Source organism: Rhipicephalus microplus, chromosome 5 (genome assembly GCF_043290135.1).
Source record: "Rhipicephalus microplus isolate Deutch F79 chromosome 5, USDA_Rmic, whole genome shotgun sequence".
NCBI lineage: Eukaryota > Metazoa > Arthropoda > Arachnida > Ixodida > Ixodidae > Rhipicephalus > Rhipicephalus microplus.
Window position 1 is genome coordinate 67,795,303 of NC_134704.1, and position 72,089 is coordinate 67,867,391.

Genomic DNA, 72,089 nt, shown 5'->3' on the forward strand with positions numbered 1-72,089 from the left:
TCGTCTTCTTCAGTTTCGGTTTGGCGTCCCTCGGCGCTTTTAAGTCCTTTTAGCCACAAATCGTACCTAAACACAGCACTTTTGTGTCCTTTCCTTACAAATCTCCCCCTGCTCAAGAAAGTTGTTTAGGGGGAAAACAACTTTTCACAAGCGCTCGAGGTGGAGTACCCAAAAGCGAAAACATAGCCAAAAAAAAACATTATTTACAGAAGTTCATTCCGTTAGAGAAAAGGTGAATTGACATGAAAAGAAATTGTGCCACCACTAAACACTAACCAGCGGAGAAGTCAAATGCGGCTGAGGTAGTCGGCACCTACGTAGTCGGAGCAGAGAATGTACTCAACCACAAAGTCACACTAAGTAAGCAATAGGCTCCCTTTCGTGGTATTTCTTGAGAAGGTTAATGTGAAAAAGACTTCTCCGTGTTCCGAGATCTATCTCGTAGTCATAGTCACTGCGTGTTTCAAGCACTGTGAAGGGTCCCTTCCATGTCAAGATCAATTTATTCTTATCTGATGGTAGCAACAGCAATACTTTGTCTCCGGGTGATAGTTGTCGAACTCTTGCTTTCCTATCGTAATATTTCTTCTGTGTCATTTTCGCCTTCAGGAGTTTTTCGTGTGCTACCTTGCAGGTGTCTTGCAGTCGCTCCTGGAGATCTATAACATACTCGTATGTTGTTTTCGTTTCAGGATCGATGTTGGCCCCTGTCCACAGTTCCTTAAGGATCAACATTGGCCCGCGTACAAATCTGCCGTAGAGGAGATCGAACGGCGCGAATCCAAGGCTCGTTTGGGGAACTTCACGGTATGCAAAGAGCAGGGGAGCCAAGTATCTGTCCCAATGTCGCGGCCGTTCTTGACACATGCGGCGAACCATTTGTTTGAGAGTTCCATTAAATCTCTCCACAAGTCCGTTGGCCATGGGGTGATAAGGCGTTGTGGGTAGCTGAAGAAATGAAAGTAGCCGACCGAGTTCCTGCATGAGACTCGAAGTGAACGACTTTCCACGGTCGCTCACTATCTCACGGGGCACTCCAACGCGGGAGAACATCTCTACTAGTGCTTCCGCTAGGCGCTCTGTCTCGATGCTCGGAAGTGCCACCGCATCCGGGTAACGCGTAGCGAAGTCTACCATCGTTAAGACATACTTGTTGCCCTTGGATGACGTTGGTGACAAAGGGCCAATAATATCGATGGCGACCCGCTGAAAAGGTGTGTCTATGATAGGCATATTTCCCAATGGAACTCGTCCAACGAGGTGTTTCGGCACGGTCCTCTGACATACGTCGCACGACTTCACGAACCGTATCACATCAGCCCGTACACCCGGCCAATAAAACTCTGTAAGGACACGGTCTGTTGTCCTTCTTTGCCCTTGGTGACCAGACAGAAGGCCTTCATGAGCCATCTTCAATACGGTGTTCCGAAGATCCTTGGGTACTACAAGTTGCTCCAAGTCTCGCTTTTCTGCCGTGCGGTGGCGCCGGAAAAGAATGTCGCGTACCAGCACAAACTCAGTGACTGCTGGCTTCTTAGATATGATCTTTCCCAATGCGGCGAAGCAGGTTTCCAGCGTGGGATCTGCGTGCTGTAAATTCTTTAGCGCTTCCCGGCTGATATCTAGGGGTTGGATCCGAGGAACAATCAGTTCACTGGACTTTTTCCTTTCTTTTCCTGCAGCCACCGACATGTCATCTTGTCGTCTTCTATCTGATGAGGTTGCATCTTCAGGTTCTTCTTCAGTGCATACTGGATCATGGTGAATCTGTGCTAGTTTTGGACGTCCTGCTGGCTGCTTCGGGGCTGGTTGGGCAGCTGTCAGTACACCCGCAATGTTGCCAAGCACGACTTCATACAATGGATTCTCCATACAAACAGCAAGCACCTGACCTCTGAAAAACGGAGAATCTATGTACACCTCTGCTTCTGGTAAGACTTTTGCAGATTGGTCCAATAAGCGAATGGTACGGGTGTTGCCAGTCAAGTTGCAGTCAGGAACTAGTGATCGTTTCACTACTACTGTATTGCAACCGGTATCCCGCAATACGGTAACCAGCTTCCCTTCGAGATAGCCCTTTACAGTTGGCATCTGTTTTGACCCGTTGTCGCAAGTTGCGTTGCTTTGGGTCCCATCACACATGTCATGACAATGTTTCTCATCCTGATTGTCAGGCGCATCTTCCATTGATTTCTCATGCTGCGCTTTCTGGTATCCCAAGACGGAACATGATGCCTCTCTACGTTTTCCCGAGTTTGAGGGACAACTATCGGATCTGTGCCCTGACTTCTTACAGATCCAGCACGACGTCGACTTGGGCGCTCGAGACTTTGTCCAGCAATCGGAAGCTCGATGACCCGTCTTGTTGCACAGAAAACAAAGCGGTTTTCCTTTGCTTTCGCTGACAGTGTCAACTTTAGCTGTAGCCATCGGTTCCCCTTTTTCGTCTTTTCCTCTAGCGAGATTCACAATTCCCTGAGCTTCCAAATATTGATCAGCCGTCGTTGCCAACGTGTCCAGGTTATGACATCCTCGCTCCTTCAGGAAAACAGCCAACTTCTCGTCGCACCGCCTAAGGAATTCCTCGGACACCATCTTGTCTCGCAGTGCATCATATGTTTTGGGAGTCTTCGCCAGCTCCTGCCAATGGTCGAAGTATCCACAGAGACGTCCCGCGAACTGTCGACCTGTCTCAGTATTCTCGGGCCGGGCATCCCTAAACTTCGTGCGGTATCCCTCCTCTGTATAACGGAACCGCTGGAGGAGCGTCTGCTTGAGCTTTGCGTAGTCCGTAGAGTCTTCTGCAGACATCCGTCCTACCACGGTCAAGGCTTCTCCCGTTAGACAGAAGCTCAGTGACAGGGCCCACTTGTCGGTTGGCCAGCCTTGGCTCATGGCAACCCTCTCAAATCTCTGGATGTACGCATTCAGTTCGTTCCTACTCTCATTGTAGGGCGGAATCATTTTTTGTGGGCTGCGAAAACTCTGACCACCAGCCATACTATCGTCCGCAGAACTTGTGCTCGGCCGCTGCGCTTCTGCGACACGACGTCGCTCCTCGAGCAGGAGCCTTTCAGCCTCCATGCGAGCTATTTCACGCTCATGTTCCACCTGTGCTGCTAGTCGTGCCTCCTCTCGATCTTTCGCTCTCTGGTCCCTCATTTCTTTTTCCTCCGTGCTCACCCATGCCAGCAAAGCCTCACCACTCAGTTCCATCTCCTTCCCTAGCTCAACTAGCTTTCTCTTGTCGTCCATCCTCGTCCGCCACACACAAACAACGTGAGGCTCTCAGATGTGAGGCGAGAGCTTAGTCCTGTCGCGGACGCCAGAAATTGTGATGGTTAAGGACGTTCGTCACTGTGTTTGTTGATAGCGGACGAAAAAGGATTAACATCAACAATGGATGCGAACAAAAGAAGCGTTATATTGTACACTAGAGAACGAAGTGGCAGGTGAAAATAAAACTATATGTCCAACCCTACACGCCAAGCGTCACGCAACATGTACGAGAGTCAGACCTCTAGCATGCGGAGAGCTCGCGGCTACGTTTACTCCGAGTCCAGCACGTAGAGTTCTCAGTTCGCAAGAGGAAAACGCTGCCTCACAGTTTGGGTCCCCGTCGTCCCGACATGATGCGATTGTCGACGTGCGCGAGGGCAAAGGTGGCACGGCTGGAGTGGCTGGAACGGCTGACGGCACACGGACGCGCTACCGTGTGCAGCGCCGTTTAGTCAGACGTCGCGGCCAGCCCAGCAGTCAGAGTCGCAACTCCTGAGGCCCAGGGTCAGGCCACGGCTCACGAGGACCACACCCGGTAGGCCTCGCCCACGAACCTGCTCCCGGCCACTGCACCCAGGCAGGAGCCGTTCAGCAGGCCCCGTCCTTGCACCTTGTACCGGCCGGCGGACTCGACCCCGAGCGAACACGCCGAAGCTCGACCTGGCCGACACGTACGGGTCCCACGTCCGGCCCAGGAACGCTCCCAGGAACTCGTCCTCTCGAGCGGCGCACTGCTTCCTCTGCCTTCGTGGCCTCCACGCTCGAGCTCCTTTTCGCACGTTCCTTCTTCTCCTCTTCTTTTTCCTTTCTTGTCATCGCCTTCGTGCCACCTGCCCTCCGCTCGTCTTCTTCAGTTTCGGTTTGGCGTCCCTCGGCGCTTTTAAGTCCTTTTAGCCACAAATCGTACCTAAACACAGCACTTTTGTGTCCTTTCCTTACACCAGGTCTTGAGGGCGACTTTAACATCGAGGAGATCAGAAGAGCCTTGCATGATCTCAACGGCAGGTCGGCCCCTGCCCCGGACGGTATATCAAACAAGGCCCTGCGTAACCTTTTTTTTTTTTTTTATTCACATACCCTAAAGGCCCTTGCCGGGCATTACATAGGGGGGGGGGTTACAGTAAACGGGATGAGGGTTAGGTTACATTTGAACAAATAAACAGTTGGTAACACCACTAAAGCACAGCAAATAACAATGAAACACTATCGTACAAAAAAATAATTCACTTTTTTTTTTTTTTTTTTTTTTTCATACAATATTAGGTGAGCTTTTTAACATTTCTACAAAGGCGTCGAAGTTTCTTACAGACACAACATCATGTGGTAAGTCATTCCAAAGACGGAGTGCGCACAACAGAGGCGAGTTATAGAAGATGTTTGTACGCGCATATGGAACTAAAACTTTGAAGGGGTGATCTAGGCGCGGAAAATAGTGATGGGCAGGCAATATGTAAGTGGTAGCAAATGACGAATGATTATGATAAAGTTTGTGAAAATGGGATAGCAGGGCCAGCACTCTTCTTTTCTCTAGTAATGGGAGGCTCAGTGATGCTTTGATATTAGTGATGCTCGAATGACGCAAGTAGTTTCTGGTTATGAATCGGGCAGCTTTATTTTGCATGGATTCAAGTTTGTTAATTAAGTAAATTTGATGTGGGTTCCAAATGAATGAAGCATATTCTATTTTAGACCGAACAAGTGAGGTGTATGCTGTAAGTTTTGTCTTCCAGTTAGCTTGATGTAAGTGGCGTCTAATGAATCCAAGTGTTTTAGATGCTTTAGATGTTATTGCGTCAATGTGGGCATTCCATGACAGGTCGGCGGAAAGATGGACGCCTAAGTACTTTATTGATGAAACGTGTTCTATTGGCATTGCATTAATGAGATAGGAATTGATCGGGGGCTGGGTAGTATTCGTAAAAGTTATTACTTTTGTTTTGGAAGCGTTAATTTTCATTTGCCATTGATCGCACCAAGTAGCGATGCTATCAAGGTCTTTTTGTAAAGCAGTGTGGTCGTTTGGGTTAGTAATCTTTCTATAAATCACACAGTCGTCGGCAAATAAGCGAGTAGTAGATGCCAGATTTTTAGAAATGTCGTTAATGTAGATGAGAAACAGTATCGGTCCAAGTACAGAGCCTTGGGGTACCCCGGATTTAACTTGAATCAATGTAGATGAACAATCATTTACAGTCACGAATTGATAACGATTACACAAAAAGTTATTTATCCAAGTGGTAACGTTTCGGTTTATCTTAAGGCAGTCTAGCTTCATTAATAGACGACTGTGGGGAACTTTGTCAAATGCTTTGGCAAGGTCGATAAATACGGCATCAATTATTGTAGACGCATGAACGGCATAATGGAGGTCAGTAACTAATTCGAATAATTGTGTTTCGCATGAACGCCCGCGCTGGAAACCATGTTGGTTAGGAATAAAGTAATTTTGCTCGGTTAAGTACGTCATTACTGCAGATGATATGATGTGTTCTAATAATTTGCAGGGTATGCTGGTGAGTGAAATGGGCCTGTAATTAGATGGCATCGATGAATCACCGGATTTAAATATCGGCGTCACGCGAGCGATTTTCCATGTGTCAGGCACACATCCAGTGTCAATTGACTGCTGAAATAAAGCTACAAAAATACGGGATATGACTGGCTTAGTAATTTTAAGTAACTTCGGGCATATACCATCTGGTCCAGGGGATGAATTGTTTGCAAGACGTTCAATAGCCGATTCGATACCTTCCGGAGTGATCACGATGTCATTCATTGTGGCGTTAATGGAGTCAAATTTTAAATCGGCCGAAATGGGCTCCTCTTCAGTGTAAACAGATCCAAAGAATAAGTTCAGTTCTTCTGCAGCCTCTGACGGTGACAACAGTTTATCGTCTTTAGTTAGATGAATTGGCTGTCCCGAACATTTCCTAGGATTTACCACTTTCCAAAATTTTTTAGTATTGTTTGTTAGCAGCGCAGGTAGATCCTCATTAAAAAATTTGTCTTTAGCTGTTTTTATTTCTCTGTCGCATATCTTTGCATAGTTTCTGTACTCTTCCCATGCAGCATCGGTGCCCGAGAATCTTGCCTTAGAATACAAGCGCTTTTTTTTGTTGATGCACCGCTTGACATGCGAGGTGAACCATGAGTTGTGAGTCGAAGATGTGATTGTAATTGTAGGAATGTATTGGTTTTTTAGTTGCATGAGTTTCTCGTGAACGATTCGCCAGTTTTCATTCGTGTCACGAGAATGGAGGCTGGTGAGAAAGTGATCAGAGAAAGACGACAGGTCGGACAGAATGTTCAGTACGTCAGCTCGTTTGTAGTCGTACAATACTTTCATCTGTTTTTCTGGTTTTACCACTTTTATCATGGCCTCGCAGTGTAGAACATTGTGGTCACTAATACAATCTAGTACGTGGACGCGCATATTCTCAGGTTCAGTAGTGAGCACTAAATCAAGAACAGAACTTCCGCGTGTAGGGACAGAGACCATTTGAGTCATGTTAAATAATGAAAGTGTATCAAGGAAATCAATACATTCATTTCTTCTTGTACCACCCGTAGGTGTGCATGTCCGCCAGTCTATTCCCGGATAATTAAAATCACCGGCTAATATTATTGGTGATGTTGGATGTTTGCATTGAACAAAACTAAGTGAGTCATTCAAATTATCGACAAACTCGATAGAAGCGTCTGGCGGACGATAGCATACCCCGACAATACAAGTTTCACCTGCTGACAGTTGCAGTACAATCCACAAAATTTCTAAGTGTGCGTCTGTGTCTAATAGTTGCGCCTTAAAATGACTTTTTACGGCAATCATTACGCCGCCACCCCGCTGGTATGACCTGTCCTTTCTGAAAATATTGAAATCAGCAGACAGAGCGAGTTCGCCGTTCGATACATCAGCATTTAACCACGTCTCCGTACCGAGAACTAGATCCGCAGTGCAGCATTCAACGATTGTGGCAAGTTGATCTTGTTTGTTCAAGATGCTGCGAAAATTACATACAACGAGAGATAAGGTATGCGCACAACGATTCCTGCGTCAAGCCGTGTTTACACGTGGTTCGTGCCTTGGTATTTGAACAATTGTGCTGTCATTAGTATTCCCTAATCCGTACAATCTATTTCCCAGGAGAACCTTATCAAAGAGCAGCTTATACTTTTCGCCAGGCTTTCGTTCTACCTTTACGAAATCGCGAAGTTTCTTTCTTATCATCTGTATCCTTGGCGAGAAATCCTCCTCTACCCAGACTCGAGGGGAAGATTTCTGTAGCTTGTAGGCGTTTCTTAGAATGCTACTCTTATCTTTGAAGTTCAAAAATTTCACTACAATCGGCCGAACTCGATCATCTGTGACTCGCCCTACTCTGTGGGCACGTTCTATTTCACCCGATTGAATTCCAAGATGCTGTGTGACAAATTCAGATACTATTTTTTCTGTGTCCTTCCATTTTTCTGCTGTCTGCTCCGGAATACCTTTGAAGACTAGGTTATTCCTTCGCATTCTGTTATTCAGATCGTCGACCAGTAAATCTGCTTGCTCTGTCTGTTTCGTTTCAAGGCTTTTCAGCTGGGCGTGTGATTCTTGTAGGACCTCGTTCACGCTTGTAACGTCTTTACGTAAGACGTCTATAACGTCAAGTCGCTCTTCTATTTTCGAAAGTCGCCGTTTTGTATCTGTAATAGTCGTTTGAAGGTCCTTCAACTTGCTTGAAGTTTCTTTCTGGAATTTGTCAATTGTCTGTCCTATATCTTTCACCAAAACTAATAGCTGCTCTACTTTGTCAGGCCCTGGATTTGTTTCGATGTCACCAGCGCAAAGCAGTATGTGTGCAACACTGAACAAAACTACAAGTAGACGGCATCCTGGTCTCCAGTAACCAAAAAACGCCGTTGAACGGAGCCAGACAGCGAATTGCTGTTTGAGTTGTATGTGGCGCGCAAGGAAGCGTCCTATGCGCGCGCGATACGTACACACATCAACACCCATAGCAAACAAGCAATAATAGAAAGTTGGGATTTGCAGCCAGTGACAATGGTAATAATCGAGGTGAAAAAAGGTGCTACACACTTACCTACACAAGGTAAACAGCCACCGTTAACATCGAGTACACGGCCGCAAATCCCGCAAGTCCGTCGTCGCCGCAGCTACTTGTAGGTAACCATGGACCACGGGGTGCCGCACTTGTCGATGCCGTTGACAGCGCAGTGCGAAGGGGAGAACGCACGCGCGATATTTTCAGATGACAGGCCCAGATCCAAGGCCTCTAGATTGGTGATCCGCTATTTGCTCGCAATCAGAAGAACTGGTGCAGCATGCGCAGATCAAGCGTCTTTCAACGATAGCTGGGCTCGGCGTTGTACAGCAGTTGCGTGGTCCACCTACACAAGGTAAACAGCCACCGTTAACATCGAGTACACGGCCGCAAATCCCGCAAGTCCGTCGTCGCCGCAGCTACTTGTAGGTAACCATGGACCACGGGGTGCCGCACTTGTCGATGCCGTTGACAGCGCAGTGCGAAGGGGAGAACGCACGCGCGATATTTTCAGATGACAGGCCCAGATCCAAGGCCTCTAGATTGGTGATCCGCTATTTGCTCGCAATCAGAAGAACTGGTGCAGCATGCGCAGATCAAGCGTCTTTCAACGATAGCTGGGCTCGGCGTTGTACAGCAGTTGCGTGGTCCACCTACACAAGGTAAACAGCCACCGTTAACATCGAGTACACGGCCGCAAATCCCCTTGATGACGATTCAATTGAAACCCTGAGGGATATGATCAATTCAGCATGGAAAGAAGGCAGGGTGCCAGAGCAGTGGAAGCTGGCCAGCACGATCCTTATTCCTAAGCCAGGAAAGCCCCCTAACTTGGACAACATGAGGCCAATATCCTTGACATCATGTATCGGCAAGGTCGCAGAACATGCCATACTGCACAGGATAAACAAGTACTTGGAAGGTAACAACATATATACACACAATATGGTTGGATTCAGGGCAGGGCTATCCACACAAGATGCATTGAAGCTTATCAAACACCAGGTCATTGACAATGAAACCAGAGACGTGAGAGCCATTCTGTGCCTAGATCTAGAAAAAGCGTTTGACAACATCCACCACTCATTCATACTCGAAGCAATTTCCAAGCTTGGTCTAGGGAAAGCTTTCTATGACTACGTATGGTCCTTTCTTACAGATCGGAAAGCCGTGATGAAGATTGCAGATATCGAGACCGCAGCAATCGAACTAGAAGCAAGGGGCACGCCACAAGGGGCAGTGATTTCACAAATGCTGTTCAACATTGCCATGATTGGACTGTCAAAGAAATTATCGAGCATTGAAGGATTGAAGCACAGCATCTACGCAGATGACATTACCATCTGGTGCACAGGTGGAAGCGAGGGGCAGATTGAGAGCGCTCTGCAAGAGGCGATTGACACCGTTGAAGACTAACTTCGCCCTTCCGGGCTCAAGTGCTCCTCGAGTAAGTCAGAACTTTTGCTTTATCGGACTGCACGCCGGGGACCGAAGCCCAGGGGATAGAAGCCGTTAAACCAGATAGACATCCATCTCCGTACAAATCAAGGGGATGCCATCCAGAGGGTATACTCCATCAAAGTCCTGGGAATGCTGATAGAGTCTACCGGCGCCAACAGCAAATCTATAGCCAAGTTAACTCGGAAAACAGACAGTGCAGTGCACCTTATACGCAGAGTGGCCAACAAAAGAAATGGGATCAAGGAAGACAACCTCATCAGGTTGATGCATGCGTTTGTTCTAAGTCACTTCACATACGAGGCAGCAATGCACAACTGGTCAAGAGCAGAGTCCGAGACACTGAATGTGCTCCTCAGGAAAGTTATCAAGAAGGTCCTGGGCCTACCCATACATACCAGCACCGAGCGTCTTCTTGAGCTTGGCATACACAACACGCTCGAAGAAATAGCAGAAGCCCAAGAGAGAGCACAGTTTGCAAGGTTATCTACTACAAGGTCGGGGAGAATGATCCTGCAGGAGCTAGGCCAACACCCAATAGCAATCAGACGCAGTAACAATGATATCCCTGACAACATCAGGGAGACTATCACGGTATCTCCTATACCGAGAAACATGCATCCAGAACACAACGTCGGAAGAAGAGTAGCGAGGGCCAGGACTATACTTCGTCGAGTCTCAAACGAGGAACGAGGGGTCGTATTTGTTGACGCGGCTTCGTACGCCAATGGGAAAGCGTTTGTGGCAGTGGTAGTCGATGGGGCTGGCCATGTCGTCAACTCAGCGACGGTCAGGACGAAAGACCCAATCATTGCGGAACAAGTGGCCATCGCCTTAGCACTCAAGATGGATAACATTGAAGTCGTCTACAGTGATTCCATGGCAGCACTACGGGCGTTCGCCAAGGGGACGGTCTGTGAACAAACGCTGAAAATACTGCAAGGCAAGAACATAACACATCATCTTCTGAGTTGGTTCCCAGCTCACCTTGGACAAATCAACGATTCCCCTCCCAATCTCAACGAAGCAGCACACGAGGCGGCGCGAGAACTCTCCAACCGCGCCTGCCCGGGGATGCGTTCTACCGGTGAAGGGGATAACCGGGAAATTCTTACAACATATAACGAGCTCACTAAACATTTCTACCTGTCTAGAAGTTGGTGGTAAAACTTTATTAGACCAAGGGATTTGGGCACTTACGTCCCAGGGTCCCCGCACGACCCCACTGCGCTATGCGTTCATGAGTTCATGCAGTTCCATGACGTGGGCGGCCCGGTCAGTGGCGATTTTCTGCTTGGCCGGGTCCGTCGAGCGCAGCAAGGTCTCCCATTCTTCCCATGTGGTCAGTGGCTCCGGGCCCCGCGGGGGAGGGTCCACCGGGCATTCCATGAGAATGTGGGTAAGGGTAGCGTGGGGGTGAGTGCATTGAGCACAGGACGGGGCGTACGCTCCCGGGTAAATGCGGGGAAGAAAATAGGGGGAGGGAAGGGTGCGGGCCTGAAGGCGACGCCATAATATTTGGTGAAAATTTTTGAGGGATCGGTGGGGTGGTGGGTATAGCTGGCGTTCGGCGCGATATGACTGGGTGATCTCGTTGAACGAATGCATGCGCTCCCTGGAAGAGCCCGACTCCGATTCCGCCGCCGCCCGGTTGATGAGACCTCGGGCGTGGTCATTGGCGGCTTCGTTGCCGGGATTTCCAGAGTGCGCAGGCACCCAGATCAGCTCCACATGGCGGGCCGGGTTTTTGGTGGGCGAGCTGAGAATTCTGAAAGCGCTCTCGTGGACTCGTCCTCGCGCGAAATTTAGGATCGCGGTTTTCGAGTAGGAAAGGACGTACCGGGCATCAGTGTGTGCGAGGGCAAGCGCGATCGCCGCTTCTTCCGAGGATACCGGGGTGGATGCAGGAGGAAGGTGGAGAGTTGCAATGGGTTGGAGTGTGCGATCAACGACTGCAAATGCCGCGTCGTCGCCCGTGCAAGCTGCATCCACCCATACGGCGTCCTCTTCAGAACCGTAGTATTTGTGGAGAGCCTTTGCACGGGCCTTGCGGCGGGTCGAATGGTATGTAACGTGGGTGTTTCTTGGGAGAGGTTTAACTATTATCTGTGTGTGTATGGGTCGGGGGATTGGTAGAAGTGTGGGGTCCGCTGCTGGTATGTGAATATTGAGGGTGTTAAGTATGTAGCGTCCGGTGAAAGTCTGAGCTAAACGAGTGTATTGCGCTCGTCTGTGGGCCTCAATGAGTTCGTGTGTGGTGTTATGGAGCCCAAGCTGAAGAAGTTTAGTGGTCTGTGTGTTAGGGGGGAGGTGTAAGGCCACCTTGTAGGCTTTACGAAGCATGGCATTCAGGGTGGCTATTTCTTCTTGTCGAAGTCGGAGATACGGGATTGTATAAAGGAAACGGCTCAGTATGAAGGCATGAATGAGACGGCACAAATCGTGTTCCTTCATGCCATAGTGTTTTCCAGAAACTCTGCGGACGAGGTGCGAGAGCGCATCCGTCACCTGCTTGAGTTTCCGGATAGTGAAAGTGTTACGGCCGTTATTTTGGATGTGAACACGCATCCTTCTCATCTGGAGTCAGACGTGGTATCGTTGCGCAACCGAGCCCGATATTTTGGATGTGAAGGCCCAAGATTCGGATTGTGTCGACCTCTGGGATAGGGTGCCCGTCCAGAGTAACGGTGATGGGGGCAGTGGGAAGAGTACGTGGTGAAGGGCGTATGAGAAGCAGCTCAGATTTTTCCGGGGAACAGGGGAGACCAATGCTTTGTGCGTGTTGTTGTGTAATGTTTGCGGCGGTTTGTAAGGTTTCCTCTATGTCGCCATCAATACCGTGGGTGGTCCACAGTGTGATGTCGTCTGCATAGAGGGTGTGCTGAAGGTGAGGGATATTGTGAAGAGCGCGGGCTAAGGGAATGAGTGTGGCATTGAAGAGAAAAGGGGAAAGGACCGAACCTTGCGGAGTGCCTACACCACTAAGGGTATATGGAGGGGACGCATGGGGGCCCATATGAACCTCGGCCGTGCGTCCTGATAGGAAGGCTTATATGTAGGCGTACATACGAACGCCCACATTGAGGGGGGAGAGAGCCGCCATGATCGCTCAGTGTTCTACTCGATCAAAGGCCTTGGTTAAGTCCAGGGCTGTCTAGAAGGATTTTCCCTCCACCTCACAAAAATCTAACCCGGCCCCAAGCACTTACATTAAGGCTTTTGCAAACGCGGATGTACCCTACTTTGAAAATGTTACACATCATGTACCCTGACCTATGCCCAAGTAGTCTTTGTCCACATTGTGGGGAAATAGCTTCATTAGAACGCATGCTCTGGCAGTGCACCAAATTCGCTCATTTATCGCACATCTCCTCTGCCAGATGGGAGGCGGCAATCCGCAGCTCGTCCTTGGCAGATCAGCGCTGGGCTGTCCACCAAGCCCGCGAGGCGGCTGAGGAGCTTGGCATCTCAGTCCCCACGTGGGAGCTGCCCGCAACACAGTGATCTGTGTTTTGGAGGACCAAATAAAAGTTTATCCAATCCAATCCAATACATCCTCAAACTGCGGTCTCGCAAATACGAACACAAAGGAACAGGGCGACAAAAAGTACATTTGGGTTCTGGTCTCCAGCCCTCGTGTTTAATGTGCCCGCCCACTTCCCAACTAATCGGCTGTTGTTCGGCGACTGCTTTTGCCGCTAGATATTTTGTTTCGTCGCGCTTCATAGGGTGAAAAGTTGATCTCCTACAGAGTGTCCAGTGAACTTGCCATTGCTTCTCAGCATAAAGCCCAGCCAATTCACTTGATTAGGTAGAACCGCCCCGCCGCGGTGGCTAAGGTACTCGGCTGCTGACCCACCGGTCACGGGTTCGAATTCCGGCTGCGGCGGCTGCATTTCCGATGGAGGCGGAAATGTATGCCCCTGTGCTCAGATTTGGGCGCACGTTAAAGAACCCCAGGTGGTCGAAATTTCTGGAGCCCTCCACAACGGCGTCTTTCATAATCATGTGGTGGTTTTGGGACGTTAAACCACACATATCAATCAATCAATTAGGTAGAACCATTGTCCCTTTTGTCATTGCAGTTCCGCAAGTGCCAGGGGCAACCGGTGCTACTAACCGCGGACGAGGAGCACACGCTCAACGAGTTTCATCGCCGGCAATTCGTCGGGGACCACCGCGAGCGCCGTAGTTTACTGCGAGCTTTAACAACGGCATCGAATTCGGTGAGTCCGCTAACCAGGCTGGCGAGGCTCTTCGGGGTCTTCTCCCACGGCGGAAGCGCGCGTGTACAGGTCGAGCGAACACTAGGCAGGTAAATCGGGTAGCTTCTTCCGTCGTGGCTGTAAGACCCATTTTTTTTCTCGTCAGCCTGTCACATATCAGAGCACGGGCGTCTTGTTCATATTTCACCTATTGCCCGTCACGCATGCCCACTGCGTGGTTTTCGCCGAATACCGGCGTCTCCTTCCATTGGCCCAGCATCGTCGTCGACCGAGGTTAGTTTTTTTTTCGCTCTCTTCTCGACTTTAAACTTGTCCTCGTCTGTTTTTTAATGAGTTCATTTGTATTTGTAAAATGAATCACTACATCGTAAAATATACTTATCTAAATAAATCAATCAATGTCGAACTGCCAGGCGTTGGGAGACCTCTACTGATATCGTCATTTCGGGGCGTTAAACCAAAGTAATCTAATCAATGATCAAGTGATCTATCCCCTTTCTTTTTCCCACTATCTTACTACTAGCTGTTTATTTCAACTTTAAAAGCGTTCCTCTTTGTCTCGCGACTTCCGTCTACCCTTCCTTTGATGGCAAATACATTTTATTAGTAGTATAGTACTACTACTACAATAACTAGTGCCTATCGATTGTCAGTTGCGCAAGTCCCTGACCTTCCAGCTTTTGCGTCACTGCGATGTTAACATTTGCCATCATTTCTTTTCTCACCTAGGCACGCATAGCCAGTCTTTGACGTGATCCAACATCTCTGGAGCAGTGTTTAGGGTGAGCGCCTACCATTCTTAAGTAAGACATTTTTGGGGGCTACTTAGATCTATGCTACGAATGACCCTATATAGTGTTTGAAAGATGGGACGTGAGAGGCGGTCGGACATGCGTATGTGCTGTGGTCTTTCGTGTTCTGTCCTTTTAACACATTGACGTCACTTTTATAGTGACTTCTGTGTGCGGTTCGATCTTCTCACGAGTCGCCCATTTTTCTTTTCAGGTCGCAAGATTCGGTGTTTTTCATCTCATCCGCTCAGGCGAATGGAGAGAGTGAAGAACTCCGCGTCTTGCGCAACATCCACGCCTCCAGGCTTCCTAAACCAGCTCGCGTAAGTCTCGCAGAAATTCTGCCTTGCTGTCGAGAGTAACGAGTGATTCCCGTGTCTTTTCAGCTCGTCAACTTCCGCTGCCCGCGAAAGTGGATTCGGCGTCCGGTCCCCGCCTGGAGCGTGCTGCCTGCCGTACCGTGCCTTTCGAAAGTGTGAGTCCTACATTTAGAATACTGCATGCACGTTATGTACCTCTATAATATGTCACCATAGAGGCTTCGCAGCTAACGCATCGTGCTTCCGAACTTGAGGACACGAGCTTGATTCCCAGCTGCGAATGCTGCACTTTGATGCATACATGCCGTCGCAGTGTACAGTCGTGGGCTGAAGCGCTGTATTTGTTAGTATGACGGATGCTATGAGCGTTTGCTTCCTCAGTCCGCATCACGTCGCAGCAAATGTGGCTGCTTGGGATGAGGCTGGCAGGAAAGTGTTCCTTAATATTATCGTATGTGACATGTTGATGCTGGTAACAAAATGATGTTTGCTATTATAGCGCTGAAAATTCTCGTTTCAGTCCGTGAGTACTCTGCCTAAATATCAGTGCACGTTCACGCTTGTTTCAGTGGTTGAAGGGAAATAGTCCTCCACCACAGGCGGTCTGCCTTGTAATCGTATCGCGGCACGTAAAATTATACAATTCTGAAATAAAAGTAATCAAAGGTTCGCGTGTCGTTGCAGCGCTACAAACTCGGTGTCGCCTGGGCCACAAGCTGCTAACAAGAGGTGACGGACAAGGGTCTGGCCGCCTTTCTGGAAACGAGCAGCGAACTGAAAACGTCTCATTGGTACGAGCTTCAATAATCGGTCACATAAAAGGAGTGAAGTGTGGCGAGATAAGTGTTGAAGACGGTGGCATGTTTCGAAGATTACACCCTCGCCATTTTTCTCGCACCATTGTGCTGGGCACCATTATGTAACAGAACATAGGCACGGGTGTTGCAACGGTGGTGCTCCGCGACGAAACCGAATAGGGACTGACTGGGGAGGACGCAGCGAAAGGGACAAACACAACATACAAACGTGATAAATTTACCGCACACAGGACTTCTTCGAGAGACTAGCGCTGCACCGTAAAAGCCAGCGTTCGGTTGGTTTTGCCTTCCGGGTGCTTTTCATATAGTGGGTATTGCTCAGTTGGCACTAGTCTTAAACGCCCATTATACTTAGTTCTGCAGCGGCCGCTGGTACCACATGAGTCCTGTGGTGAGGGGGCAATTAAGTGGACACCAGGCAGGTATACCCTAACACTAGGTAGTCTGCCAATGTTCCCTTTCGAATTCGACAGTGGGAGAGCCCATCCCGAATCTCCTTGCCCTACCTGCCACAAGTTTTCTGCCACCTATCTTCTGGTGCGAAACGTGGCTTTCGGAAAGCAAAGCAGCATTCGGAGTTTTCTCATTTACATGCTCAATAGTGTCGCGTTAACATACACTTCTTGTATTAGCAGCCCCAGTGTCCATGGTCCATGTCGGGGTGGAAGCACTAAGTAGTTTTGCATTTATTTGTTCTCGGGTCTACTCTTCTAAAAGACGGTAACTGTGTTGCAGTCCACGTCCTTCCGCGGCTTGTGTGCCATTCTCGTGGTCATGCTTGCCCACTCTGGTTTCGGTCTTCAAGCCTGATCTTCAGTGATCCTCACCTCTGAGAAGATCCTGCCCGGATCACCCGTGGGTCTCTCGGTTGGGACTGGAGACGTGGTAAGCATCGACCATGTTTTCCCACTTCCCCTTTTAACGAGCTTTGCCTCCTACCTCACGTTTCAGTTCCCGGGGGCAAGGCGGCTGCCATGTTCCTGCGCGGGTTCGTGCACGTCCCGCACCCGGAGTTCGATCGCTGTCGAGGAAGTTTCAGTGCTGTCAGTTCAACTTTTCAAGCGAAATCAGCGGCCTTCAATAGCAGCTTCACATCTCGTCAGTGTGCGCGCCAACTCGTTGAACTGGAAGTCGAGTTGTCAACAAGCATTAACTCGAATGTTCCGCGGCGTGCTCTGAAACAGTTCGATTGACGCCCGTGACACGCAGCCTTGGGTTTTGTACTTCAGATGTTTAACCATGCATACCGACATAGAATTCAAGCATAGAGATATCATCTCGGCAACAACGCCCTCCACGTCGCGGCTGGCGCCAGCTGAGGCTGTCCAGGTCATGCAGCGGAGCGTTCGTGTTGAGCTTCCTTAGTGTACAATATGAATCTTCAGGACTAAGCTTTTGAGACACAGCGTCCTAATTTCGAGACATAACTAACTTTTGCAATTTCTGTGCACTAATAAATAGAGAGGAAAAGATCGGAAATATTGAGCTAATATTAAATTGAAATTCTTGCTTCCCTGAAAGAACGACAAAGGGAAACAATTACTTAATCCAGATTGTTAAGCTGCATTGTTAAGCTTTATCCCATGAGCTTCACTCTAATAAGTTTATAAACTTCACACTGAAATCTCGGTGCGTGCCGTAACCATCAAAATGTATTTTTCGTATATTCGTGACATTGGCTCGATTAAACTTTACCAAACTTCGTATTCTAGGTCTATGGCACCCACTGATGAAAATGTACTCCATTATCTAGCAGAAGTGAGTTAAAACCCCGTAGAATCCTACATAATTTACTACGTCATGGTGTTTAGAGCGGTTATCTCCTGGTGGCGTCTCCATTTGGGTGCATTTCTGGACTCCTCCACTGTGACGTCTCTCATAATCATGTGATGGTTTTGGGACCTTAAACTTCCCATATCGATAAACATCAGGTGGTGTCTTCGCCCGCACTTTATTTACATTAATTTTCTCGCTTATCAAGCGTCATGTCGCGGTGGGAGTTGTGTTTTCGTGACTGAAAATGTACTTCACTATTACGCGAAAATTTGATTTGCTCTTTGTGTCCCTTAAAAGGGGAACTCTGCTACATTTTCAATCATATTCATATAATACAATTTTTGAATGACATAAACAGTCCTGCATAACAGCTAGGCTGGTTCATCCTAATTTTAAAATTTAAAAACAAGTAAACCGAAACTTTCCATTTGCTGCAGGAAAAGAACAAGAACCAATTCTCCAGGTTTTTCACGTGCATCACGTTTTGGCCTTGCTTATTGGTAGACGTCCACGGGTAATTAAGGTTGGACCTTGCTGACTGCATCCTCCTGGTGGACCTCCGTTCGGCGGCCAGCGGTGACCATGGAAGTACGTAAATTCTTCATTTTAAATACATCTCGTCTAGGTAGATCCCACTGGTGTGGCTGGTGACGTGATTACGCGACATGGACTCCTCAGTAGAACAGAGTTTCTAAGAAATTCTGTGTAGGTCACAAAAGCTACCAAAGAATGAAACGTCACTGTTCTTACAAATCAAGCAGATTTGTGGCTTTGTCATTCAGTCTTCTCCTAAAACTTGACTCAATTTGCACTTTACCGAATGAAACTTACAACAGTGGGACAAAGACGAATGTAGCGGACCTTGATTCTTTTTTTTAAACTGTACTGTGAGAAGGATAGACGAAAAACACCTTAAATTAGCATGGTCGAAACTCACGAGCTTCTATCTATGCGTCTTGTGCTCTGCCAATCGATATACAACCATAGGCGCATTCCCATCCACTTCTTTTCATCTCCGTGGATTTCATTCCCGGGTGTAATGAAAAATAATCTTTATCAATGCCAAGGTTCGTCAACGCTTGTTTTGCGTGTCGTGCGAGGAGAAATGGACTTTGAGACGACGCGGTAACAACACACATGACCTTTATGACAGAACACTGAAACTAAACATAGAAAACACTCAGGCAGAAAAAATACCTACAATGGGACAGAGAAAACTAAGCTTGATTAACAAATGACCAATTAGAGTTCAAGTAAAAGCGTTCTAAATCCTGAGGGCCAGATTGGCGGTACGATCGACGCCAACGAGGTGCAGGGCAGGAGGCGGTAAAAAGACGCTATGGAATGCGCTCACTTGCCGATGTGCGCCGCCCTGGTGACGCCGGCGCTTGATGGCATGGGTGCGACTACGGAGCAGACAACCCGCATTGGAGACGCGATGCTCAATGCGGGGAATGGCCAGCCCGTCCAGCGAAGATCGTGGGCCGAGACGCGATGCTCGGTGCAACCGGGACCATTAGCCAGGCCACGTTCATAGCTGTGCCGAACGGCTGACCGTGGAGATGCCTCGCCGAGATCCGCGATGCCCTCGGCAAGGAAAAGAACAGCAGGCCAGGCCGCGCCCCGAGATGCAGTACTCGTGCCGGAAACGCCATCCCAGCTGGTAGTTGGACCGCAGTAGCGTGGACAGCCGCGTTCCCCGGCCAGAACCTGGATCGCCTGCGTCCGACGCTTCGGCCCGCTGTTTTCCGTCTGCCGCTGCTTCGGCTCGTCCCCAGCCACAAAGCTTACCGCCACGTAATGGTCACACGTGGCCCAATCGTGGTACGCCACCTCCATGAGCCACCACAGGTGATCAGCTGATTGGCTGACCTCACGCGCACAGTTAGCTCGAAATCACACGCGCTTTGCCCCGCACTTCCGTCGTTGTCGTTTTCTTCACTCATCCTACCGGGGGTCTTAGTCCAGGTGTGTGTGTGTGTGTGTGTGTGTGTGTGTGTGTGTGTGTGTGTGTGTGTGTGTGTGTGTGTGGTCCGCAGTCTTCTCTCTATCTTTAAAAGAAAGAGGACTTGGCGGGCCGCAGCGCGATGCTCTACCGAATAAGCCACGGACGTGACGCTGATATCGGTGTCAGTAACGCGCCTTATACCCCTCCCTTCGCTCGCTCCTCCGCTCTCCTCGCTCGCTGCAGCTGCGCGTGCACCCCTCTCTCTCGCGCACCTGCCTTCTCTCTGTCTCCCGTCGAGAGCGGGCCGTGCGATGGATGTGCCGGAGACAACGCTACCATCTGGATATAAGGCGCGTTACTGACACCGATATATATATATATATATATATATATATATATATATATGTATATATATATATATATATATATATATATATATATAAAAGGGAAAGAAGTGTATACCTAAGGGCTCGTTTTTCCGTGTTTTAACACAGTATTAATGAGATATAACAGACAGTAATGCCAAGGAATGTACAGGGAAAGTTATTAAAACCAATAGAATGTAAATAAGAAGAAAGAAAAGTGGATGAAAAAATTATATATATATATATGTATATATATATATATATATATATATATATATATATATATATATATATATATATATATACTGTTCTTTTGCTAGACTAATCCTTGCACGAGACGGTTTTCGACCAACAATAGATGCATGCATACTCATCTAAGGCATTGTCTGTCGGTACGAGACCCTCGTAATCGTAATGAAGGAATTTTTCTGATGTTCGCATTTTCTTACAGCACCAAAGCCAACTTAGAGTGCATAAAGGACATTGTTGTCGAAGTGCAGTGTAGCAGTTGTAACATAAATTGTAGTCGGAACATCACTCCTTCCGTCGGTGTTATCTGCCCACAATCTTTGAATTTCATTTCCGGTATTTTATTACTTAAGGAAAATATTCCCCTTTTATCAATAATTTCTAGCTTAAGCAGAAATTTGGCTTTCTCACAAATATAGCGTCCCTCGTAAACTTGCGTTGCTGCCTGTACACCTTGTACATCTACACGTCATCTAAATATGTTGTTGTTACAGCCTTCCAACCTTTCATCCTATCTGGACCATGAGAAACCCGAACCCACATCGCCTTCCACATCCAGCCTGCGCCTCTGGTTGGGACATGACCCTGTCCTGCAGCCACAACCTCCCTTGGTTCCCACATATCCGGACTCCCGTCCCATTGCTTGCCTTCGGGGAAATGTGTCGTGCAAGGAAGATCGTCTCTCCAGCCTGCCCTTTTCGGTCTTTACTATGTGTAGAACTCTGGTCCTCGTTGCTGCTCGTCGTTGCTCCACTGTGCCCGCTATGAACAGTGAGCGACTGGGTGCTGCTTGATTTGACCCCGCGTAACACGCCAGTCGTCCCTGCATCCTCCCTAGGCTATGAGCTGTCCGTGAAACACTGTGTAACACGTTTGTATCGGTGTTCTATAGCCTCGTGATTCCCTGTGCTTGTGCACTGAAATGGGACAATTTAGAGAGAGCTCCCATTATTTTGCCTCGTTTGACTAATATCAACGTAATTTTGAGTCTAACGTGTACATCTGAGCAAACATTCTTTACAGGCAAGTTTGTTGCATTACGTGCTCGTTTAGAGTGACTGTGATAACCAGTCCTTATAGTAAAAAAATTGATGCGTTTGAATCCATGAGTATATACTATACAGAGATGTTTTAGGAATAATGCAATGGTTTGCAGAATCTGCCAGTTTTTATTGTAATGGTACGCTGCTCAGCCGCTGAGTGCATCTAGTGTTTCTAGACCACTGGATCTATACCATCGAATTAATTACGTAGGCGTAACGTTTAAAGCAGCATTACGCCACAGTATACTCTTTCCACCTGTTTTTAACAGTGGCATTGCTCGACCCATCTGTATTTTTTCATCTTCATTTTTCTTTCTATGATGAAGGCATCCATTCACATCGTGCAATGCAGCGACATATATTGATGCTCTTTAGCATGGAAAGCTGCGGAACTCGCTACATGTTCTATCAGTCTGGTCGGTCGGCAGACTGATATCAATTATCTGGTAGTGTTCTTTCAGAAAAAAATGTGCACTGTTACGAACATTATTCAAGTCATGCTGCAAAAAAAAGTGTGGCGGTGGAGCAGTGCACTCTACTTTTCAGTTAAGACGGTTTGCTTTCCTGTGATGACCGAGAACTTCTACAGTGTTCCTAATGATAATAGTGTCATGATTTGTGTGTGCTGTTCAGCGTGCCTGATTTAACAAGTACACTCGCTCATTCATCGTATGTTCTTGAAAATGTTTTGTTGAAAGATTGGTTTTATGTACGTTTCGAAGGTGCAGCACGCGTTTTATTACTGGAAATAAATGCTGAGGGTACATTGTAGATTCATGAAGTATGTGTTAATCACTACAGTTTGTTTCGTAATGTCAACGTTTTATTTTAAATGTTACTGATTTCATCGAACGAAAATAAAAACATGCTTAGAAATATTGTTGTATGTGTTACAATTTTACTTGGTACTCGGCATACTTCAAAGTATTATTATGCACTTGCCAAAGGCTGGTAGGCCTGTCATTATTTTACTTTTACTTTTGACTAAGGCATATTGTAACTGGATGTTTTACCAATTCAGAGTATCAATACACCGTATTGTTCATTCTAGTTCGGCTTGGCCGAAACAGTGTTGTCTTCCTTTGCACTTTTGCCTGACACTATTCTGTGACGAAGAAATTTCGCTGTTTGCTTTTTGTTTTCCTTCCAATGATAAATTATCGGCCTTCTGCAATTCATTTGGACAAATAAATTGGCATCTGCGTCTTGTGGGATGCTTCTTAATCATAGCTAACTAACGTTCTGCTAGTCCAGTGCTTTTTCACGGCACAACAGGGCCAATTAACGAAAATAGTCATCATCCTTACCGCTATTCATAGCGGTAAGGATGATGGCTTGTTAGGTTATTAGATATGGAACTTGAGCTTTGCTGAAATAAATACTAGTTTACAAGGAGACACGCAATTTAAGAGTTATCCTAAGCTTGCCATATCCATCATCCTTTGTGGATGTGCAATTGTTTTGTGCTACTTATAGTTCAGACTTCAAATTGTGGTAGTCGTTAAAGGGAACCTGAAGGGGCCAGTGAAGTATGGTCTGTTTCAAAGAAGTGCGCCAATAAATTGCGAAACCACTTTTATTAGGACTCTTTTCTAGTTAAGGAGCGTTCTGGTTTTATAGATTTCAGTTTCGCGGGACTACCGTAAACACATCGGATACCAAAGTTCACAAGGTAAGTCTTATCGAAGTTGAGACGGGTGCAGCCTATAACAGTTTGAAATGGCACAAGTCGCTGCGTCGCAATGCGCATGCAGATGTGCAGCGTCGAATGACGACTCTTGCTGTACCACATTTATCGCCTGTAAAGCAGTGAAAACATCACCTGGTTTCTGCGACTCTCCAATGTCGACGGCATTGTGTGATGTCCTGCAGGTTTATCACATTGGTGGACATGGTTTTACCAGAACGTGTAGTGTACAATCATTGGACCCGAAGGAAGGAAGGAAGCAATAGAAAGGGAGACGGCAGGGAGGTTAACCAGAAAGACATCTGGTTGGCTACTTTGAGAAAAGATTTCAAGCTACACGTGCTTGTTTTTAAGCAGAAGAGTCAATCTGCCGGGATTTATTGTCCTTCCAGTAGATGAACCACATCGCTGTTGGGTCACACTAGTGGTCATTTTTGTATACTTTGAACATAAAGTTAAAATTATAGTTCTGTTTTTCTGGGACAAAAGCACGCTCGTTGCCGTCGATATGATGAACGATCTTCTCGTTTGCGCCACAATTGAAGAGAGAGAGAAATAAACGTTCATTTAGAAAACAGTGTTCCGAGCGACGCCCGGGGTCACCCTAAGGTGGGAAGGTTCCTAGTCCAGGAACCCTCTGGCTTCGACTGCCCTCTTGGCCCTGGCGACGAGTTGTCGCTAAGTCCTCCAGGTCCTCGAGGACGAGCTGGGCCTCCCACGTTTCAATTAGGTGGTCGTCGCTTGTTCTTGGAGTTTGGTCCCGCTCCAGTTGCACATCGTGGTTTGCATGGCACTGGCATTCCAGGAGCAAGTGTGTCAGTGGGTGTCTGGTACGCTGCAGAGCGTACCAGACACCCACTGGTACGCTCTGTCGTTGGGTAGAGCATATGTTGTTGGGTAGAGGTGGTGCATTAATATGCCATGTAAGCAAGTATTGCTTTGTAGGCGTCTGAAAATCAAGCTCTCTTCTTTGGTTAGTCTTGGATGGGGTGGAGGGTACATCCATCGTAAGAAAAAAAATTGTTAGGTTAGAGTGAGTCCCTTTAAGGTAACAGGCGCAGTAACGTGTGTGCCCGGGCGACCGGCTTTAAATCATGACGTCTTAACGATAATCACATGTTTTGTCACGCAATGGCAGTGTGCGCTTGTACCACGCAATATTACTGCGACATTACATGTTGTATAATGAAGCCTGCATGCCGGACGCGTGTGTTTGTAAAGCGTGCTAGGTTTTTCCACTGCATTTTCAAACAGAGGGAGTTGTTTTCGTTCTATTTCGAAACGCACGTGAGGCTGTGTGGTATAGAGAACCTGTTTGCCACGCAAATGACCTAGGTTCCATCCTCATTCGGACTCTGAATTTTTTATTATTTTATTTGATTATTTCTGAATTCTTAAATCATGGACAACCTCATGATTTTTTTCTCGCATCCAACGACGCAGACACATACGCCTGAATTTCTGCTACACGAGCTCTTTAACGCTGTCGCGTTAAACTCTTACCAACGTATTGCGGCGGTGTCATCCAACACATCCACATTGAATGGGAACTAGGTAGTGTCCCCATCATACGACGAAGCATTTAATTCGACGCAGAGGAAAAAGAGCAAGGAGCGATGGTGGTAGTGGTATCTTTGTTCTCGCTGACGAATCATGCATACGCATGTATAACTCGTAGCTATGTTTGTCAGGAACAAGAGATCTTTTGACCACTTGCTCAGCAACCATTTTTCTTTATTGGCAGTTTTATCTCTAAACAAATTTTTCAGATTGGCTTTAATTTCATTTTAGTTTCATTTAAGTATCCTGCCACCTGGTTCTTGGCCCATCCTCATCTGGGGGTGAGCGCCATCCATCTGAGGTCATCAGTCTCAGCATGCAGGACGTTTGTGAAAAGTTACAGAGCATAGTAATTTCAAAGTTTATAACAGGGATTCATTAGGATTATCAATCTTCCATCTAACTCATGCCACATAGTTATACTGGAGCTCTACATCAGAACACTGGAGCCACCCAGAACAATGGCACAGGGTACTGCATAAACGAGACTCGGAAATGAGCTCCCGCATATTTTACGAGCTAAAGTGAAACATCACGTGTATGGTTGACCGGATTCATCTTGGTGTGACCTTTGATTGATTATTGACATGTGGGGTTTAACGTCCCAAAACCACCATATGATTATGAGAGACGCCATAGTGGAGGGCTCCGCAAATTTCAACCACCTGGGGTTCTTTAACGTGCACCCAAACCTGAGCACACGGTCCTACAACTTGTCCACCTCCATCGGAAATGCAGCCGCCGCAGCTGGGATTCAATCCCGCGACCTGCGGGTCCGTAGCCGAGTACCTTAGCCACTAGACCACCGCGGCGGGTTTTGGTGTGACCTTTGCAAGATGTTATGCACGCTTCATCGGCCAGTCAAAACGATGGCGATCATGGTGACTAACAATTACAAGAAACACTTGAACGCATATATCATGCGTGTCCAGAGTCGATTGAACGGTTTTCTAGTAGACCATTAACCGATGATGGTGTTTTAGGTACTTACTTGTCTCTGACGTAAACAACGCAAATGTGTTTATATTAATGGTAATGTTCTTCTTAGAAGCCACTAGACTAAATGCGCGTGTGTAGATTTGCTCCACTATGACGTCGGGATCCAGAAACGTCCACAGCGTGATATCATCGGCATAGATGGCATGGCGCAAATCCTCAACTTGCTCAAGTTGTTTAGAGAGACCTGACATAGCGATATTAAAGAATGCTGGTGAAATCACAGCTCCTTGAGGTGTGCCTCTGCCTGGTCCACCCGTACCCCGTACCCCGGAGCAGTGGAAAGCACCCTTCGCGACGCGCTCTCCCTCCGAGGTCTGCCGGGCCCTCATTCTCAGAGCCTGGGCTGTTGCAGATGTTACCATAAGTGCATAGGTGTTCTGTAATAGGTACCCTACCAGTTTTCTTTGAATTCGCATTATAAAATTATTTCGTCGTCCAGCATGACGGGACTATAGTATCACTTCCCTAACTTACCGATGTCATTCATCGCTGTTTTATTCCGTTTCCACCCTTTCCCACTGTAGAGAAGCAAGCAATACACTAACTGTAGCTCAAGCAGACCTCTTGGCCTTTCTATAAACAAATTTGTTCTCTATCTCTCTCTAAAGAATTAAGATCATATGATGAGACCTACACATTGGCCCCTGAATGGGGCAAGTGATCCGCCAGAGTGAGGGTATGTGCCAATCATACCAGAACGGTCATCATCATCATCATCATCATCATAAGTACTAAGGGGCAAGCACTCGAGCAAGCAAGCGAGGATGGCTTCGTGGACAGTCTCTCTCGAGAACGACTCACGGAGCCCGCAGTAGCACGCAGGAGAACCATCTTGATTTAAATTTGAGTGTGTGACGTTGTCGGCATGCAGGTGCCCGAAATTCCCGGCGTGGTAGACGCATTGGACGTCGTCGCTGACGCTGACCTGAGCGACGACGACGACTGGAGTGACGAAGAGGACGAGGAGGAGGAAGAAGACGAAGTGCTTCGTGACAACTTTAAGCCGCTCCACTACCAGGTAAGCCTCATCATCGGCACCTTAGCCATCGGAGTCTCATGCGTCGTCTTGATATGCGCAGTGGTGAGTGTTGAACGCGTATTCGGGGCTACTCCATTGCAGTTTTGCCTGGCGCTCCGGTACATGCTTCTTCGCGTTCCCCGGCATTGGGGTTAGGTTGACGGTGCGCAAATGAATGTTTCTCCGTTGTTCGAACGTTTCCTTTTCCATCGACCCCAACGCAACACTCACGATCCGTGAGTGTTGAAATTTAACGTGGAACGAAGGGGAGCTAAACAAGCGGAGCACGAACAAAACATACTGGAGCGGAGTTACAAAGATTTGTCTCTTGCTGTTACTGCAATCTCTTTTCTGTCGTCCCGACAAAAGCGCTGGAAGCTAAGCTGGGAGGGATAGAACGGGCAAAGAATATGTGTCACACACGCCTCGTTGCCGTGAGCACTTTTTTTCTCTCCCCCACCCCCTCAAATGTGTGACTTTTCCGCTTTTCGAGCTTTTTAGTGCAATCGCAAGCGCACGCGTGTACAAGTCGCGGCCTCCCGCGGCGATCCCTGTAACAACAGAGCACGCCATGCTCGAATGAGCCAATGACTGATACAAAGGCTGTGACGAGTGATTTTCGAGCCTCTTCGGTCATTTGTCGAGAGCAGAGAAAACAATATTTGGCTGACTTTTAGACTATATGTTGGGCATGCTGCGCCATAATATTCGGCTCGCGTGTCCTCCGGAGCCTCAACTGCTGATCGGCAGCGTTTTCTGACCGTGGTCAAAACGTGTTGCAGGGCCCCTTTGCCCTGCAAACGATAATGACGCGCAGTAGTGATCAGACCACGATCTAAACGTCACATCTTGTGCCATGCTGATTGCCGAGTGTGTATAATGTTCAGTTGATAACCAAAAGGTTGGAGGCTCGCAAAACTTGGCTGGGATTGCTGGAAGATCAGGAAGTCTTCCAGACATCTTACTGCGAAAACTCAGACGTACGTGCTATCACATAATTTGTCAAACTGGACAGAAGTAATGCACAGAACAACATTGCGGGTGGTCCTTATAGACCTTAAGATTGTGGTGTGCCTTTTATTTCCATAAACAAAGTTTTTTATAGGGGGCACACACTAGAATCATATGGGACGGTGAGACCCGGGGGTCCCATGCCACCAAGTTCCATACCGCTATGTAGAGTGCCCCACCCCCTCCATCCCCCGCCCCATGAGCGATTTCAGCATCGTACTGCCGTTGCACCAGTATGAAACCCACTCGTACCTACTTTAAACTGGTGTGCAGGGTGAGTTCAGTACCACACAAAAAACCGAGCCAAGCCCGGGCACTCGATCACTCTACCTTTAGAATACAGTGGCCTCCAGCCTGCACTGAGAATCGAATCCTGCACCTCCCATATTTGAAGCAGACGCTCAGCCAGGAGATTCCACGTTCGAATTCCGGCAGGCTCACTTCCTTTTTTTACTCAGTGATGTAATAATACACAGTACTAGGCTGGGGTGTCAGCCATCTTCTTTATTTCTAACCTCTTCTTCCTCCTTGTCTCCCTCCAACCCTGCCTCACGTCCACGTACACTCCCCCTCTTTGAAGACTCATCCCTCCTGTGGTGATACTTGAAAACGTTTCCAATGGTCGCAAACTCCAGCACACCATCATCTTTGGTGTAACCGACCCTTTTGAGAACGCCATGTTGCACTGAGATCTGTACCACGCGATAAGGTCCCATGTACACCTGCTTTGTGCCGGGAAGGCCTTTTCTGACAAGCACCAGATCGTTCAGTTGTATCTGAGGTATCCGCGTGTTGTGGCGACGGTCAAAGTTATTCTTCATACTTTCCCGGTATCGCTGGTAGGCTTCCGAAGGTTTTCGTTTTTCGCACAATTGCAGGCGGTCTGCAATGCAAAGTTCTTGATCAGCAGGAAGCACTGGTACCTTTCCGAAAGCTGCAAAATATGGACTACAGCCGATGCTCGCAGTGTGCGACCGATTGTGATGAGCGACAGCTGCCTCCAAGCAGCACTTCCATCCACCCTGAAAACCTGGATACATTGAAACGAACTGCTTCAAATCCCGAATGATTCTTTCAGCCATGCCATTTCCTGCAGGATGGTACGGAGCGCAGCGTCGCAATACAACTCCTCATTCCTTCGCCCAATCTTGCAAACGCTGACTGAGAAACGCTGGCCCATTGTCTGATATTACTATTTTCGTATTCTTGAACATCTCCCGACTCAAAAGAGCGATCACATTCCTTGCGTCTTCCCTTCCCGGCCGTGCAGCCACTATTCTTGTGCACTGGTCTATTGCCACTAGGAAAGACTGCGTTCTTCTTACTCCTGCAGCTTTCTTCTTGAGCTCTGCGAAATCCAGATGAATGACTTCAAATGGTACGTCGGAATGTTGAGGCGAAACCATCTCGTCTGTTCTCTGAAGGTACTTGGCTTTTTGAACTTGACATTGATGACAAGACTGAGCATACCTTTGAACGTCCTCTTTCATGTGTTTCCACTGGAAACGCTGACGAATCTTGTGATATGTCCTCCAAAAGCCATCATGTCCACCTGAGTGCGGGGAGTCGTGATAGAGCTCCAAAATTCGAGGCACCATTGTTTCTGGGACTGTGAACTTTCCGTTATGGAACTTAAGTTCTTCAGTTCCCTCCCACAAAAATGTTGCGTTGACATTTTTATGATCCGGAACTACCGCAAGTCTTGAAAGCGCATCTGCGTCCTTGAGGTGTTCTCCAGGCCTGTGGTGGACCATGAAAGTAAACTGCTGGAGTTCACTCACCCACCTAGCAATTTTTCCTCGAGGCTCGGCGAGGTTAAGTATATACGTTAAGGCTTGGTGATCCGTAAAGAGCTTGAAGCTCCTGCCATCCAGGTAAGGTCTAAAATAGCGTACGGCCATTAGGACTGCCAAGGCTTCCTTCTCTGTAGTCGTGTAGTTCAGTTGAGTTTTCGAAAATGTGTACGAATAGTACCCGACGACCCTCTGTTGACGGCTCCGTGGAGAGTTGGTATCTCTCTGGTAAAGCAATGCGCCTGTGCCATAATAAGAAGCATCGGTGTTCAGTTCAAAGGGCAACTTAAAGTCTGGAAGAGTCAGGACCGGATCCGATGAAATAATAGTCACAAGGCTGTGATAAACAGATTCACACTCTGCTGTCCACTGAAATGGCACATTCTTCTTAGTCATTTCTGTAAGGCATTTGGTTTCGGTCGCATAATCTCTAATGAATGGCCGGAAATGCCCTGCAAGACCCAGAAATACCCGCAAAGAGTGCGAGTCATATGGCTTCTGCATTTTTGCGATTCGTTCAACTGATTCCTGTTTTGTTGCCTTGGTTTGGCCGTCAAATACTCTTCCAAGAAACACCACTTTACTTTGAAAAAACTCACTCTTCTTGTCATTAACTTTGAGCTCGGCGTCACAAAGTGCTTGAAGTACACTAGCCAGATGGTTTGAGTGCTCTTCCTCGTTGCGGGAATATACTAATATATCGTCTATGTAGACGTTACAAAACTTCCCGATAAACGGTCGCAAGACGTCGTTCATTATTTTCTGGAACCAAGCGGGTGAGTTCTTTCATCCAAATGGAAGTTGGTTATACTCATATATGTCAAAGGGCGTGATGAAGGCAGAATATTTCTTGCACTTTTCAGAAATCGGAACTTGCCAAAATCCTTTACATAGGCCAATGCGCGAGAAAACTCTGCAGCCACCCGTGTCATCTATGATAGAGTCTATACGTGGCATCGGAAACGGAAAAAAGCTCAGCTTGCTTATTAATTTGTCTGTAGTCCGTGCAGAGTCGAAGACTTCCATCTTCCTTCAGTGCAATGGTGATGGGTGAAGCGAACGTAGACGTGGATGGACGCATAATCTGCGCATCCAACATTTTTTGAATCTCGTTCTGAAGCCACACTGTCTTCTCTCGTGACATATTATAGGGCTTTTTTCTCACCACCGTCGTATCACTGAGCTGGAATGGAACCTCAAACTTCGTAGTTGCTGTAGGATATCCTTTCAGGCACAGCAATTACGGGTAAAGCGTCCTAACATCTTCACCTGACGATGGTTTCCGCGGAGTCCTTGAAGGCGAAACTGCAGCGTTGACAGCGCGGCGCTTTTCTTCTGTGGTAATTTCACCTGTCCAGTAGATATTAAGGCGAAGTGCACTGATGACTGGACGTGAAAGCAGTAGTTCATACGGAACTCCGTCGAGTACCAGTGCTTGCGCAGTGACAGTGTTGCCGAGACACGATATGGTTATACAAGTCCATTTACCGTGGACATCTCGTCTTCCATCGTATCCGTGTACTTCTACTGGTCTTCCCTCTTTTACTTTCGCCCTCTCAACAATATTTGCGTTAATAACCATGACGCTTGCTCCGCTGTCAACTAACGCATTCCGTTCCTTTCCATCCACAAAAACAGATATGTACAATAGACTTGTATCAGACAAATAAACAGCTTCTCTTGATGTCGTCAGGTGGAAGCCGAGACCCTCTATATTTAGTTTTTTGTTACGTCATCTAACTCTTCGCCATGGTCTGAGCCTCCCGGGGCGGTCAAAAAGGATACGGGTGTTGCAGTAGGTCTCCAGCTTGCAAGCGGGCGTCGTTCCTCAGCTCGTGTGGCCCCGGTATTTCTTGCAGCAGGTGTCATGGGTTGACGCTGCGTTCCTAGGTCCTGGAGGTAGAGGTTTCGCATTCCCTGCAGAAGTTCTTCGACCGTCTTGGGTTCTCGCATTTGTATTTGCTTCTGGAGATCCGGACTTAAACCATGAATGATAAGCGGAACCACAGACGTCTCAGGCAAAGATGAGTCCGCCAGCACTAGCAAGCGCCTTTTCTCATAAAAATACCTGAGTGCAGATCCAGACCTGTAGTTGAACGTGATTGCTTTGTCCCATAGCAATACCTTGTTCTCGATGAAGGAGCTCAGAAAGCTTGCTTTCCACTCTATCCATGGTTTGTTGCTGTGAGCGTTGAGACGCCATTCGTACCAACTCTTTGCTATGCCCGATAGGAATAGTCGCATGTTTTTCACTTTATCTTCGTCGCTGTGCCAGTAGTTCTCATTGCATGCATACTCGTAAAACGTGAGCCAGGACTCGGGACTACTAGACTCTCCGTCAAAAATGTCTGGCTTCACTTGTTCGCGACTCGGTCTGCTTAATTTTTCCGTCGCGTTTACAAGCAAGCGCATTAAATCATTTTGCTGCCTATTCTGTTCTTGGTGCAGTTCAAGAAACTTGTTGATCAGCTCGACGGAACTGTCTGGTGAAGCAGCGGTAGCAGGCTTCGCGTCGTTTCTTACTGGAGTCAGCACGAAATTCTCACAATCCTGAAGTTTCATGTTGATCCTCACCGTTCTTTCAGCAAGTAAATCGTCTGGAGTGAGCTTCATTTTAGTGCTTAGATAGGAAACAAATGCGTCAGTTCTCACTGCTTTCGGAAGAGCTAGTTCCTCTTCATCTTGAGGCGTTGCGGTCAAGATCCGGATGCCACCGCGTTGATTTGCTCCAATGCTGAAGTCCACCCACATCTTGAATGTCCGCACAGAAAGTATAAGCGGCTGCGTCAATTTGTAATAATACACAGTACTAGGCTGGGGTGTCAGCCATCTTCTTTATTTCTAACCTCTTCTTCCTCGTCGTCTCCCTCCAACCCTGCCTCACGTCCACGTACAAGTGATAAATTATTGTTTGGTCCCTGGGAGTCAATCTTGCAAGTCCAGTTATGTGGTGCAATTGATGGTGCGCTTGGTGGCGGGTAGGAGGTGTGTGTCGTGTGTGTTACTCGGGTGGATGCGTGAGTGTTTGCTTGTGTGTGAGAGTCAAGGTTGCGCTAAATATATTACAATATGTTCAATAACCATCTACTCAACAAGTTTTATTGAGGAGGTTCCTCGTTCAAATCCCCAACACAATCATTTCCTTTTTCTTCTTCTTTTTTTTATTTACTCAGCGAGAAAGTAAGCATTGTTTGCTCCCTCGGAATCAGGATCGCAAGTTTGGTCTTGTGGCGCATTGTATAGTGCAGTTGGCTACAGATCAGAAGGTTCCACGTTCGAATCCCACCAAGCTCATTCCTATTTTTTTACTCAGCTATAAAGTAAGCATTATTGGTTCTGGGAGTCAACCTAAACGTGTCCAGTATTGTGGCGCAATGGGTATCGTGGAGGGCTATGGATGAGGAGGTTCCACGTTCGAATCCCTGCTGGTTCGTTGACCTTTTCTTTTTCTTTTTTACCCGGCGAGGAAGTAAGCATTGTTCATCTCTGGGATTTGAGCTTGCAAGTCCGGTAATGAGGCGGAATGACTAGTGCGGTTAGCTTCGGATCAGAAAGTTCCATGTTCGAATTCTCGGAAACTCATTGTTTCCGAGAATTCGGAAACAATGAGTCTTTTTTGTTTTTACTCGGTGAGAAAGTAAGCATTATTTGGTACCGGGGACTCAACCCTGGAAGCACAGTCCTGTGGCACAATGAATAGTGCTGTTGGCTCTGGGTCAGGAGGATCCGTGTTCGAATCCCAGCAAGCTTCGTGCCTTTTCTGTAATTTTTTACTCACCTTGGAGGTCAGCGTTGAGGCATTTATCACCTCTGAAAAGGTCCGACTGCTGCCTGACGTCAAAGCTCACCACCACAAGACATCAAGTCAAAAGGTCCTTATGAGTTACAAAAACTTCCCCTGACTAGCTTGCGCCGACGCGATACAAGTCGACAAGCACTAAAAAAAGTTGAGCCCTTATCGCCCCTGATAGGGCTCAACTTTTGTTTGACGTCACAGGTTGCAACGAATGAGCGATCATATGCAAAGGTTGCCCTCCCAGCTGCTATACTTTACCTGATGGGCTTGCTTCGCCACAATACATGTTCAAGACGAGCCGAATAAGTTGAGGCCTCTATCACCGCTGATAAGGCCCAGCTTTTGTCTGACGCCACAGGTTGCAACGATAGAGCGATCATATGAAAAAATTGCCCTCCCAGCTGCTATACTTCACCTGATGGGTTTGCTTCGCCGCAATACATGTTCAAAACCAGCCGAATAAGTGGAGGTCTCTATCACCGCTGATAAGGCCCAAATTTAGTCCGACGTAGCAGGTTGCAACGATAGAGCGATCATATAAAAAATTGCCCCCCCCCCCAGCTGCTATAATTAACCTGATGGGCTTGTTTCGCCGCAACGCATGTTCAAAACCAACCGAAAAAGTTGAGACCTCTATCACCACTGATAAGGCCCAACATTTGTGTGACGTCACAGGATGCAACGATACAACAATCTTATTAAAAAGTTGCCCTCCCAGCTGCTATACTTCACCTGATGGGCTAGCTTTGCTGCAATACATGTTAAAACCAGCCGAAAAAGTTGAGGCCTCTATCACCGCTGATAAGGCCCAACTCTTGTCTGATGTTACAGGCTGGGACGATAGAAAGATCATATGAAAAAATGGCCCTCCCAACTGCTATGCTTCACCTGATGTGCTTGCTTTGCCACAATGCATGTCCAAAAGCACTCGCAAAAGTTGAGCCCTTATCGTCCCTGATAAAGCGAAACTTTTTCCTGACGTCACCGCCTGCACCCATCATGTGAAAAAATCGCCCACCAAGCTACTATGGATCTCCTAATATGCTTGCTTCACCGCAATACATGCCGCAAACTAGCCAAAAAACGTTGGGGCTTATCAGAGGTGATAAAGGCCTCAACTTTTTCGGCTGGTTTCCAACATGTGTTGCAGCGAAGCAAGCACATCAGGTGAGGCATAGTAGCTGGCAGTGCTTTTTTTTTCATATGATAGCTCAGTCGTTGCAACTGTGACGTGAGACATAAGTGGCGCTTTATCAGCGGTGATAGAGGCCTCTACTTTTACGGCTGGTTTCCGACATATATTGCGGCGAATCAAGCCCATCAGGTGAAGTATAGGAGCTGGTAGGGCTATTTCTTCATAAGATCGCTTTATCATTGCAACATGTGACGTCAGACAAAAGTTGGGCCTTATCAGCGGTGATAGAGGCCTCAACTTTTTCGGCTGGTTTTGAACATGCATTGCGGCGAAGCAAGTCAATTAGGCGAAGTACAGCAGCTGGGAGGGCAATTTTTTCACATGATCGCTATATCAATGCAACCTGTGACATTAGACAAAAGTTGGACCTTATCAGCGGTGATAAAGGCCTGAACTTTTTCGGTTGGTTTTGAACATGTACTGCGGGGAAGCTGAAGCACCAGGGGATTCGTTATAACTCGTATGACTTTCTAACCGGGAAGTTGTTCAAGCTTGGCGCAATGTGTGTGGAATGTGATGCCATGCCCGAAAGGAAGGAAAATAGGGGGAAAACGGCATGGAGGTTAACCAGCCTATAGGCAGCCGGTTTGCTACCCTGCGCATGGGAGAGGGATGTGGAAGATAAAAGATAGAGAGCAGAGAGGGAAAGAGAGAAACACAGCACATTCGGCAGCACACGCGCGCACACTCAGTATAGTCCAGTCTTGTCTTTCGCGGTGCGTGACATTGCTGTTACAGACGCTTGTTCAAGTCTTTGTCGCGTGGGAATTTCAACAGAGCTTTCGTCGCCTTCTGTTGCAATGTCTTCTCTCGGGCACTTGACGGAATAGTGTCCACAGACATTTGGCTGTTGTCGATGCGTGCAAAAGCGGACGCCAGTGACTGTCTCTGGATTACATACAACGGACAGTCACACAGGATGTGGTGTAGCGTCTCTTCGCAATGACAGGCATCGCAGAGAGCGTTGTCGGCCATTCCTATGACAAAGGAATAAGATTTTGTAAATGCCACTCCTAGCCATAAGCCATGAAGAAGGGTGGCTTCTCTTCGGTCGAATCCAGTGGGCATGCGGAGAGCCATCAAAGAGGACAGGTGGTGTTGACGATTCGTATCGATGTTGGGTGGGCACCATAGTGAAAACGTGATTTCACGCGCATGTCGTCGAAGATTACTGGCAGCGTCAGTCGACGAAAGTGGTATGGCTTCTTCTCGTGTTCCTCCAAGGGCTGCCCGCGCGGCAGTATCGGCATGTTCGTTCCCTATGATGCCGCAGTGACTTGGCCGTCATTGAAGCGTCACATGATGCCCTTTCTCGTGCGAAGTGTGGAGAAGGCATCGAATTTCGAAAACAAGCTGTTTGTATGGCAACGACGCAGTGCTGAGAGCACAGATTGTAGGGCAGCCCTTGAGTCGCTGAAAATCGACCATTGTTGCGGTGGTTCCCGATTGACCACACAAAATGCAGCGCGCAAAGCAGCTAGTTCCGCTGCTGTAGATGCCGTGGAGTTGTCAGTCCTGAAGTTGATGGTAGCACCTCTTGCTGGGACAACTACTGCCCCTGACGAACACTGGCGGTTCGTGGAACCATCGGTGTATACATGTATGCTGTCTGAATATTTCTCGTGCAAAAGAAGAAGAGACAGTTGTTTCAATACGGGCGACGAAAGCTCAGATTTCCTCCGGATCCCTGGTACACTAAGATGCACTGTGGGTCGAATAAGACACCAAAGGGGTATGGATGGTTTAGATGCAGGATTGAAGCCCGAGGGAAGTTTATCGTTGTATTTCACAATCATTTTGGCGAACGATGCTTGGCGCCTCACTGAAGGCAACAGCGCAAGGTGATGACAGGGAGCACATGCGAAGTGTCTGATGTGCGTTCTCAGGACTTTACAACAATGTGAGTTTGTATCGGATAGTCACCAGCAATTGCAATTGTTGCTACTGGTGACGTACATCTGGGCAGACCGAGGCACACTCTCAGTGCTTGAGCTTGTACTGCCTGTAGAACACGAACATTGGTCTTGCAGGTATTGCTAAGTACAGGTAAGCTATATCTGAAGAAACCGAGAAACAGGGCTCTGTAGAGCTCCATCATTGCGTCTACTGACATCCCCCACGTCTTTCCTGCCAGGAACTTGAACAGTTGGGAAATAGTGGTCAGGCGCTTCTTCATATAGGTCACACGTGGACTCCAACAGAGGTCCCTATCAATAATGATGGCCAGAAACCGGTGGGTTTTGGCGTAAGAAATCGCTCGCCCGCAGATTGAGATGACATAAGGGGTCATTGCTTTGCAAATGAAGGCCACCAGTGCGCATTTTTCTGGTGTTATGCTGAGACCTTGTTTTAACAAGTAGTTGGCAATCATAGTTGCTGCTTTTTGAAGCCATGAACGTATCTGAGGACGTGTGACTGCCGAAGTCTACACACAGATGTCGTCTGCGTATATTGAGATTTTAATGGTGCTTGGCAAGTATTCAGGAAGGCCAGTTAGTGCAAGATTGAATAGCGTCGGGCTAAGAACTCCGCCTTGAGGAACACCCCTGGAAGTGTAGCGTCGCGTAGTTGGGCCATCTTCTGTTAACACAAAGAATGATCTTGCAGCCAGGTAACTCGAAATTCACCGAAATACTCGACCACCAAGGCCAACCACCGCAAGAGCACCCGAAATGGCTTCATGTAGTACATTATCATAAGCGTCTTTCACATATAGAAACAAAGCTGCAGATAGTCGCTTATGGGATCTTTCGTACTGAACGTACGAAGCTAGATCAACCACATTGTCAATAGAAGAGCGGTCGTGCCGGAAACCAGCCATTGAATTCGGATAAATCTTGTAGTATTCAAGATACCACTCCAGGCGGCCTAGTATCATACGTTCCATTATCTTCCCTACGCAGCTGGCCAGTGCTATTGGGCGGTATGAGGTGAGTTATAGTGGGGATTTGCCCTGCTTCAAGATGGGTAACAAGTGGCCTGCTTTCCAGTCATCAGAAACATTGCCATCCTGCCACAAGATGTTGTAGAAGCTCAACAGTTCTCTCCTTGCACCTTCCCCAAGGTTGCACAAGGCTTGGTACGGAATACCATCAGGGCCCGGAGAAGTTGAACGCCTACATAAAGCTAGTGCCGCCTCGAGCTCCTCCATTGTAAAAGGGGTACCCGTGACCACCATGTGGTAGTCACGGGAACGGGGGACGTCACCTCTCACTGGAGAATCTGTACGAGTGGCTTGGTTGGCGATCTGCGCACAGAAATCCTCTTCGACGTTGATGTCTTGCCTCCTTTGAAATAGCGCGAGCGCTTTGAATGGAAAACGCTGTTCCGTAGGAAGACGCAGACCTTGCACCGTTTTCAAATGTGCGAGAGTGGCTTACGAGGGTCCAGTGACTGTCAAAACGTTGTCTATCGTTCCGACAATAATCTATCCTTGCGACGCCGAATCTTCTTTCGCATCCTCCTGGCTGCCCTAAGATCGTGAATTGATTTTGTACGCCGATACCGATGCTCCGCCCGGGGTCGCAGTGATCGGAGTCGCTCCAACTCTATATCAAAGTCGTTTCGTGTGGAAGATACCGTCACTGTGCGAGTGGCGTTTTGCATTGTGCTCTTAATTGTTTGCTCTAACCCAGATCGTAGGCCATCGCTGCAAGCATCTTCCATGTCAGATTTGAAGTTGGTCCATTGGACTGCTCGAATGGGCATCCATGGACCATAACTAGACAAGCCTTTGATGTTAAGGTAGATCGGAATGTGATCACTTCATCGTGTCTCAACATCTGGAAACCACTTGACGTATCTCGCGAGGGAGTTGGGGACAAAGGCAAGGTCGAGACAGCTGCCGTATGTCACCCCTCGAAGAAAAGTGGGGCAACCGTATTTCAGGAGTGTAAGGCCATAGTTGCAGGCGATGTTTGCTAACCTGTATCCTCTTGCATTTGTTCGCGTACTTCCCCATGCGTGATTGTGCGCATTTAAATCACTTATGATGTCCCATGGTGCAGGGCACACTCTCAAAATATCCGCTAATCTCCTGGAATCGAGATCATTAGACGGCGATATATAAACGCCTATGAGAGTAAACATGAGTTTGTTCTTGTTCACAGTGATGCAGACATACTGATTGTCATCGTGAGGTGCAATTGGTTGCACAACATACGTCAGTTCACGACGAACAAAGACGATGATTTTGCTGCACGCACCGTTTGTTCAAGACATGACAGCTTCGTACCCCGACAGTCTTGTTGGTTTCGACAAAATGGGTTCACAAATGACGATGATATGAAACACGTTGGTAAACACAAACTGACGAAAATCTGAAAGGCGTGATTTTGGTCCTCTGGCGTTCCATTGAATGACGGATGCAGCCTTGAATTCTGTACGAAATGATGAGGTGTGAGTAGCCATTTTCTAGTGGAGAGATTCAAGCACTGGGCTTAGGGCGTCCAATAAGTTAAGTGCGCTTCGATCAGATGGTGTCTTCATGTCTACTAATATCGCTCAGATGTTTTCTATGAGGGAATGCAGCACCGAGATCACTTGACGATCAGTTTTAGGCAAATCTTCCATGGCTGGAGACGACTCTGGTGTAGCCACAACCTGCAGAGGTTCCTTGGCAGAAGAGCGCGTCGGGAGCGTGGACCGTTCCTCCAGAGAAGGAGGCTTCTCTGTTTCTTTCGTAGAAGTGGTGGGCCCTTTCGCGGCGCTACTTGATGGAACCGCTATAGAGTGGGAAGTAGCGTTTCGGGAATGTGCCTTCTTTGAAGACTTTCGATGATGCCGACGTCGACGCCGACGCCAGACTACCTCGGCTGCCTCCCTGTGTGTCGAGTTGTTTCGGGCCATTTGTCTGAGAACCGCGCGCTCCTTTTGGATTCGAGGACAGTATTTCGACGAGGCAGCATGAGGACCGCTGCAGTTGGCGCACTTCAGAGTAGTCGCCCGACAGGCGTTTTCATCATGAGGTTCAGTGCAGCGGGGACACAGTCGTACGTTGGAGCATACGCCCTTGACGTGTCCTAGCCTGAAGCACTGATGACGTTTGAGTGGCTTTTGGATGAACGGTCGAACCGGATGTCGGAAATGTCCATCTTTAACGTGGGACGGTATGCAATCTCCCTTGAAAAACACTTATACGCAGCGCGTATTTACAAGGCACCGCACTTGCGTAATGACAGTTCCCTCGTTTGCAGGCTTGATGAGGGTAGACAAGTAAGCATTAGGAATGGCAATGTCGATGTCATAAATTACACCGGCAATTGATTTATCATCCATCGGGATAAAGGGGCTCATTTTAATGCCGCCTAGCTCAGTCATTTGCTGCAGCTGTCCTAGCGCACTCACATCGTGCACGTCTATGGCGAGAATGTTCTTCCTTGGGTTTACTCGTACGTCCTTAATTTGATGTGACACCACACATTCGAGAGCAACGGAAAGGGCTTGCCTGTTCAGAAGCCATAGGTTGCTTGATGGATCTTTGGACATGAAGATGATGACATGCGGCCAGCGCGCAGGCCTTGACTGCACAGTCACTGTGCTTGCAGGAGCTGATGCTGCTGTATTCGCCGTCCTTCTCTTCGCCCTCTTACCCCGGACAGGTATAAAGCTGTCATCGGATGTGTCGTCTTCCGACATAGAATAGAGATCGGTGTCCTCAGTGTCACAAGGAGAGCCAGCTCGCTTCCTTGTGGTTGACGGGTGTTAGGATCTGTGACCAGGCGGGCCTCTGGCATGCTCCACGGCCATCACCGCAAGACGGGGAGGCGATGCACCTCAAAAGACCGATAATTTCACTAAAAAATACAGAGCGCAGAAACAAGCGTTCTTCTAAACAGACGCTTCTTCTTTCCCATGCCCGAAAAATATGACAAATGGGTATGTGCCAGGGTCACAGAATTTTTTCCATGCCCGAAAAATATCACAAATGGGCATGTGCCAGGGTCACAGAATTTTAGCAGTTTCTACTACTACGACGTGGCTTCCAATAACCCTGAGAATGAGTGCAATGAGAGAGAGAGGAGGAGGATGAGGAGAAGGAGAAGGGAGCAAGAAACAGAGATAATAATATCTGGAGTTCAGACAGTGAGACGAGGTGAAGGAGGAGGGGAGAGATTGAAACAGATATAAGGAAAAAAGTTATGGCTGAGAGAAGCTCGTAGTGAGGTGGAATTCGAACCCCCATACCCTCGATCAGGAAACGAACGTCCTAACTACTCGGCTATCCAGACACGCTAGAAGAAGGTAGCACTGCCTTGTATAGTAACGCGTAGCAAGGAGTAGGAAAGAGAAATGAGCGACAGGAGAGATATTAATGGTGAGAGGAGGTAAAGGAGAGAGGCAGAGAAGTAAATAAACGTATAAAAAAGAAAGAAATATTTGCGGAAACGTCTGTGATGAGGCCGGATTCGCACCTGCATACTCCCCATTCGAAAACAAATGTCCTTACCACTCAGCTATTCGGGCACGCTAGAAGAGCACAGCACTGCCTTGTATAGCAACGCGTGGCATGGGATGGGAAAGGGTAATGAGTGGAAGGAGATGTGTATGGTGAGAGGAGGTAAAGGGGGAGGTAGAGACGGACATAAATATACAAAAAGGAAAAAAATTTCCCTAAAAAGTTCGCGATGTGGCTAGATTCGAACCCGCATACCATTAATCCGAAACCGAATATTCTAACCCCTCTGCCATCTAAGGCTGCTTACAGTCAAAGCATAGTCGTGTGAAGTAAGGCGCAGCAAGGAGTGAGAAAGGAAAATATGCGGAATGAGAAGAGGTGTAGGTCCTAAACTACCTATCGCCACGCACACGCAAAAAATGGCAAGATCTTTGTGTCAGTGCTTGTTTGAAGCCGCGTTCAGCACTGGGTAACCTGAGAAATTAGGTTCATAATCAAGTAAAAGACCAATCAGCGCTAAAACGAATACGACAGACGAGATTAAGAGACGAGATTAAGAGAGGATATGTGTTGCTGTACTCGCAACTCGAACCCGTACAACAGTACTTGGTGAGTCCCTACCAGGTGTTCAAAATCTTTTCTTTGTGTTGCATGTTGGCGAGGCCTGCTTCATTGGCAAGTTATAACCAGGCATTTTTTTATTTTTGGCATGATCGACTCGCTCGCTGGATTTCGTGCCGAACGGTTCTGCCCTTGCGATCTCCGACGACAACGCAGCTCTGACCGACGGGCTCGCCCTACGCCATCTCCTGACGCCGAAAAGAGCTCTCGCTTAGTGGTGCCCCGTCCTCGAACTTATGGGACCATGACCATCTTTCCTGTCCTTGTGCCTCTCCCTATATTTATACATTTTATTCCTCCCTATCTTTTTTAATCCCTACTCCATCCCCTGCGCATAACTCTGTAGGTGCCACCATTGAGAGTGACAGTAGTGGAACTTCGCTTATTTCTTCCTTTTCCCCTGTCAAAATTCACTTATATATGGCATTGTCAACCCTTACGCCTGCTTAGGTCACCACGCAATCCTTTTAATTAAACTTCATTACCTGCATAAAAAAGTGCGAAACTAAATTTTCGTCAAAACTTGTCGTTGGGCTAGTTGGCGCACGTTTGCAGAGTTGTACAAACCCAGTCACCGCTGGTATGACGTTAGTCTTTTCGTCTTCAGAAAATGCAGTCGTAAGCCAAGGATCAGTCAAAAAAAAAACAAGGTTGATTTATTTTCCTAGCAAATTGTACGTTTTGGGTAGGAGGGTAAACATGTTCAAAGTAGTTTTCGGAGGGCATGTTTGTTGTTTTCATATCAGTGAGCATGTGCAGTAACGTTTAGTTGAAAAGGTGTCAACAAGAGGCGCTTCTTTTTACCAAGCACGACACAGGGACCGCATTCTAAATCTCGCTGTCTTGTCCGAAGCAGAAGCCTCACTTTGCCTCTCATCTTGGGCAGGAGACCTCCATGGAGTCGTGGAACAATTCAGCGTCCGGGAGCAGAGGAAAAGACGAGTTGATGAAGGCCCTGCAGGTGTACCGAACGAAAGCCCGCGCCCACGTGGTGCTCATGCCGGCGCTGCTGGTCACCATCGTGGGCTTCCTGGGTTCGCTGCGTCAGAACTCGCATCTGCTCGCCATCTACGTGGTGGCCGTGACACTGTTTGTGCTGCTGCCCTTCGCCATCCCCGTGCTCTGCATCGGCCCCGAAACGACGATTAAGCATGTGAGAGCTGCACCACGTGCCGTAGGCGTGCTCGGGCAAGGGATGGGAGCGATCCTCGCCGCCCCGTCCACCACCAAGTGTTGCCAGGGGCCCTGCAACAAATAACCATCGAAGGTTTTCATTAAAGGAGTTTAATTAATTTAGGAAATTCCGGCCACAGGAAATTAATCTGTGAAGGACGAGCCGAGGGACACTACTGAGCGAAACTATTCGCACATTAGTTAATTTCAACTTCATAATCTGGAAAACACTATTCTTCTTATACCGCGACGCGAGCAAGCCGGAAAACGCGCGAAAAGAAAATGTGGGTGGTGACGTCTTCATGAGAGTCTCTCACAAAAAGCCGTGACGTAGGAAATCTGGAGGGCGTCTGCTGTGTCCTACCGAACTTCCAATATACAAAAAAAGTGCATTGCAATTTGTTGGTGCTATAGAGCTAGCGTACGAAAGCTGAGAAAATTTCATCGAGCCGATGCCGCGAAAATATCAAAAATACATTTTGATGTTTCTTATGTGACGCACAGCAGATATTTTGGCGCAAAATTTAAAAGTGAAACTTTAACTTTGCATTCTCTACGCTAATAATGAACTTATGATAGGGAAGCATATGGGATTCTCAGACTGCACTTTGCTAATCTAAACAAAGTCATCGTTCCACTTTAGCGCCCTTTTAATTTCTCTAACGCTGTAATTGCTTCCTTTCTTTCACCCTGGCGATGGCGCTGCAAGCCAAGCAGGCAGGGATGGCACAGGGGAAAGAAATTACGTCGCGGGCGCGTCATGACCTTGAGAACTTCGAACGTGCGGCTTACTTTAAGCGTGATCGCGAGCACGCGGGAACCTCGGTAACTACGCACCTCACGACGCTGACGTCAGTCAATGGTCGTAAATTTGGGTACATGGCGTGGTCTTGTGGGTATACGGCATCACTCGAAAAAAAATGAGGGAACAATTTTTAGCTGACCTTTAAGATTGACTGTTAATTCATGGGTTTCACTACAATGTTTGGATCGTGTTTTCAGGAGCCCCGAGAGCGTTTTTAGGTCATGCCGCGAAAGGGTTGCAGGGCCCCTTTAAGTTGCATTTCAAAAAGTGTTTATTCTGCACTTTCATCCTCGTAAGCCAGGGGCATAGAGTTTTCTATAAATGTTCTAGAGGGAACTGTGGAGCTAGTGTCTATGGGAGCATCAATGCACTTTGCTTCAGCCACCATGAGAATCATGGGTAGTAGACAGATTTGTCTAAGCTTCGTACTTCTGGCTGCGTTTGGCTCTGTGTTGCCTGAATCCACTTTGCCGCAAATATCAGGCAAAAGTTACGTTTACGCTTCACCATTGTGAACTTTTTTTTTGCCTAACCATGCAGTTCAAATCGGCACAAGGAGTTCACATTGGTCCGTTTTTCATTATTCGAAGCAAAATCAAAACGCAGCAAGAAGCTAAGCTGCAAGTGCGTCTGAAGCCCGCAAACATGAACGCAATCCGTGTACTAACCATCATTACCATGCAGTAGCGTACCAAGGAGTTAACACACCAGGCCCGTCCACCCCCCCTCACAGCCTAAGTTTTTTCGCCGGCACACAGAGCGAAAAATGAACATTTCAAGGATATGCGCCTTCCCCCCACCCCCTTGAAAACAAGGTGTCCCTCTCTATTCACAAAGAGATATCTGCTTACGCTCCTGTTCCCATTGCAGCTGAATGATCACAGTGCCAGTTTACACTAGTAAATATTGTAAGACTCCCTATGACACGGAGAACCAAAGGCAGGTCGTTGTCGAAATTACGTCATTGCCTTAGTTTTTTTTGCCACCTTTGCAGTAGCGTGTGTACTGCGAAGCTCGTTTTATTTCGGACTCTCCTAAAAGGGCGAAGGGGGAGGGGGGTGCTCTGCGGCACAGCTTACCCCCCCCCCCCTTCCACATGATGGCAAAAGCTACACACACGTAATCCACACGCACTCTGCTTGTCCTAGATGGTTGCTTCTGAAGTACAACTTATGCGGTACAAGGAATATTTATTGTTTCTGAAAAGCAAGTGCTCAGCAAGCAGGTCAGTGGTGCAAGTAATTGCTGAAGCCAAAATTGTAGCTGGAGCAGCGGAAAAGAGGAGTTGATGAAGGCCCTGCAGGTGTACCAAACGAAAGCCCGCGCCCACGTGGTGCTCGTGCCGGCGCTGCTGGTCATCATCGTGGGCTTCCTGGGTTTCAAGTCCATCGCTATAACCACTCGGCCACGACTGCGCGTTTCCTAAGTTTGCTGCATCGGAACTCGCATCTGCTCGCCATCTACGTGGTGGCCGTGACACTGTTTGTGCTGCTGCCCTTCGCCATCCCCGCGCTCTGCATCGGCCCCGAAACGACGATTAAGCATGTGAGAGTTCTAAACTATGCGTACATATCATACAGAAATATATTACCAACTAGCCAAGCTATCGATTCTTCTACCGTCTCAATTTTCTGCTCAGTAGATTGTAGTTACTTTTTTCAGGAATTCTATCGTCGATGTGGTTTCTGATATGTGATGTCCTCCTCCTCACAGCTGTGCCCGCAGTACGTCTCTTCCTTCGTGGGGGTGGTGCTGGTCGGGGACTTGACGCCGTTGTGGACGTGGACGTCCTGGCCGGGCCCGGTGCTCGTGATCAGCATAATCAGTGCCGCGAAGCTGTACGAGGCCACAAGCAGGGCCGAGCACGTACAGGACCAGTTGGTGCAGGCTGGTTGACCCGGGAACGCTCTCCGCTTGGACTGCACTAGAGGCTGAGTTCCCCGCGATGGCAGGACGGCGCATATGTGTCGAGTGCCAAAGACGACGCCGCTATATGGAGGGATCCTATAAGGACGAGGCAGGCGTCGTATTACTTTTCTTTTTGTTCAGTCACGCAATACAATGTTTCTTTTTTATTAGTCGTTTCTTTGTCAATTGAGCACACGTTGCTGATGAGTTTCACGGAATACCGCCAGCCTGGCCACTACGAAAGGGATAGAATAACTGCGTATAGAGTTACACCTCTAGGCACTAGAGTTGTGCATACGCCTTGCGAACGCCGTTTACAGCCATGCGATGTAGACGTTGAAGCTGGGGCTGATTATTCTTTTTCTCGACGCCGCCACCGCTGCAGCGGAATGAATTGACACTAGTCATCGGCATTCGAGTTAATCGCCAGTCTTTGACATGTCAATCGGTAGACACGATAGGCATGATGTGGCCTGGGGAAACGGGCTTCGGCAACGCCACAGACCGTCTGATCTTTAGACTTACGCCCCACGCTGCTGCTAAAGCATAGTCGGCGGCAACAACTTCCCTTGACAGCATTGCAGTGCCTAGACATCTTAGAAAATCATAAAAGAACAGCTCTTTGGAAGCTGCAGAACCAAACCACGTGCCTTCTGCTGCGTCATAAAATAGCACTGAGCTTTACTGACTGCTTTCTAATTCGTCTTGGTAAGAGAGCGGTATATAAATGCCGCTCTTCTTGTTATGAGACTCAAAAAGTTGAGGAAAGGCGAAATTAGAATGCGGTCATTCTTCACACCGAATGACCGCAATGACCGCACGCTTATGCCGAAATGCGTATGCGCGTAGGCGTATGCCCACGCGCACACACGCCCGCATATACCCACGCGCACACACGCCCGCGTATGCCCACGCGCATACGCATTCAGGCACGCGCGTGCGCATACGCATTCAGGCACGCGCGTGCGCATACGCATTCAGGCACGCGCGTGCGCATACGCATTCAGGCGTGCGCGTGCTCATACGCGGGCGTGGATGCGCGTGCGCACACGCGCCCGCGTATACGCACCCGCGCCCGCGTATGCGCACCCGCGGATGCGCACCCGCACCCGCGGATGCGCACCCGCGCCCGCGCATGCGCACCCGCGGATGCGCATGCGCACCCGCGCCCGCGCATGCGCACCCGCGTTCGCGCATGCGCACCCGCGCCCGCGCATGCGCACCCGCGCCCGCGTATGCGCACCCGCGCCCGCGTATGCGCACCCGCGCCCGCGTATGCGCACCCGCGCCCGCGCATGCGCACCCGTGCCCGCGTATGCGCACCCGCACCCGCGTGCGCATGCCAGAATGCGTATGCGCGTGCGCATGCCAGAATGCGTATGCGCGTGCGCATGCCAGAATGCGTATGCACGTGCGCATGCCGAAACGCGTATGCGCGTGCGCATGCCGAAACGCGTATGCGCGTGCGCATGCCGGAACGCGTATGCGCGTGCGCATGTCAAAAGGCGTATACGCGTGCGCATGCCAAAAGGCGTATGCGCGTGCGCATGCCAAAAGGCGTTCGCATGTCAGATGCGCATGTCAGATGCGTGTATGCGCGTTCGCATGTCAGAAGGCGTATACGCGTTCGCATGTCAGAAGGCGTATGCGCGTTCGCATGTCAGAAGGCGTATGCGCGTTCGCATGTCAGAAGATGTATGCGCGTGCGCATGCTGAAATGTGTATGCGTGCGCGCATGCCAATATTGAAGAGATAGGCCTCGAACTGGCCCCGCCGTGGTGGTCTAGTGGCTAAAGTACTCGGCTGCTGACCCGCAGGTCGCGGGATTGAATCCCGGCTGCGGCGGCTGCATTTCCGATGGAGGCGGAAATTATGTAGGCCCGTGTGCTCAGATTTGGGTGCAGGTTAAAGAACCCCAGGTGGTCAAAATTTCCGGAGCCCTCCACTACGGCGTCTCTCTTAATCATATGGTGGTTTTGGGACGTTAAACCCCACATATCATCATCATAGGCCTCGACCTGAAAGTGGTGTAACAGACGACGCCATATTGCTATAGGCCTTTTTTACGAACACATCTGTAGCGGCGATGGAGAGACGTGAGACGACGTCGAATGTGACCGACGGGGTCGTGCCAATGGATACGTGGGGTTTAGCGTCAGAAAACTACCATATAAATATGAGAGACGTCGTAGTGGAGGGCTTCGGAAATTTCGACCACCTGGGGTTCTTTAACGTGCACCCTAATATGAGCACACGAGCCTACAGCATTTCCGCCTCCATCGAAAATGCTGCCGCCGCAGCCGTGATTGGAACCCGCGACCTGCGGGTCACCAGCCGTGTACCTTAGCCACTAAACCACCGCGGCTGGGCAGGGGCCGTGCCCAACTTGTCACTTTATTCCTCGTGGCTGAAGTGTAGCGGTGGCTGCCGGCGTCCGTAAAGCCAGGCGCGTGAACTCGTTCTCTTCACGCGCAACTCGAGCTTTGCATGAGCTGCGCGAGAGGCGCGGTGCTGTGGCTATGAAATGATGATCATGATGATGCCACTACAGATTACCCCCCCCTACACACAGAAATGAACCACGGATAAAAACAATGAGAGCACGAATACAAAAGTGTGCAGGTCGAGAAGGTAAAGTGTCAGCGAGCAATCCAGCTCGTCAACGGGAAGGGGCTGTCGGCAACCAGTGTGCCTCTGGTGGGCTACACTGGGAAAAGTGCAGAGGTCGAAGGGGACTCCAAGACCCTGTGGTCACAGACAGGCGGGCACCATAGTAACCTAGTGGGATCACTCGAGAGCACGCCCCGTGTCGGGAACGCTCGGTGCAGGCAAAGGTGGTTGGTTGGTGGTGGAGCCGTGTGAAGGCGCTGAAGAGGCATAGCCGGTGATGAAGCCGAGACGGTGCAATGCATCGAAGCGGAGCCAGGACGACCGAGTACTGAAGTGCAAGTGCCGCGGCGGGGCCTCCGACAGCGCACAGGGCGCCGACCAGGCTTTCGACAAGTAGTGGGCTGGTCGTGCTCGTTTGGACGTCGCCGTCGATAGAACACCAGCGTCAGCGTTTCGTTCCGGCTGGCGTGCCGGCAGGGGTGGTCCAGGCGATGGACGCAAAAACGCCGTGTCTGAATAACGGCGCCGCGTGCTCTACGCGTAGTCATGCGCACGATAAGTGGTTGGCCATTGCGTCGGGCAGACCTAGTAGGCGCTTGCGCCATCTTGAAGGCCATGGCTACAACGCACGGCTGCATAGCAGGACGCTTGAAAAGCGGACGTTCTGTTTTACGGCGAACGCGATGATTTCTTCTGTGCGCTGTCAAGTGTGGTAGACAGGCAGTAAGATTGGGCGTCGTCGCTTGTGTCACCAACGAGCCCGCGTTGCGGACACACGTCTGGTAGTTGCCGTCCAGCGTCAAAGGCTCCGTGGGATGGTTATGGAGCCCAGAAGTCGTGGCCTAGGGGTTGAATGGCGTGCCCGTGCTCGTCGCGGGAGCCTGGTGGTTGTCCGCCTGCATGGGTGGTACAAAACGTGCGGTCTGTCCGGCTGTTGACCAAGCTGCACGTAGTCCTCGGTCATTGTAGCAGCATCCCGGAAGTTTGGTCGTAGCATGTCACAGGCAGCAACTTCAGCTGCGGGAGACGTTGAGGTAGGTGATAGTGGCTGCTTGCAAGACGTACGGCGTGTTAAGGCCGGTTGAGAGTCATCTTCGGACACCGTCGACGGCGATGCCTCCGCGATTGGGGGGCGAATAGCGGGCACGACGATGTCCGTAGTTGCGGCAGGCTCCAAGGCGTGCGGCGAGGTTGCCGTCGTGAAGACTGACCTGCCTGAGTTGTCTGGGGTGGAGGAAGACGTGCAGGTGGCAGGCACGAGTAACGGACCTGCGTTCGCGGGCTCCAAGGGGACGCCCCTCTCGGTGCTGAGACCAGTCAAAGTGGGAGCGTCGTCCACCTGGTCGTCGTTTGTAGGTGCAGAATTGGATGTTCGTGCGACTGGATCTGAGGTAGGGGGAGTCGTAGCAGGGGTAGCGCGGTCGCGGTCAATGGATGGTTGCAGGCTGGTTGGTAGCGCGCGCTCCGACGCAGTGGCGACGATTTGCGAGACCCTGGAAGCGGGCGGTACGTGAGGGCGTAGCAGGTGAGCAGCGCAGTGAAGATGGCGTCCTATGGCGGCGGGCTTGCGGTCGATTTTGCAGCAAGTTGGCGAAACTCAAGTGGCAGCGCATCCAGCAAAATGGCGTGCATAAGCGGCAAATCCGCGACGCAAATCAATGCGAGAACGGCGTCGAATCGCATGAGCCATGCATGGGGTAAGATGGGGTGGAACGGCTGGACTGGCTGGCAGAGTTGCGGAAGCATGGTAGCCGGTAGCTCGACGAAGGGTGCGTCGTTCATGTTACCATAGCGGGGACGGTACAGAGAGGCCTGAGACGACGACGTCGAAGGCGGTCCACGAGGCCGTACCAAACTAGCCACTTTATTCATCGGGACTGAAGTGGAGCGGCTGCCAGCTTGTTTCTTTGTTTGTTTGTAGCCTCTAATCTATGGCTCATACCCACTCTGGGGGATGGGCCAGGAGAACATGTAGTCTCATATGGAGTATTACTTCACTATTGTTCACAACAAAAAAAGGAAAAAGAAAGTTAGAATGAAGAGCTCGAGCTTTCGAACAGCGACTGACGTTCGCCTGCTCTGAGGGTTTGGCCAAGAATTCAATAGTTGTGATTGATTTTATTTATTCTTTTTTTCGTAAGCGTTTCTATAGTGTCCTTATTGATTAGCGATTGTATTTGCAGAGAGTACGACCAGGCAGATGCCGTTTTCCTCACCTGGACCAGGGGCTTTCCTCTGGTCTGCTTCTCTTCCTTCGCAGAAATTGCCAGTGGACTTGTTTTTACGCAATCGCATCTCATCCGTTCCTGTGACATTGGTCCCAAGCAACGATGGTATCATACGGATGAAGAATCCAAAAATGATTCAGATGGAGTTGAGAGCTGCTACAGCTCACTACCAAAGTATCACAGAGGTCAGGCAGTTCGGCAAGGGTGGCATTCTTTGCTTCTCGTCTGACCAGCTCTGTGTTCGAGACCTACTGAAATGCTCGGTATTCGCTACCAACCCGGTGAGCGCATTCATTCCACCTCACCTAGCTTGCGTCAAAGGCCTCGTTCGGAGTGTCGATGTCAACTTGACTCCAACTGAGATATTAGATGTGTTTTCAGAAGCATGTGTGATAGCTATCTATAGGTGTAGTCGAGTTGTGGACAAGAACAAGGTCCCAACGGAGTGCGTGATTGCTACATTTGCCGGGTCGAATCGCCCAACCGAAATCAAAGCGTGGCCTTTAATATACAGAGTGGAGCCACTATCACCTCGTCCCCTACAGTGTATTAAGTGTTGGCGTTATGGGCACGCAGTGAAAGGGTGCAGGTCAGTACCTAGATGCAGAATTTGTGGTGAGACGCACAACTCAAACGACTGTAAAAGTAATGAAGAAAAGCGCTGTCTTTGCCATGAAGCACACTGCGCTGATAACCCAAACTGCTAAGCCAAGGCACGCGAAATCCAAATACTTGAAATTGTAGACAGAAGGCGATGCTCCCGAAAGGATGCCATTGCTGAAATCCAAGCCCGAACTCAAGGATATGCCGGATCAGCTGCCCGCCATAACATAGCAATGGAAGCATCCTTTTCCCTATCAATTGCGGACATGATCGAGAAGGCTGTGGATAAGGCTATGCAACGCCTTGCTACCACCCTATGTGAGTCGCTGTCGCACATTGTGAATAACCAAATCGCACAAGTCTATGGAGCACAGATAGATATAAGTACGGCTGTAAAAAATGCTGAGTCTGCACACCCGACAAGTGAGGCAGAATCTGAGATAACTCCACCAGATGCACAGTCTGCAGAGCCCTCTGGAGAAGGCGTTCAGAGGCAAAGCGAGGGTGCACAGGAAGCTTCTCAGGACACACAAGATATGGACATAGATCTCAAATGCGTAAAGCGTTCTAGATCCCCTGCACCGAAAAAACCTAGCTCGCCGAAACATGTAATAACCAAGAAATACCAAAAAGACAACCTTTCAAAAACCGATTTTCTGAAAGAAAGTATTTTAGATAAGGTGATTGCCGAAACCGTTTTAACGAAATCATAGGGTGTCTTAAAATTATACATTGGAATTGCCGATATCTTCACTCAGCCATAACAGATCTGTTATACCTGTCTTCCAAATTCGATCTGGCTATTATTGCATTAAAAGAAACTTCGCTATCCACACATTATGTATTTCACCTACCCAACTTCCAAACCTTTCGTCTAGACCGTCCATCCAAAGGTGGAGGTTTAGCTTTCTTTATAAACAATAAAATTAGTTTAAAAGTCAAAAACTCGTACAAATGCATGTCTTCTGAATGCGAAATTTTCGCGTTAGATATTACCTTGCCAGGATACTTGCCTTTCTTGCTAATAAACGTCTAATTTCCTGTAGGTGTTCAAGACACGAGACTGTTAGATATGGCTGCTAATTCAGGCTGTAAAGAAAAAATTATAGTTGGTGACTTCAACTCTCACCATACCTGCTGGGGTTTTAGAACAGATCAGTGTGGGCAACGGTTGTGGGACTGGTCGGTAGACAACAACTTATTGTGCCTTAACGCTAGAACTCCCACATTTATTCGAGGTCATTCACGCTCCGCCTTAGATTTAGGCTTTGTAAGCTCGGCCATTGCTAGTACATCGTGGACAGCCCTTGATTGCGCCTCCAACAGTGACCACTTTCCAATAATGTTCGAGATCGCTTGCCCCGTCAAACCATCATGCTTCCATGCCCGAACCTATATGAATTATGCAAAATTTCAACACGACCTAAAAACTGCTTTAGACGCTCCTTCTAAGGATGGAGATGACACTAAAGCTATGAAAATAAGCGCAGTAATTAAAAGGGCATACAAAAACGCTGAATTTACTGTTATATCGGCGAAGAGAATACCCTATAGATCCTGGTGGAATTCCAACTGTTCACGAGATCACAGACGAAGACAGGCAGCTTGGAAGAAGCTAATACATAATCAGTCCCCTAATAACTGGTCAGAATATAAATTTTTTGCTGCTGCATTTGAACACATGGTGGCCCAAGCTAAAAAAGATTATGATAAAAGACATTTCAATTTTCTCTCGAAATCCAAAAATAAGAAAGCTTTATTTCAATATATGCGATCTCGCAAAATCCTGCCGTCTACATTAAATACTGATTATGAAAAACTATCATTGGAAGAAATGAAGAACTCTTTAGAGTCAATTGGCAGAGGTCAAGAAATTAGATTTTCTTCGATTATGGCTTTCAACTGGCAAAAGTCTAGCATAAGCACTGACTTCGAAATCGTAACGCTGTCTGAAGCATCAAAAGTCATTCGAGACCTACCATCATCAGCTCCTGATCCAGACGGAATCACAGTTCCTAAGATTAAAATTTTATTCAGGCTATCCCCCGGCGACGTCCTCAATTTTATATACTACTTTTTAAAGAATGCCTGGATACCGTATGACTGGAAAATAGCTAAGGTAATCCCATTAATAAAAAAGCAAGGATTAGGTTTTACCATAGAAAATATTAGACCCATGTCGCTAACTTCGAACATGGTGGAACTCATAGAGAGGGTTCTAAAGGGCCGAATAAACTCCTGGATGACGAATAAGGTCATATTAAAGCCAAATGAAATTGGTTTTCGTTGTGAATGCTCAATTTGGTGCGCCCATACGGATTTAGAGAGTCGAATACAGCTTGCTCGTAAAAGGAAACAGTACGCCGCATTAGTAACTCTCGACATAGCTAAAGCGTACGACAGTGTCGAGAACTCTATTCTACTGACCACCTTGCAGAGTCTAAAGTTTCCTCAGTATATTACTGAGTGGATAGCAGAATTCCTAAAATCAAGGGAATTGTATTGCGTAAAGGATGGCTGTTGTTCGCATAAATTCAAACAGAAACGTGGTGTTCCCCAAGGGTCCGTCCTATCTCCAGCATTATTCAACATACTGATGAGCTCTATTTCGATTGTTCAAGATGTCAGTGTCTACATTTATGCAGATGATATCGCGTTCTTCGCTGCAGAGAGCGACATTTACTCACTACATCAAAAACTGCAAAGATATATTAATACACTAGAAATTTGGTTGCAATCCATTTCATTGTCATTGAACATCAGTAAAAGTGCGCTCTTGGTGTTTCCTATAGCAGATACAGTTTCAATTTCTGTATTGTATAATCGGGAACCTATTCCACAAGTTGATTCAGTCAAGTACTTAGGAATGATTTATAATGAAAAGCTAAATTGGAGCCCACACATTGAATATATAACAGCAGAGGCACAACGGGCGTTAGGTTTATTACGCAGGTTAAGCAACAGAAAATACGGGCTGCGCAGACACACGATGTTAATTATATATAAAATGTATGTGCGACCAATATTGGAATTTTGGTGTGTATTATTCTCGGGGGCCGCTAGTTATAAAATTAAACCGCTATTAATGTTAGAGCGAGAAGCCCTGCCAATATGCCTGGGACTTCCCAGGTTCGTGGCGAATAATGTATTGTATCAAGAAGCACGATCGCCAACACTCCTCTGTCGATTCCCCATTCTAACGGTTCAAACCTTCTTAAAGTTCTACAGTTTACCGGCGCGAAGATCAGAGTACGCATTTATCAGCGACCCTGACTCTTTCTTTTTTGCACATTGGCCTCGATTTCATACCCCTCAGATAATTTTCGTTAAAAAAAACTGGATTGCATAAATGTAGACATTAGCACAGTAATTGAAACTAATTCCTCAACCATCAACATTAGAATAGAGTACGATGAAATCTTCCCCCCACAAGCCAAGTTGCAATCTCTTAGATTTTTGACCACTACATTAAACGATTACTTGGTACATGCAAAAACAAAAAAATGTAATAGCTACAGATGCTTCTGTCAACAATGAAAAGGCAGGCGTAGGAATTGCGTCTGATTTCCTCGGCTGGTCTGATTTCCTCGGCTGGTATAGGAGTGAAATCTGGAAGTAAGGCTTCCAGATTTCACTCCTATATTTGAAGCCGAGCTAGTAGCTATTATTTTAACTCTTCGTAAAATTCCTACGACCGAGACCAGTGCAATCATCCTAACAGACTCCCTTTCGGTGTGTGCAGCTCTGACAACCTCTGGATAATCTCGTGCCCTAGCAGTGTTCAACACATTAGCACCGCCGCATTTAAAACTCCTCAAATGAGTGTGGGTCCCAGGTCACTGCGGATTACAATTAAATGAATTGGCAGATGCTTTGGCATGAGCATCACTCGATGGGCCAGTAATTTCAGTACTACCAGAGTTAGAATACTTATCAGGGGTTAGATATAGGAAATTCGCTATTTTTACAGATGGTTTAGAAAATATCACACAATGGACAGATTATCAGCACCTCAAATTTCCATGGAAAGCCCAGTGGAGTCCGTCAAAAAAACTTGAAGTTATAATCTCCAGATTCCGGTGCCGTGTCCCCCATTAAATTTTTATTTACACAGAGCTGGTCTGACACTTCCCCCCTTTGTCCGTTCTGCGAAGAATTAGAAACTATTGAACATTATTTTGGCTCATGTCGTAACTATGCATTAATTAGGAAACGACTTTTAGATATTCCATTTGCGAAGCTAGGTTTAAATTTAACCTCAGAAAATGTTCTAAGTTTTGGTGCCTCTGTTTTGGGAAATTGCCAAGAGATGCATTCGATGCGGTGTGTAATTTTATTCAAGACTCTAAACGTTTTTCAACATAAAGCCCACGTTAACAGATACCCCCCCCCCCAAAAAAAAACAAGTCGAAACGTAATTTTCAATTCTGGATAAATCCGTGACATACCAAATTAATCGGGTTTGGCAAAACCAGCTGTCTGGTCGGCTCCTAAAATCAAGTTGTAGCTATTAGTGTCTACTTTGTTGTTGATTCTTTTTTCTCACTATCCAAATCTTTGGTTTCTTTCTTTTCTTTTAACATACTGTCTTCACTATACAACTCCCCCAACCCCCCCCCCCTTTTTTTTCGTTTTAAGTAATAATGCAGTTATCGTCCATATGAGACTATATGTTCTCTTGGCCAATCCCCCAGAGTGGGTATGAGCCATGGATTAGAGGATACAAACAAACAAACAAAGACAGTATATTAAAAAAACCAAGATTTCGAGAGTGAAAAAATAAACATCAACAAGAAAATAGACACTGATAACTATACCTTGATTTTGGGAGCCGACCAGACAGCTAGTTTCGCCAAACTCGATTAATTTGGTATGTCGCGGATTTATCCACATTTCGAAAATTACTTTTCGAGCGTCCGTCAAGCCTTTGCTTTGCTTTGCTTTTCTAGATACAAGGCACGTACCCACTTAGGGGGCTTCGCCAAGAATGCAACGTAGAGACTTAAGTGTTATTTTAGGTACGCCATGAAATTTAAAAGCAAAAATAGAGAGCAATAGTACATAAAATAGTGAATTTAACTACAAGTAAAATGCTTTTCAGCCTGTATTCCAGACGGCCGTAATAACCTGAAAGGAATAATTCTGAAAACTCACGTTTTAACTTAACAAAATAACGAATAATTTTAAGTACGAGAATAAAATGATAATCGTGGTTATAATGAAATTGCACACTGCATCAAACGCTTCCTTGTGGCAGTATCCCAAACCTGAGGCACCGAAGCTTAAAACATTTTCCTCCGATAAACTCAAGCCTATTTTTGTAAAAGGGATATTTAGATGCCAAGTTCTGATACGAGAATATATTGCACATGACAAAAAGTAATGTGCGATATTTTCCAGTTCCCCGCAGAATTAACAGAGTGGTGATATCATCAGACCAACCCTGAAGCAATAAAAGTTTAATGGGGGCACACGACATCGAAATCTGGTGATCACCACTTGTGATTGTCGAGAATGGCTCCACTGCGATTTCCACGGATATTTTAGGTGATTATATTCCGTCCACATGGCGCATGAACTCGTTCTCTTCTCTCGCAGCTCGAGCTATGCAAGAGCTTTGCGGGAGGCGCGGTGCTGTGGCTATGAAATGATGATGATGATGATCAAGATGAATGGCGATGATGAGGACGCTTAAAGAAGTTCGAAAATATTTCGCATCGTTTTCACGTGCTCTTGCTTTAAACACGCTATCCATTACGCAGGCAGCAGCCTAATTCAAAAGTTTCACAAACACAAGCCAATTCCAACTTTATCGATTACATTGTAGTCATCCACAGTTTGAACTTCTTGAATCACATCATAAGTGTGTGTGAGTGATTTTAAATGAACAGAAGAGAAAAGTGAGCCCCGTAACTGACTCTCAGGGGGGAGGACACCTCAACAGTAGCTCACGAGGGGTGGAGTAAATGAGAGATTAAAAAGATAGGATTAAAAAGTAAAGAAATAGAGAGACAGAGGAAGGAGAGCGCCACAGAAAACGACGGAAGTAAGGGGGAGATAGGAAAGATGGACATGGTCGCAGGAGTTCGAGGACGGGGCCCCACTTGGCGAGAGCTCTTGTCGGCGTCAGGAGATGGCCTAGGGCGAGCCCAGTCGGTCATAGCTGCGCTGTCGTCGGAGATCGCGGGGGCACAACCAGTCGGAATGAAATACAGCAAGCAAGTTCCACATCATAAGTCATACAATAAAAAAGTATGCACTAAATGGTTCAAGTGAGAGCTAGGGACCGCATATCGTAATCGCGTAAGGTGCGCCTGCCATTTGCTTGTGCGAGAAAGTTCAGCTTTATTTCTTCCGTTCACACCTTAAGTAATTTTTGACCTCTACACTTGCCCGCGCTTTCTGCGTGCAAGTGGTCTTAGAGACAGACTGTAAACAGCGTCGTGGATCGTCTGATGACCTTCTCTCTCTCTTTTTTTACAACGTCTCTTTTCTCTCATCCTTTATCCCACTTACCCCCTTCCCCAGTACAGGGTAGCCAGCCGGTCTGAGAACTGGCTAACCTCCCTGTCCTTCTTCATTCATTCCTCCTCCTCCTTCCTACTCTTTACATTAGGCATTTTCAAAATGAAAAGTTTGTCGTCCGTGCAAAATACGGCGTCTACTGAACAGTGGTTTAAGAATCTTCGTCTAAATTTGGCGGGAGGAGGGAATGGAGGGAGCCAGGTTTTTAAGTGAAAACCAGCGAAACTACTGTGAGCTTGCAAGAAAAAAATAACGAGCTACTTTATTTGTGGCAAATCCTTCAGTACTAAGCTGCATAACCCAGCGTAGTGTTACCCTTACCGAAAGCGTGTGGCAAACATATGTTCTTCCACCGGACGGCTTCATGCTTTCTCATAGTAGAGCAATATGTAGTCTAAATCGTTAACCTATTTTTCTAAACACCCTTCGACGGACAGTGCTCTCCCATAGTAGAGCACCAAGTACTCTAAATTGTTAACCGCTTTTTCTATACACACGACGAAGTGAATGAACTCGTTGAACGTGTGAAGAAAACTCTCCTCAATCATTGCGACATTGCGACAACCTCTGAGGGGGCCGCAATGAATTTTTTGTTGATGCGGCCTCATCAAGTGTGAGGCCCAAAGGACGGCTTAAGCTCTGCCATAGTTGAGTACTATGTGCTCGAAACCGTTAAACACACATGCATCTATGTGTTCGTAGAATTTTAAGACGAAATAAAGTGTTTCTAAACACTGGCAACGCCGTGAACTTTTCACTCGTTTTCCGTTGGCAGTACACACTCCCACCTCACTTATGGCCAATGCTGTTGATCTTGTAGGCGCAATTATTGTCAACAGAGCCTCATCAAGTGTCAGGCCCATGGGACGGCTTTGAAAATAGGGAGAGCTTAGCGCACTCCCACAGTTGTGCACGTATCGCTCTAAAGCGTCAACCATTTTAGGAGCGAATCTCCTTTTAGTACAACCTTGTCCCGCGTCAGTCGTAACCATCAGTATCTTCCGAACAGTATAATAGATGGCGCTATCTCATAGAAGCACATACAAACTGCACTTGAGTGAGGATAATCTAGATGGCACTGTACCGCTACTCTACGATTAGCTGTTGCACTGGCTGTGTCTGGGTGCTCAGGAACAAGTGCCTCTCTGTATCTTGGATCGTCGCCGTAAGTATCGGAGCGTCGGTTGAGCATGAACGAAGCGGAGCAGTGGGACCCCTGGGCCACGGCGGCTTGTGCTCGTCGCCAAAGAGACTAACAGACTGGCAGACAGAGGGACGCATGGACGGACGGATGGATAGACGAACGCCAGACAAAATAGGAAAAATAAAAATAAAATGAATTGGAAGAAAAATGTAATAAAACGATATGAATAAAAATAGAAAAAGACCGGGATAAACGACAAAGGATAAGAGGGAAGTAAAGGGAGAGGAACGACCTGGGACCGCGGTGCCTACGGGTATCTGTGTCCCTTCTGACACAGCACCCGACTACTATTATGACGAAGGCAGTGCACAGTCGGTACTTCCAAGATGAAAGTTGAATTGGCCGGACTTGTGGCTGATAAACGGAAAACCAGATTTCAGCAATGCACATTTGCACTGATAGCGACGAAATGAGTGTCGGCCATCGATCAATTGACCAGCTCTGAAGCGCGTCGGCATTTATACATGTGCGGTCGACTATTGCAGTGTTATCGCTAGCGCCCACTTGAGTTCTTGAAAGTTCTAACGTTCGTGTTGCACGCGTAATCGCATTGGAATGTTCTATGATTATCTCGATGGATCTGGGTCCTTCTACACACTTGGCGCAAGGCACTACACAGTGTAACGGGACGATCAATAAAGAAAAAAAGTGTAACAGGACAATAACGAAACTTTTGGAAGGAATCTGGCACTATACTCTACATTGCATCTTGCGCTGTTGGTTAAAATGCTCTAAATATATCAATTATAGAAGCACTGCACGCGTTTCACGAGAACTCTTTTGTGGGTGTGCGCCAGTATAACAAGGATCATCGTCATCATTAGAAATTTCATTGGGCCCTTCAGCGTAGTGTGGATGTGTGTCACGGTGCCAAGCTTCTCTATGGTGTGCCTGGGTAACCGGGTGGCAAGGACACGCGCATTTGGACCATGCGCACGCGCGTTCAGACTCCACCTTGCCAAGATACTTTCCTCGGCGAAAATATGTTTTTCTCTCTTTCTGTACGCCTGCCGTACCATCTCTCTTTGTACTCGTTAGGTCACTTCGATTTGGCTTGCACTGCCTGCACTAGTTCTGAAAAGTGTCACAGGACGCGGCGTGTATCGATGGCGTTGTTTACCAAAACACTGCCGCGATGGCTGTCTTCATGCCATAAAAACTGAAACGAGTTTGACTCAACTATTTTCGCACACGTGCCCTGAACCCCACACAGTGTCGTCTGCTCCAATCTTGGGGGGACGAAGGGGCGCACGCCATGCTGCACCTTTTTGCACCTCCTCTTGAGCAAGTGCAGGCCGGCCGAGAACTCGTGCAGCACTACGCTTGTGCCGCCACAAAACGAGGAAGCCAGTGCAGAGCTTGTGCGGGGCACCAGCAAATCGAGGAGAAATGTGCTGCACCCGTTGAACTGGTGCCGCCAGTGCAGCCAAATCGAAGTGACCTGTTCTGTCACCAATCAGAGTTATTGCATCTCGTGCTGGAAAAATTCGCACGCCTGTTCAGAGAGCGAATCGGAAGATGATGACGATGACGACGAAGAATAAGAGAACGAATCGCGTGTCGGCATCATAATTATCATCATCATCATTATATTATTATTATTATTATTATTATTTTCTACCTATGACACGTGGTCGATTTCAACTTGATAAACTGTGCTGTAATACTAAATACCATTGATTATACACGCAAATTTCGATTAGCAATTTTGGCGACGCTTTCGCTCACATTGCAGATTGCACTGTTGAACAAAATGCTCTAATTAAAACAAAAAGAGAAAGAAGAAGCACTGCACGCACGCGGCGCACGAGAACAGAACGCCTGTGCCAGTGCGAAGGGGCAACAACAACAACAACAACAACAGAACGCCAAGAATTAAGAATTTCATTTGGTCTGTCAGCGTAGATGTGTGCCACAGTGCCAAGATTCTGCTCCAGTCTGCTCTACTCAGCCAGTTGCACCAGTTGCAGTGGCTCAATTCAGCTGGCTGTTCAACCCGGACATTCACCGCTTTTCCACCAAAGCCGTCCTTGGGGGCCCACTTGCCTGTGAGCGGCAACGCTGAGGAGCACACCGAGCTCTTCGGGATCAAAGGCTGACGTGGTATCAAGACCCGGAGACACCACCCCATGGCAAAGAAACGGGTGGGGGCAAACCACGGTTCCCCAGAGGTCGGGCGAGCGAAGCGCCAGGCTGCTGCTGACGAGAAGGCCGCTGGCACTTCCAACGAGGTTCCGACAGGCATACGTCCACGCGGTCGACCACCCAGGGGCCTGCCGGTGAAGCCGCTAACTCCTAAGTCCATCGCTGCAGCGGCGGCTGGAAAGTTGCGGAAGGCAACGCAGCCCGCGAGTCAGAAGTCAGAACCCTTCCACCAGCGAGGCAGCCGCGACTAAAGACCCGAGAGTGAGCCGCAGGAAGCGATCCAAAAGCTCCTCCCCGTGTAGCACCACGACGCGGGGAGCGAGGCTCAATAACCTCGCAGCGCCAAGAAAAAGGCGAGCCGTAAAGGTCGAGGCGTTCGCCGTGGCGGACGCGCGCGTAAGGTCCCATGCAGTGCTCGGCCACGCGGTCGGAACAAACCCAAAGAAGACAGGCACAGCAAGAACAACCACCGTTCAGGAGCTCGAATTAGTGTGCGCTGGAAGAGCCGCAAGAAGCGTCGCCACGCCCACAGTCGTGCGTCCGATGGCCATGCCCGGAGGCGTGTGAAGGCAAGCATGGCTCCGAGCAGCGCAGGTGATGGTCGGCCAGACTTGCAACTGCCTGAAGAGAAAGTATATTAAAGTCGAAGCGGTTATTAGATTCGAGGCCTAATGTATGACTGATGCCTAAAGTATAGCTTAGCGAAATGAACAATTTGCATTTCTTTCCTACACGTTGTCAGATAAAGTGGCCCCTATAAGCCCCAATTATTGCCTAATGTGCGCTGTGATGTTGTTCATTCGCTGCTGAAATTGCACGGAAGATGCGATTATTATTATGCTCCACCAGTTTAGATTCATTTGCTCAACCTGAAATCCCACAATCCAGATTTTTCAATTAATTTTTTAGCAGATTCTGCGTATAAGATAGGAATAAGAAACATGCAAAAAGAAGGTGACTGCGGTGTAATGCTTTTATTTAGCGAAACAAAGTAACGCTAAAGATACTTACAAACGTGCCCGCAGAAGAGACATCAATGTTAGATGCCTTGTTTACATTTGCGTAACGATTCCCACAGAAACATGGGAATTTCAGAAGTGGTAAGCTGATGCAGCGCTTCTGTACATGAGCATGGTAGTCCTGGACAGCGTTACCTATATATACTTCGACTTCAGTGGAGGGCGCTTAAGTATAACTGACTGAATATAAGGCTTGCGACTGTATCAACGGAGTACATGTGTAATGTTTATACACTGAGATGAGCAGCCATGCAACAAGAATCTACGTTTAACTAGCGTTACGCCTGCATCTAATGAAACTTTTTCCAATGCAGTTCCGAGACCTCGTGTGGCTCTGTGGCAGAATACTTCATTGGCACGCAGAATGCTCAAGTTCAATTTCTGCTGAGACTATAACTTTCGTTAAATTCAAAACTTTTCTAGGCGTACTGCAAGAGTCTTTACCGTGTCCACGTATATAATATCAGGAAGTTCGTCGTGAATGATAAAAATGGCGAACATTGAAACAGTTCAAGACACTGTCGGCGAGTTCTGCATACCTAATATTGTCTTTTCTGTTCCTTGTTCCCTCTTTTGAACCGATTTGGCCAGCCCTACGCAGGATGTCACACTAACAAGTCCAGCAACTGACTAACTTGGAGTCTGTTTCTCTCTCATTCTCGAAATTGCTTCTCTCGCCTTCAGGCTTCTCTCGCTTTCTATCTATTTCTCCCCTTCTCATCCCTTCTTTCTAACTGTTCCTCTATGTCCATTTTTTTCTTTCCCTTCTTTCGTTTTCCCACCTTCCTTTTCCTCCTCCGCACTCTAATTTATTTTACTAACCACGTGTCTTTACTACACAATACAAAGATATATGCTATATCTTGGTAGTGTACCAGGCAACGGAGTCGTGAGGACACTCGCCTTCGAATTGTGGGTACGCGCGTTGGAATTACGCCTTGCCAGGATACTCTTCTGGCAAACATTTCTCTTTCTATTCATATTTCGGCTTTCCCCCTCTCTTTTTCTGTACTGGTTCTCTCACCCATCAGAGTTATTGAATCTCGCGCTGGAAAAATTGGTGGGCGTGTTCTGAGAGCGGATCAGGAAACGGGTGATGAAGTAGACGACGAAGAAGGCGCGCGCCAGCATATCTTGATGAGAACTTTGTATCTGCGACACATTGCAAACTACGATAGTAAAATATTTGCTATAATAGATACCGTCAAATATATAGATAACACTATTTATGAGCAACCTTGGTAATGCTCTTACTTACATTAGAGATGGCGCTCTTAAAATAAATGCACTAGTTATATCTGGGAGACGAGGAAGAGTTATTGCACGCACGTGGTGCTCGTGAAGCGAACGCGATCCATTGAGAATTCGATTTGGCTCGTCGGTGTAAATGTGTGGCACGGTCCCAAGGTCTGCTCTGCTCTGCTCGGCCAGTGGCAGGGACTGAGGCCAACTGGCTGCTAAATCCGGGCTTTCGCCGATGTCCCACAAAAACCGTCCTCGGGAGCCCACCTGCCAGCCAGCGGCAACTCTCAAGAGCACGGCGAGCACTTCAAGATCGAGGGCAGACGTAACATCGAGAGCTGGAGACACGACACCATGGTGAAAAAATGGGCAGAGGCCAGCCATGGTACGCCGAAAATCGGGAGAGCGAAACACTAGGCTGCTCCTGACGACAATGCCGCTGACCCTTCCGACGAGGCTTCTACATTCAAGCGCACAGGCGGTCGACCACACATGGGCGTGTCATTGGAGCCGATAGCGCGCATCACTTCCACGGCCGCTGGAGTGTTGTGAAAATCAACGGACGCAACACAGTCGCGACTGTGAAGATGTCCACCATCAAGGCAGCCGCAATTAAAGCCACGAGGGTAAGCTCCTCCCCGACCAGCACAAACGACACAGGAAGCGAGGCTCTTAATCGTCGCAGTGCCATGAGGAAGAAGAGCCGCGGCAGGTCCAGGCGCGTGTCCCGCAGTCGACATAGCAGTCGCGCTCGTGAAGCTCCAAGTCGCGGAAGCTCGGCTACGAGGTCGGAAGAAAGCCGCGGAAGAAAGATAAGGCCCACCAAGAACCTTTGCCATGGTTAGCCAAGAAGCTCTTTATCGGCTACAAGCGCGCAATAGAAGCGTGTCTAGAAGCTTCGCCGCGCCCATAGTCTTGCACCCTTGAAGCCAGGGAAAAAGGGGCGTGTTGGCGAGGAAGGGTCTGGACAGCGGTTCAACTGATATGGGAGGTTTACGAGTGTCGGTGAAACTTCCAAGAGCTTGAAAAGGCAGCAGGAGGCAGCTGAAAGATTTGAATTATAGCTTCAATGGGACTGATCAAGCTACGCCTACAGCAGCATTCGGCAAAATGAACAATTTGTATTTACCTCTAACCATGTATTTAGTTCCACCATTTTTTAGATAAAGTGGCCCCTGTATGGTCAAACTGTTGTCTAAAGGGCGCTAAAAATGATGAGGGGCTGACGTGACAAAGCGTAACTTTTGTCACGTCAGCCCCACATCATTTTATTGCAGCAATGCTGGTTTGTATAAGAAATTTACATAGGGCGACATAGTCTGATAAATATAAGGTAAATATCTTATAGGCTACGTGAGAAATTGTATGTGAAGTAATACGTAAAAAAGTTTTCAGAAACGTTCGAAGATCGTACAGAGAAAGTGGGTAGCGGGCCTTAAAGGGGCCCTGCAACATATTTAGAGCACGGTCGGAAAACGCTGCCGATCGGTAGTAGAGGCTCCCGGCGACAACACGTGAGCCAAATATTATAGCACAACACGCGGCCTGGAATTCACAATACATTATCTAAGTCGGCTTAAAATTACTTTATCTTCTCTCGACAAATCACGCAATGTGCCAAAAATTACACGTAGCAAGCCTATATGGCAGCCATTGGCTGATTTGACCATGGCGCGATCGCTCGTTACAGAGATCGCCGCGAGATGCCGCATCTTGTACACGCGTGCGCGCGTGATCACACTGAAATAGCCGCGCATTCGATGAAAAAAAAAGTGAAAAGTGCTCAAGGTCACAGGGCGCGCGTGACGTTTCCATGTGGCCCTGCCATTCCTCCCTGCTTAGCTTCCAGCGCTATCGTCGGTACGACAGAAGAGAGAATGCGAGTGCAGCGTGTGATAAATCTTTGTAACTCCTCTCGTACTGGACGTAGTTTTAAATTTTTGCGGCTTTGAATTTGTGAGGCGATAAGCTCTTTCATTGAATTAATTCTCTGGTTACTTGAAAAAGTGTTCCGTGGCCCCTTTAAGGGGCCATCCCGTATAACAAAAATAGGGGACCTTAAAGCTTCGCCTTTAATATTTGAACGCGATAGCGATATTCTGTTGGTAGTGTGTACTTCAAACGCTTAGTGCATGAAACCTTTTCGAACTTGCTATGCACCCACTACGTAGCCTTAAAGGAACAGGCACAGTAGCGCGTGTGTACTTTGCAGTGGTTTACCGGCTTTAAACCACGAAGTCGTTATATTAATCACATCTTCTGACGCGTTAAATCTAGGTGGGCACCCTCCATACAGGATCACACTGGCGTCAGCCGGGCTCGGAGCCTGCTCGACAAAAGCCCGTTGGCCATCAGGTCCCAGCAGCAGAGCAGGGCTGTCTAAATCATTGCAACGACCTTGAAGCAACCTGGTAACAACGTCGAAGTAACCAGATGATTCAGTCTTTAAAACCGCCCAGTTTCACTGGTTCAAACCTTTCACGAGTTAGTGAGAGTTTCGTCTTTCTTTTTTCTTTGTTATTAGGAGCTGTTTATATACTGATTGTATTCCACGTTTATGATGATCCCTCCTTTATGGTATCACCCTCCGAAAGGGCTTTTAAGGATATTTATCCATAATTGAAAATGCCCTTAAGTGGGGTATGGAAAATATTTTTAGGATTATCATCCTCGGTAAAAAATAAACACAAATGGCACATCACAAAACTTCGATACCGAACTGCACCTCTTAATTTCTGTAAATATATGTCAGGCAAGGTGTCATATACCTTTTGCTCTTACTGTCAAGACTCAGAAAGCATCAATCATTTTTTACTTGTTTGCCGACATTTCACAGTGCATGAGAATAAACACTTACAAACTATAATCAGGAAATTAAACATTACCCTGAATTCTGAAAAAATGCTTTCCCTTAGAGGCTTCTTCTCTTTGCCTCGGCAACAGGAGCGTCTGGGAAGCAGTTTGTGAATTTTTCAGGGGCACAAGAAGGTTTAATTGTTAAATTTTTTTCCTTTTTACTTTTTTTCAACTAATGAAATTCTATCTTTTGGAATTACCATTCATTTATTTCTTTCAACTATTAGTTGTACGCCTACTTTATTTTTAACTCACCTTAGGATTAACCACTACTAAATTCCCTAAAAGGCAGAATAGTTATATTTTCTCCATCAAAATTTCAATTTCGTTTGTCCCCATTACAATAACCGCTGGTTTTATGGCCAATCACCCATACTGGGTACGATCCAAGGCATATAGGGTGAACAAGGAAGCAAACAAACAATCGGCAGATCTCGAAAGATGATGTTAGTAAACATTATCTTGCTGAAACAGTTTTACGATAGTGAACGCTTTATTTTGCGCAGACTGCATCGAACATGTCAACAACAAGTAGCTGAATTCAACGAACGACTCATTGGAAGCATTTTCTGTTGTACTTTTGCGAAGTGTAAGAAGTCACTGATGTAGCAGTCGTCGAGTATGCATTGTATTATCACAGATCGGTGACACCAATCTATAGAGTCATTCGCTGTACAATATATAGGTTGCTTAAAGTAGTTCACGGTCCTTTAGAGGCAAAGTTACAGAAGGAGTCAATCACAATGAAATCATAAAACTTCTTCACAAACGTCCATCGCTTGACGAAAAACGTCAAAACTTACAACTGATAGAGGGGCCCCAGGTACAAGTGACACTGCAGCTCTTGTACCAGTACTTCCCGTCCTTCTACGGCAGTTCAATAGCGCCAATCAAGATAATTTTGAATGCGTTCACAGAACATTTACTAGCAACATTCGTCTTGCATCTCTTGATAAAAGAACTTGCGAGAGCTGGAAAACGATCTACAAGTGTTCATTTCTTCGGCAAGACACGTATTCTGAATAAGGTTGGGTCTTTGACGAAGGTTTTTATGAAAGCATCATTTACGTGAATGTGAATAGTTTGGTCATGTTTGAAGGTGCCTGTCTGGCTGCTCTGAAATTATGTCTACTCAAAAATCTTGCCTAAAACAATTGTATAATTTTCCCCCTTTCTGTAAATATGTACGGTACAGTGCACAATTCATATTACACGTAATATATACAGATATAACCAGAACTGCTTCAAAATGTACAGACGGGCGTTGTTAAATGTGTCTTTTTCCTCCTCGTCCGCATGTTTTTCTTTGTTTGCTGTTGCTGTTGACGCTCATCCAGGTTGGCGCATCTGTTCGTATAGCAGCCGAAAGCGGCATCAAATGCATCAAAATATGTTCAGTCACCATCAAAAGTTTATGGAGCATGAGCAACCAGAAATAAAAGAGACTAATTTCCCTGTTTCGGCAACTGCAGCCTCGATTTTAGATTTCACGCTTCTTCTAAAGCATCCAGGCGTTAGAGCGCAGTTTAACCGAATACAATCCCAAACTGTCGCAAAATTAGAGTTTTTCTCTCCATACCTTTGACGCCGACTGCCGATCAACTCTTGAACGAACACTGTCTCGAAAAAGGAGTAAAATGCCTGTCATAGCGCTTCAATTTTCCAACGAGGCTCGTCTTGTCCAAGGAAAAGAAATTGACGAAGAGCTCGTTTTCTTCGCGTTTGCAACAAAACGATACCAACATACAATTAAGCAAACTATCGAGTATTTAACTTTTTTTTGTTTTTTTCTAAATATCTGCTTTAGCTCTCACCACTATAGCCTATAGATGGCGTACTTTTTTGGTAATAAGTACGTTAATGAGGTACACCGGCATGACCAGTCTAAAGCATTGATTTCGTGAGGCACCCCACGTGACCACATTAAGTTGAAGCGCAACCATGAAACAAAATTTTCAGGCCTGCATTTCCAGAACACGCAGCACAGTCACAGTGAAAGCTGGAACAGTGTCCTTTCCAGATCGCCTTGTAGGCTATCTTGGGGCAACGAATCCATGTAAATCTGCGATGTATCGACTATATTCGCCATAAACCACCGTAACGTTCAGAAAGTGTGGAAGCATCAAATATGTCATTGTCTTTTTCTGCGCATAAGTGAGGTATAACCGTTTCCCACATGTAAGGCGATTCGCGCATTTTGTGGTGTGGTTGATGAGAGTGAGAAAATGTGACAGGTTGTAAAGAATTATGGCCGAGACCCACTCGTTGTGCAGTTCACATTGTGTGACACACGGTTGTAATTTTGCTCTTCCGCGATGATATAATATTAATGTTAACACGATTCCTTGCAATGAAACCAGGAAGATATTTCAAAGAGCGTCGGCTTGTCAATCAAGCATGGGCACCTTAACAGCGGGCGAGATTCTGTGCCCTCAACCTCGCTTCTCAATACAGAGCCATAAAGTCAACCTAGGGGACAGGTGCCACCGGTGGCCTCTTACTTTTTGCCACCACCCACCTATCCAATGGTAAGCAGCCACTCCATGCTCTCGGCCATGACTCAGGTGGCAGTGTTATTATGTTACAGTGAAATCTGCATCGAGATCACAACAAGAGCAGATTTAGGTGCCGTAGCTGTATACATGCTGCTGCCAACGCTGGTGTCCGTAACCACGAGCGCTATCACTGGAAATAAAAAAACCTAGTCAGAAAATTTTCTTGGAATGGATCGTATTTGCAATCAGGACCTGAGCGTGGCCGTAGCGTATTCTCAGAAACACGCTGGTTCTTGAAGCTCCTTCGCCAGAACACGATAAATGCAGGTGTCACAAAACAGTTACGCAGACCGGCGTTGGTGGGCAATTGTACCCCAATTCCACTGCCGTTGTGATCTGAAAACAGCTTTTGATGCAAAACAGTATTTCCGAATCAGCGTTCAGACTTTGCTCACTTTATAGATTGGTACAGAGATGTTGATTTCCCACAGAAATGACGCCGTATATGGGATATGTGAAAGGGTTTTATTTTCAATGGCAGTATCTTCTGACAATGCGCACGAACTGACTCACTGACATTGCGTGCTTCTCTCCCCCCCCCCCCTTACACTGGCTCTTACATTCTTAGAAGCACTTTTTGCGGGGCTAGTTGGTACATCATAATGAGGGAAAAATTCGTGCTTCTCTATGCGTTCTTAATGAGCTGAACTAGGTGTCTGAAAATTTGTCTCATTTTTTTTACGTTCCTCTCTGATCCTGAACTTGCAGGACGAAAATCGGCGACTAGCTGCTTGAGATGAGTTTGCGACCCCTGTTTAGAGCAACGGACACGTTATCAGAATGTTGTGTGAAGCGGCAGGAAGCAGTCTTTTCGTCAACATTATTTACTGTTGTAGCATAGTTACCACAGTATAGTTAAAGGCTACTGATAATGCCCTTGTATACTTTCGTGGTCTTCACTCTCTGGTAGATAACCGACGCGACGGTCTTATGCTGATGCTTATGGCGCACCAACAAAATGCAGCGCCTTCATTTCAATGCATAGGCGTGGTGCTGCTGGCCCGTGTACTGATACTTAGGAGCGATTCAAAGGACACTAATGGAGATGGTAGAAATTTTCGGACCTTTCCCCCTAGCCATCAGCCATAATGGTATCGTGGTTTCAGGAAGCGAAACCACAACACTCGTTTTTAATGTTTTCCATTGATTTACTCGGGTTGTCTTGCAGACGAATGTACATACGTCGTAGGCTCGTTAGTAAAGACGTATTATTGTTTGCTGCCGCTCCAGACGATTTCATTTTAGTCAGGCGATGCTTTTCAACGGCATGACTTCGGTGGTGGACTGCGCGGCGCAAAGACCTTTGAGGCGTCTGGAATCCGTCGAGCTGATCGTGAAGTTCAACAAGTGCGACAGGCGGCAGTACGAGCTATTGACTGGCTGCGTCAGGTAGCACCTGTCAAGTGCTGCTCTGAGAAAACATGCAAAATGAACTCTACTCCTGGTACTATCACAATTGCACGAACGCAGCAATGCGTAGACCTACCTACACACGTGGAATCTATCTTGCACCCTCAATGTCACTCTTACAGGACCCCTGACCCTGAATTCAGAAACTCGAGATGCTCGTGTTGTTTGAGAGTCCTGCACATGGGGCACTTCTGACCGATCATAATCGACGGTTGTTTCCTATATTTTAGTTCAGTTTTGAAATAGGAGTGAGTGCTAAGCCGAGTTTGCAGGTCCAACCGACATATTCTGCGGTTTGACGCAGACAGGAGCCCCGCGTGACGTTTCAGATGTCGGGCAGTGATAGACGATGTCAGAGAGCATGTGGGGGGTGCGCACGACATACCCCGAATGGTTCCACGCGAGGGCTATTGTTCGTTACCCCTCTTAATTACCTACTGTTTGTGACCTCTCTGAGAATTGTTCTGCTCAGCTGCTGACCCGCAGGTCGCGGGTTCAAATCCCGGCTGCGGCGGCTGCATTTTAGATGGAGGTGGAAATGTTGTAGGCCCGTGTGCTCAGATTTGGGTGCACGTTAAAGAACCCCAGGTGGTCGAAATTTCCGGAGCCCTCCACTACGGCGTCTCTCATAATAATATAGTGGTTTTGGGACGTTAAACCCCACATATCAATCAATCAATCTGAGAATTGTTCTCAATTAGCATTTATTGTACCAAGTTTTAGAACATTTCCGTTCAATGTCGCCAATACTAACGCAAAGCTACAAATTACTGTAAAAATGTCCCAAAGAAACGTCGCAATAACCAGTCTCTTAGCACAAAAGCCTTGTTTCGCATGCTAGCGAGTTAGCGGCGGCGGTCGCGGCGTTGAGCGGCCGCGCGACGCACTGACCAGGACGCAAGTTTGCACTTGGCGGCGCGCGTGCCGCGATGTTTTGGAGTTGCGGTTAGCTCCCGTCCCGCGGGTCTCCTCTTGCGAGTTGGCCTTTTGTAACACGCTTGTGCGTGGCTTGGGCTGCGAGTTGCTTTTGTTGCGAGTTGCTCCTTGCACCAGCTTTCTGCTTCGGTGCTCGATTTTTGGCCTCCGCTCGCTAGTCGCTCTTTGTTTCAGCGGCGTATACTTTTATTGTTTTCAGCGATCGCTATAGTGCACAGAAGACTGACGTTTTGCTTCGCTGCATCAGGTTGACAGAAATACAATAAAAGGCACGCGTCAATTCAAATGCTAATACCCACCAGCAGTAATCAACCACATCTGTCCATTATTCAACAAAGCAGGCTACAGTGAACGTTGCATGCCGCTTCCGCAAGAATGGTGGTCACAAATGTTCACTAAGCATCAACCTACCTTTTTGATATCGGAACATAGAACAGTAATTAATCACCTCAGCACTTGCCGAGTGGGCACTAAGGCCCACAGGACGGTCTGCTCTTCCATAGCAGAGTAGCAAGTACTTTAAATCGTTACCCCTTTATTATACACAGATTGACCCCTTAATGCACTCATTAGTGGCGTGGACAGCACGGCTCTCTGCTCTCTCCTTGTACAGTATCAAGTGCTCTAAATTGTTAAACACTTTTTTCAAACACACACTGAGCCAATGTCTCGGAACAACTAGCAGCTCTCCACAAGTAGAGTACCATCATTCACCGCTTTTTCTAAACACACGTCGATGCTGCCTCATCAAATGTGAGGCCCAAGGGACGGCTTTCAGCTCTCCCATAATAGAATACCGAGTACTCTAAACCGTCGACCACTTTTTTTAAACACCCGACAAGACTTTTTTGAGCGGAGGTACGTTGCGCAGTCTTCATCGACGTCTTTAAAGTCACGTGAAAAAGATTTGGTAAGATGCTGGAATCGCAGTGCTTTGATTGATATGTGGTGTTTGAGGTGCCAACACCACCATATGATTGTGAGAGACGCCGTAGTGGAGCGCTCGCTATGGATATTTTGACCACCTGGGATTCTTTAACGTGCGCCTGAATCTGAGCACACTGGCTACAGCATTTCCACCTCGATCCGAAATGCAGCCGCTGCAGCAGGGATTTGATCCCGCGACCTGCAGGTCAGCAGCCGAGTTAGGGTTTCCAGTAACCATGTTCCTAGGTATCAGCGCTTTCACCCAGGATCTTAGAGTTCTTTGTTGCAGTTTCCTTTAGTGTCTTATAGCCATACTTTGGCTCTTCTCTGCCGGAACTTTTGTCCGTTCTGTCGTTCAAGCCCATTGAGGCTTTGGCAGGCCAATCTTGTATTGCACTGTTGGTCCCTCAAAATGTCAATAGATGATTGCATAACTATTATTATTATTATTATTATTATTATTATTATTATTATTCCTCGGGCTCGAACGCAGCCCAAGTCCGCGTTTTCGGGTTTGTGTGGTTGGCGACGACCGACACATCCGA

The 72,089-nt window shown here is 47.6% G+C and overlaps 1 protein-coding gene across 1 annotated transcript; it reads left to right on the forward strand.

Annotated features, from left to right (window-relative positions):
* Positions 1-26,352: 26,352 nt before the first annotated feature.
* LOC142817495 (uncharacterized) lies at positions 26,353-42,656 on the forward strand. The gene is made up of 2 exons (XM_075894511.1): positions 26,353-26,585; positions 42,285-42,656. The coding sequence occupies exons 1-2, from the start codon at positions 26,433-26,435 to the stop codon at positions 42,654-42,656; spliced, it is 525 nt and encodes a 174-aa protein (XP_075750626.1). The 5' UTR covers positions 26,353-26,432.
* Positions 42,657-72,089: the final 29,433 nt, after the last annotated feature.

Excerpts from the sequence above, each read along its gene's own strand:
- LOC142817495 (XM_075894511.1), top strand. The coding sequence starts at position 26,433 with ATGCAGGTGCCCGAAATTCCCGGCGTGGTAGACGCATTGGACGTCGTC. Across the intron at positions 26,586-42,284 it reads TTAAGCCGCTCCACTACCAG|GAGACCTCCATGGAGTCGTG; the intron begins GTAAGCCTCATC and ends CATCTTGGGCAG.